At 37.6% G+C, this 72,089-nt stretch overlaps 2 protein-coding genes across 2 annotated transcripts; both read right to left on the reverse strand.

Annotated features, from left to right (window-relative positions):
* Positions 1-20,830: 20,830 nt before the first annotated feature.
* Positions 20,831-26,750, reverse strand: LOC149065271 (uncharacterized). The gene is made up of 2 exons (XM_089254130.1): positions 24,437-26,750; positions 20,831-20,946 (listed from the first exon to the last, which is right to left on the reverse strand). Exons 1-2 carry the CDS (start codon positions 26,748-26,750, stop codon positions 20,831-20,833), a joined length of 2,430 nt encoding a protein of 809 aa, XP_089110256.1.
* A 28,687-nt stretch (positions 26,751-55,437) lies between these two features.
* Positions 55,438-56,196, reverse strand: LOC149065272 (uncharacterized). The gene has a single exon (XM_089254131.1). The coding sequence runs from the start codon at positions 56,194-56,196 to the stop codon at positions 55,438-55,440; it is 759 nt and encodes a 252-aa protein (XP_089110257.1).
* Positions 56,197-72,089: the final 15,893 nt, after the last annotated feature.

Genomic DNA, 72,089 nt, shown 5'->3' on the forward strand with positions numbered 1-72,089 from the left:
CGATATATGAATCGAACCCACTTCCGTAACAGAGTTTCCGTCACTCAAAAATTTCACCCACTTCCGTCACTCGGTTGCTTAGCAACAGGCCCTTTTCGAGTTTGTTTGTGATTTTATATTATAGAATAGATATATATATAGACTAGCAAAATACCCGGCGCTTCCCGGGTTTTTTTCAGTTACTGGGAGGATTGGGAAAGAGACAAACCATTATAAAGGGATAAACCGTTATGATGGCAGCATGAAAGATGTGACAAACCATTGGAAAAGCACGTTCATGTCTGAAACCCATTATTAGGGAACCACGGTAAGCAAAATAAACGTCCTGAAAGTGACTGTTGGTGCACAGAAATCATTGTTGTCCGACGCTTTTTCGCCCGTTTCGGGCATTTGTCCAGCTCTGACGAACTTTTATAGTAGCCTACGGTTCAGTGTCGGTCCTGTTTGGTATATATATGCAAAATTTGGCAACGATCGATCTAAAATTGAAGATTTGTATAAACAGACAGACGTACTTTCACATTTATATATATAAGATGGTATCTTTTGTGATGTGCATCATTGCGTGAGGCCGGATCTTATATGAATCACCCTGTACTTGATATTTTATTTTCCCACCTCCTCATTGGGTAATTTTCTTTTTTGAGTCTTTAGAATTTGTTTCCGTATTCGCTAGTATTGAGTAAACAGCTAGAAGACAAAGATGGCTTCTCGGAAAGAATGATCAAAGTATCTCCCCCCCATCGAAGCTGACAAACTCAAACACCGAACCGGAGAAATTCCATTAATGCGTCCATTCGATTTAATGAAACTGTTTTGAATGGAGGAGAAGAGGTCGAATTTCCAAATGTTTTCTCTTCTCGTCTTGTAACTGGGAACGTAAATAACGAGTGGCACGTACTGCGAATATTCTCGAAAAGCTCCAGAGGGTGTTCCATGAGTTAGTCTTAACGCAATAACTTAGTCTCAATTAGAGTACGTGATGAAAGCAGAGCAGACTTGGAGCGCAAAAACCAATTCCTCAAACGAGACTTATTATCATTTTATAAAAAAATATACAGGCTGATTATAATTAAAGTTCCCGTACTCTGAGTATTTCTAAACGGGATGATAAGTTTTGCCTCAAAAACTACTCATCCAGTCAAACTTTCAGGATATCATAATGAGACCGTGGGAGAGACATTAACGAAATAAAAGCAAATAGTTCAAGTTTTGATCACCAGGTGAAAAAGTGGCGATATTTATTTCATTTTCGTTTTTTTTCCATAGCCCTTATAACTTATATACAAAGTTTCAATGTAAATACAAATACAAATACAACGCCACAACAGGCAAAATGCCCAACGAGGTGGCTGATAAAAAGATGCCATAAAAATATGGGTGTCATATATTTCAAAAATACAGCAACCCAATTAAAAATGCAATTAACACAAATTATAAACAATATATACACATGATACAATACCTATAAAGAATATTATGGTTGTCTTATTCTAAGAATGGATAGCTTCTCGATTTACCCCAACATGTTTATCGTATTTCTTTTTAAACGTGTCAATTGTAACACAATTGACACCTCCGGGGGTAAGCTATTCCATTTATTAACAACCCTATTAGAGAAAAATTCCCTGCGACACCATAACCTCGCATTGTCCCTCACCAATCGATACTGGTGTCCCCTTGTAAAAGCAGTCGATTGGCGGTGAACTAAAAGTTCATGGTCCATCCTATCCATCCCATTGAAAATTTTGAACACTTCGATCATATCTCCTCGACACCTGCGTTCATCCAATGTAAACATATTCAAAAAATGAAGTCTCTCTTCATAACTCAAGCCCCGTGTGCCAATAAGGACACGCGTAGCTCTTCTCTGCACCCCTTCAACCAAGTCTATGTCCCTCTGTAGGTATGGTCTCCAAACGTAGGTAGTACGTCCAACAGCACGGGCGCTATATAGGTGTGAGTAGTGTTAGTATACTGACGTGCGCTGTATTGGTCTGAACAGTGTAAGTATACTGAACCTACTCAGATCTCTGTTACGTCCGTCCAGGAGGACACATTCCATTTAAACTTGGTATATATATATATATATATATACTTTCTCACCTCAGTAAAAAAGTCGAAATTACACTGTAAAATGCTACCAGTAAGATCGTCGGTTGCATTTTCTTGAATGTAACCAATAATCTTATTGGTCTGTTACATTCGAGGGAACTTAACTGATCCGCCGATTGGTTGCATTTTTCAAGTTTTATAAACAAACTTTTATCAAACTTTCATAGTACAATCCCGGCCACATTTCACTCGTGAACCGTTGATTTCGGAGACATATTTTCAATTAGAAAAAAAGTATACAAATAAAATGTACACTGTAGAGAAATCACTCATATTACAAGGGGTTGTACAGTTATTAAAGTAAAAAAAGAAATAAACTTTTCATACGGACATCCTGTTCCCCAAAACCAATTAGAAAATTGTTGCCCTGTCTCTCATGAGGGCAACAAAAGAAATTTCCCGTTCCCACGTGCCATATTCACTGAGATATGAGATATTCGAATTGGAAAGTTGGAGAAAAATCGGGGAAGAACAGCATAAATAAAGTAAAAGCGTTTTCCACTATTGTTTTGCTGCTCTTTCTCAACTTTCCTCAGATTTTCGAATTCAAATATCCTAGTGAAATCTGTGCTTTATTACTCCGACCATATTCGCTCGAGAAAAATACGTTAAACTGGGCTTCGAAATACGGGGATACGCGACATTGCCAATAATAGCCAAAAAATGATCCCAACAGTGAGGAAAATCGCCAACTTGTACAAAAACCACAGAAAAATCGCTGATCGAAGAAAATGAAGCGCCACTTCAAATTGCAGTGAATTTAAAAAAAGCATGACAAATATGTGAAATAAATATTCTTATTCATAGTTTTAATTATCTGAATGTAATTTCTGAGTTCGGTGATAATTTTAGTCATTCATTTGAAGAACAAAAGTCAAGTTGGCTTCGTTGAAGTTACGTTAAAATCCGGGACATTTTTGTAGAAAAGTCGGTGCAGCCAGAAAAACAGAAGAAACTGAGATTTTCCCCGGTAAATACGGGATGTATGGCCTCCATACGCTTTATACACGTGGTTTTTTATTGTTGGCCTCAGCACAGACAGAGCAACAATTTTCTAATTGGGTTGCTTGATGATTCCCAAACGCCTTTCTCTCACTTGCTCGCTGACTTGCTTATTCACCTAATCCTATGCTCACTGATTTGCTTGTTCACCTAATCCTATGCTCACTGATTTGCTTGTTAACCTAATCCTATGCTCGCTGATTTGCTTGTTCACCTAATCCTATGCTCACTGATTTCCTTATTCACCTAATCTTATGCTCACTGATTTCCTTATTCACCTAATCTTATGCTCACTGATTTCCTTATTCACCTAATCTTATGCTTACTGATTTCCTTATTCACCTAATCTTATGCTCACTGATTTCCTTATTCACCCACTCCTATTGGCCACTAATTTGCTTATTCACTCACTCCTACGTTCAATGATTTGCTTATTCAACAACTCTTATGCTCACTCATTTGCTTATTCACCCACTTTTATGCTCACTCATTTGCTTATTCACCCACTTTTATGCCAACTGATTTGCTTATTCATTCACTCCTATGTCCATTTGCCCACTAACTTGCTCCATTCAATCACTTTTGTGTTTACTGGTTCACCAGCTCTCTGTTATTCGAAGAGTAAACGAAATTGATTACCAGATGTGGCAAAAAGCATTGCCTCATCGACAGGAAAAGAACACGATACACAACAACACCGTGTTTTTTTTTATTGTATTGTTGTTGATTCAAATCCAATGTATAACTTATGCTGTCAAAAAACAAATATAAATAAATAAATAAGTGCACTGCCAGTTTAATAAATTTTGTTTTTTGGACGATAAAACTTTCAATTTTTTTCTCCCTTGAAGGGCGAAGAAGGTAAGAAATTTGAAAAATATGCAAATTATTTCTTTTCTTCTTTTTTCTGTCGTCGAGTGTTCGGCTTCATCTGAATAATTGGTCAAAGGGAATTACATGCATTATTCATAAGGCCATATTTACACACATGTGCGGCTAAAATTCTCTCCGTGTGTAGCTTTCTTTGCCGTCCTGGTCGTTTCTTTTACGTATAACACACACACACTGTTACTAGAAATTTGAAAGGAAAAAAAAAATTCAAGCAAATTCCATTCTTGTTATTATGACGGAGTTGTTTCTTCCTATGGAATCGCCTGGAGCCTTCAACGTTGTTTACTTAACCATCGACGGGAAAATTAAATTTCTAATTATTTGCGTTTGAAATTTTCTAATGAGATGTATCGGGGATAGCGAATGTATAGAATTTTGAGTTTCAAATGAGAAAATGCATCCGATTTTTGTGTCACGTCTTTTCCTCTTGAGGTTTGATGAAATTGCATCAATTTCACTACAATGCATATTGGAAAATCTTGATTGCAAATTAGAACGCAATATTCTCAATATATTCAAGTTCTCTAATTAGAAAGTAGATAGCATCATAGATTACGTGCAGAGTTGCTTTCTGATACTGTATATCACTGATTTCTTGTTATTTCTCAAGACTGAAGGTGGGAAAAACAAAATTTATCAAATCTATGAAGGTGCTTAAAGATGATAGGGATGTTTGAGAACATCACTACCTGATATCTATTATCTTATCAAGGCATTGCAGTGTCAGGGAACGAACATGGTGCACGCTGGTTTCCGATCCTGCGAGTCGGCATCGTTACGGATTGATTAAAAACCCTATATTTCATGTTTCTTCGATATCATTAAAAGGCATAAAGAGTTACTTACCAGACCTTTCCGTACTATTCTGAGGAAAAATCTTGGCGAAAAAACTTTCAATACAGATATACATACAGTTGCTAAAAAATTAGCGGATTCGCTGATGAAAAGTTTTGTCCTGGTCTGAAGCACCTGTTAACGTGGCAATTCGCCAGTTCATGAAGAAAAATAGATCTCAATGACTTTGAACGCGGCATAATTGTGAGCGGTTGAAGGGGTGGTTCCAGTACCTCTGAAGCCGATAACCTTCTTGGCTTTTCTACTACGACAGTGTCTCGAGTCCCCGAAGAATGGCAGCTAAGCCAAAAAACTTAGAGTGGGAAGTAGAACAGCGGGCGGAAATCGCTTGTGAACGAAAGAGATGCCAAGCGACTGACACGCATTGTGTGCAGCAACAGAAGAGTTACAACGCAACAAACTTTAGCGCAATACAACTCAGGATCATGGCAAAGCATATCAGTACGCTCTACAAGACGGATCTTAAAACTAATTGGTTTTAATAGCTGTTGACCAACAAGTCTTTTTGTTTTCGCTGCAAAACCGAAGAAAACGGCTTTTGTGGACTAGATAACGCCGAAATTGGACACTTGATGAATGGAAGAAGATTGTCTGGTGTGACGAGTCAAGATTTCATCTCTATGGCATTGATGGCAGGATCCGTGTGTAGCGCAAGCAGCATGAATCCATTGATCCAGCATATCGCATGACAACTGTTCAAGCTGGTGGCGGCGGAATTACGGTTTAGGGAGCATTTTCCTAATATACTGTTGGTTCCTTATTCAAGCATCAAACACAACACTAGGTACGCAATCAGGCTGTTAGGTACACACACTTACACTTCCGGCACAACTCAAAGGGTAGTGAATTTTTCATAGATGGTGATAGACCCGAGTTGTGCCATCACCGCCTAGAGATAGAAGGCCTCCGCACTCTGCCTGTGACGTCAGTAAGTAGTCTATTTTCCCTCAGAATATTCAGGGAAAAAATTTCCCTGCTCGTGCCAGTATCAATGTTGTGAGGAAAAGAAATGATCGAGCTCAGAATTGCCGATTTCTATGCCCCACATCCAATCACTATGTGGCTTTTGTGAGACAATCAGGAAGATTCGACGCCAAAATAAGAAGAAACGAAATACGATGCTGTGTGGCAAACTTGCTAGGTAGTCTGAATGACGTTTATGGCAAACACTGCAGAGGCCTTCTATCTCTAGGAGGTGATGGTTGTGCTCGGTTTGAAAGAAAGAAAGAAGGAAGGTTCTCCTTATTTCTATTGGAAATATCCGTCAGTGCCAGCGCCTACCTCCACATCGTTGCTGACCACGATCACTCGTTTATGGCAATAATGATTTCTGTAATAATGGCTATACATACACATTTCCAGTATGACAATGCACCTTCCCACGGGCTGGAATTATTATCTGAGATTAATTTGTGGATCACGGTTCACAGTTTCAATTGCTCCAGTGCCCCCCCCCCCCTCAGTCACCCGACCTCAATCTAATTGAGCATTTGTGGGAGGAGGTTAAAAAGTCAGTTAAAAGCTCCGAAACACACCACCTGATAATCTGAGGGGAATTAAGAGTTGCCATATTTCGTTAGCATGGGCTAATATTCCTCTTCAACGGTTTCAACAACTTGTAAAGTTCATGCCGAGAAGAGCATCTGCTGTCATCAAAGCGAGAGGAGGTTCTAAACGATATTGATGGTGAGCGGCACGGCGTTCCCAATTGTATGGCCACTGAGCGTAGATAAAAGGAAATAAATTTTACGAGCTAGAAAAATAAATTGAAAAAATCAAGAAATTAGTTAAAACTTTTGATTATACCTACAAGGTGCCTTAATTAAAATCAGAATGTAACGAAATGATCAAATATCATGCAGGCCTATATTCCTGCTGGGAGGGGTTGCGCTGATTCCCGCGTTGCGCCCACTGTATGGTATGTCCCAGTTTCGCTAAAACAGTATGCGAATAGAAATTTTAGTTGGGTTAATTCATAAATACTGATACACATATTCGACATACAGGATGTCCTGTAAGACTTAATCCGGCTTTTTTCTTGTCAACCGTTTGTCGTAGGGGGTATGATTATAGTTTAAAAAATTCTCAAAATGTGCAACCAAGAAATCACTCTGTACCAGTTTCCACAGTGAAAATATAGTGTGTCATAAAATAAAAGTTGTTTCCCAGTTTTTCTTGAGGGGCCAGCAAAAAAACTACATGTTTCAAAGTGCAATATTCGCCAAGATATTTGAATGAAAACATCGGAGAACGGTTGAGGAAAGGGCAGCATAAATGAGTGAAGGGAGCGTTATCCATGAGTTTACGCTGTTCTTTACCATCTTTTAACCGAAATTTGAATTCAAATATCTCAGCAAATGTTGCATTTAGCAACATGCAATTTTTTTTGATTGCCTGAAAAAAACAGGGCAACGACATATTGAATCATATAAAAATTTAGATTTTTTTGTTTTATGACACACTGTATTTTCACTCTCGAAACTGGTGCTGAGTGATTTCTTCTTTTGTATATATATTTTTTCTAATTTTAATGATACCTCTACGACGAACGGTTGACGAGATAATGACAGGATTAGGACTTACAGGACACCCTGTATAATGGGAGTAATCGCCGAATAGCTTCAGACCATTAACTACAGGCTGGTTCATCAATAAATATGATCGTTTTTATTTAAAGGGATGGTGTTAATGTTTCTTGCTCTCGAGTTGAAAATTTTTCATATCCTCGATCTTAAATTTAGATATCTATCTGGAAAGACATTCCGTAACGTTTCTCTCAAGAGTCTCTATGATGCCCCGGGACATATTTTTATCACCCGCCTCGAGGGAAATGAAATATGTATTAGAGAGAAGAAGCCGTCGCCGTCCACGTTATTATTCGATATTCAGTTCTTGTGAGAAAATTTCGAAGATTCCGGCGGAAAATTACTTTTCTCGAATTTCCGAGCGAGTTTCGATTGCAATTAGTGAAAAACCTCGGGGTCACACATGCTATAAAATGCAATCTATCGGCTCTGAATTATTGATGGAAACTGTCTTCGTGTTAACCGTTTATTTCGTAAACCATTAAAATTAAAGGGAAACTAGATGTATATGCCTAAAACACTAACAGCTTGATATGATTTAATTTTAAATATGTGTGGGCGTGATGTATATATTGTGGAACAAGTTTAGAGCTTCATCTGATGAAAAATATTAGACCATCAGAACCACCACACAAAGCATATGAAAGTGATCATAAAACTTTTGGCCATTCAATTTCCGATTAAGAAGCCATTTGACTGCACGTACTGAATCAGCACCTAATAGAGATAAAAGGCTAGAGCTGTCTGCTTGTGATGTCAGTAAGTAGTCCATTTTCCCTCAGAATATTCGGGGGGGGGGGGAAATTCTCTGCTCGTGCCAGTATCATCGTTGTGAGGAAAAGAAATTATCTCGGTGTCAGAATTGGAGATTTCTATGCCACACATCCAATTACTATGCGGTATTTGTGAGCCAATCAGGAAGATTCTACGCCAAAATAAGAAGAAACGAAATAGGATGCTGTGTTTTAAAATGTGCCAAACTTGCTAGGTAGTCTGAATGACGTTTATGGCAAACAGTGCAGAGGCCTTCTATCTCTAGGAGGGGCTGACTGAATGAGTGACCCTAAGAATTGTGCGAAACAACTTTCATTATAATTTAGAAAAATGCAAGACAACTTTCCGAATTGCAGAATTGATTCGGATTTTCGTTAAGCTGATGCAATGTGGAAAATCTTCTCAAGTGTGACGCTTATGTGATGCTCATAGTTTGATGCACATCCAACAGAAATTACGCGGTTTAAATCTTTTACACTCCGTACAAATAAGATTCGCACCCAGACCAGCATGATCAGAAGTAAGTTAATCCTCTACGGGGTCTGTTCAACAAGCAAAGAAACTGATTTTTCAAGTTGTTTATTCAATGAAATGTATTGATCGATTGAGTTTATTAGCACTTTTGTTTTCCTACGAGAACTTCAATTGAAAAAAATAACTTTATATTTTGAAGCCAAAAACGTTTCATTACCATCTTTTAAGCAATATTCTTCTTGTTAATAATGACTCCTGCGGAAAATAGGACTCGATTAATCCGAAAGCTAACAAGGAATTTGCAGTTTCGAAGAAAATTCTCTGGAAAACACCGTATTCCACACCTTTTTATTTTCTTTTTGTAATTGCGTCCTGTCGACCGAAAACATAGTACCTTCCATTTTTCACTGAATAATAAAGTTAAGAGTCCTCTGTACCGACAGAGATAACGCCGAACTTATCTCCGAAACTGGCTCCAAGTAAGAAGAAGAGAAAACGAGATAAAACGAAAATCGATTCTAGATTTACATTGAAGATCTCAATTAATCGTCTTTATTAATTACCTCGAAAACAACAGACAATGACCGAGCCAGTGATTATCCCCTCACACACACACACACCTTCTTCGAACATCGTACTTTTACATAAATATCGTCAAAATAAACACCGAGCTTTAAACACGGATAAGCTAATTTTAATGTTATAAAAAAAAGAAGAGAATTCAAAATTTTCTAATCTGGCAAATTTAAATAGAATTTTCCATTTTCGCTTAAACAATAAAAAAATTCATTTGGGATATATTAATGAGATTAATTAAGATTAATTAAACTGCAGATACTGATTAGAAATGCTGATTAGAATTGTATTACCGCCCGAGAATATTTTTTTATTAAAATTTAAAAATATGAGAAAAATTATATTTTAGGGATTAAAATATCCAAATTTTTTTCACATTCTTTTTTTTTCCTTTTTCTTTATCAAATTCTAATGAGAAAAAAAACTACTTTGGGGAAAGTTCGAATTTCCGTGAAATATTCGTACGATATTTTTAATTTTCCTGAATAAGAACCGAATTGCCAAATGCTTTTCAAGAGAGAAAAAAAATGGAAATATTAAGAAAAATGGAATGTGTGGGTGTAGAATAGAAAAAATTTACAAAAAAAATTGTATAACAACAAAAGAGAAAGAAACATCACATAAATTAAAACATTATTACAGAAAACACAATCTCAGAAAGGTTGTAATTCATTAACGGAATGCAAATGAAAACCATTAGATATCATAAAAGAAGAAACCAGAAAAAATGAAATAAATAAATAAATAATGTGCATTATATCGTTAAACCAGTACAAGTACTTAAAGTATGGTTTATAAAAAATTATAATGTTGTGAAATAAGGAAATTAGCGACAGAAAAAACGTGCGTAAAATATATTTCGCTCGTGCCACAAATGTGTGGATTGCTTTTCTCGCTGTAGAATTTTTTGTTTTGACCTAAGGGAGTTAGATCCATTCCATATCCCTTGCCTGACTGGCCCGCGTCGCTTCTTTCCGAAATCGACTTACTCGTGCTAGGCACGGGCATCGTAATCTTTGCCCATTTTAAAATGAAAATTTTTTTTTTTAAGCAAAATTTGTCAGTGAAGTGTAATTCCATTAAAAATAGAAATCCATTCATAACCTGTGAATACAAAAAAATTCTATATCCGTGCACATTCTGTCAAATATCTACTGCGATGGAAGACAATTTTTTAAAAAAATATGCATAAGACAAATTAATTATATGTTAACAAGTATTTATACTTCTTGTTGTTTTTAATTCATATAATTCAATTCATGTATGTATATGAGAATATGAAAATCTGCATATTCGATACCCCTTTCCTTTTGAATTATAAATCATTACTATACTTATGTCATCAAAAATTGATGCATGCTATTGAATATTTCGTTCATGAATGGAAGAAATATTATCCAAGTTCAAAATGTTCTATCCCAAAATAAATATTTATGATCCTTAAATTACACGAAAAGTTTTCTTCCGCCAAGTATTAAATTACATTGGGAAAAGAAAAGTAAATAAATGGGGCTGCAATATTTCTATAGTTGTGTTTGGACACAAGTTATATCATTACAAGATATATTTATTATTTTATATTTACGAGAGGAAGCATAATAATAAACGGCAGTAGAACATGGCTGAGAGAAAATAAAATGTATAACCTGTTCTTTTCCTTTTAAAACTGGATTTCAAACCGGAAATTAATACGTTATTTTCAGTTATTTTCTTTCTAGCTTTTATGGCTTGCTATATGTATTATGGTGGTAATAATTCTCCTTTCTTATTGTACTTTAAGAGTCACGTGACATCCCTGCCCAGGATAGAAGTTAAAAAAAACAAATATTTATTTCGTGGTTTTAAAAGTATAAAAATGCTGAAATACACGAATTAAGTCTATAAGTAGGTTACAGTCTATTCGAAGGAGATATTCTCTCGAGAAAATCGATTATCAAAGAAATATTCGAATAGTTTCTGATGGTTTTAAATATTTGATGAAAAGTGGTAGGGAAACCGCGTCGCACTTTCGTGCAGTGAGTTGAAAAATTTTGGAAATTATTATAAAAAGGCAATTGGCGAAGTAGGTAGACGAGGATAACGTATTATCAGGAAACCAGCATTGGTTCAGGAAGGAAGAATTCATGTGCAACTAGCCTCTTTTGCTTCTATTATCACGTGACTAATACTTTAGGAAAAAGCAAAAATGTCGATGTTGTTTACCTTGATTTCCAGAGAGCATTCGATCCAGTTCAACATTGTAAACACTTCAAGCGTTCACATGGGATTGGTATACGGGTCGAATTCTTGAATCGGATAGAATCGTGGTCGTGAAACAAATCACAGCAGGTTAAGGTGAACGTGCAGTTTTCTGATTGGACAGGTGTGAAGAGTGGAGTTCCCTCAAGGAAGTGTACTAGGGCCCATAATTTATTAATAATACCACTTTTTGACAATAAACTCGATCAGCTAATTGGGGTAGTCGGGAAGTGAAGTGATAGGGAGATGTTCCAGACAAACGCGAACATCACTGCAGCATGGTCTAATGAATGGTGTATGACATTTAGTGTAGACAAGTGCATGGTCATTCTTTGGGGTTCGAACAAACCACTTTTCACTTACAAGTTTGATAGTATTGTTATCATGGTAGCAACTAGGGTTACCGATTTGGGAATTCCTATTGATGAACTGCTTAGGTTTTTCCGAACATTGATCAGCAGTGGTCGAAAAATTGAATAGTTTCTCGGTTTCATACTTAAAAATGTCTCTTTGCGTTCTCCTAGAGTCAATCTACCGCTTTTCCGAGGCCTAGTACGTCCTGAACTGAAGAATGCCGTAAGATTTTGGAGACCGTACCAATACAGCGACAGAGACTTGGTTGAGGGAGTGCAGAGAAGAGCTACGTTGGAACGCAAGAGCTGTGAAGAAAGACTTGAGCTATGAAGAGAGACTTGATTTGTTCAATGTGTTTACATTAGAGGAACTCAGGTATCGGGGAGGGGAAGGGGGATATGATCGAAATATTTAAAATTTTCAGTGGGATGAGAGATGTATACTTCCAGAAATGTATACATTTCCCGTTGCTAGTTGGTGCGAAGTACCGAGCACTGAGCTATCGTCTTCTTCGTCATGGTTACTATACTTAAATAGAGATATTGATCAGTCAATGGAAAACGGTTACTTAAAAACAATCATCGGGGATTTTTTTTTATATTATATAAACCCTCTCCAGGTTATGAATAAGGTTGACATCTGGCAATTCTATTACACAAATAATAAATTATGGTGAAAGCATACAAAATAATTATTAGTAATTTTATTTGATATTATATTATATAAGCGACTTTATATACTTTACTATAATCAATTCAGTGGATTAATGTTTTTACGTAAGATATTCCCACTTTTAAAGTACAGTGCCCATATAGCAATTTACTTTGTCACAATTTGCAGAAGTTACAAAATTACCACACACATCAATTTACACATATTCCCAAATACGTACATTTCGAATAAAACAAATAATCTGGTTTATCCACGACATTAAACAATCCAATTTCACTAAATGATTTTCTTTGCCACAATTTACAAAAATTAGCAGTCTTTTGCAACTTAAGTTTACAGCATATTTTTTGCAACATATTTCAATTCAGAGAAAGATGGAATGTGCATGAAAACTGCCACCCAATTCGATCTGAATTATTCGACGTGACTTTTGAACATTTGATAAATATATAATAGAGTGGAAGGTTACACGTTTTGGTGGTTATAGGAATTTACCGAGCATTACTACTTTCCCCTGATTGATTTGATGTTACTTTTTGAACATCTGAGATGTATGCAATCCAGTTCAGGACCAAGATTGAATCTTACCTTCGTTGTGTTTTCTTTCTCGTCCCTTCAAACCGGCGCATATAGACGACAGAGTAGCTGAATCCAGGGACATACTGTATAGCCGCCCTGAGCTGATGCGTCCCGCTAGGAAAACACAAACGCGTAGCGTGATTATGTAACACGTTTTTGCCAACGCGAAATGGTCCGATTCTGTTCACTTGGCGCAAATTCCATAATCCTAGGAAAACCCAGCATTAAGTGGAAGTACATTGCGTCGCTGAAGAGGAATAAAAGGAAGTTTTGACTCTTTTCATCTTTGCCAGTATTACACTATAAGAGTTTGATAAAACCCCTGTACGGTATGTGTTCGTATAGTAGTGTCGAAATAAAACCATACTCCATCTCCAGTAATACATTGATAACTCGAATAAATCCAAAATATATCCACCCGATTTGCTCAAGACTGCTGGTCATCTTTAGTTTCCGTGTGTTCGAACTCAAAAACGAACGTCATTTCTTCCCTCTCTATGCTCTTCGTCTCATTTCTCGATTAACATTGTTGTATAAAATTTTCTATGATAGAGTTGGATGTCAATAAACCCTGATGATTATTTTTTTGTGGGGAGGGGGGGGTTGTTTTTTTTCGTCTCTTGTTCTCACGGGATTTGTTTCGAAATGGTATCTTACGTGGTCTGAGAAAGTGCCGCGGATCCCTTATGTCATGTGGAACAGCACCGCGGGTACACACCATTGCATCACTCAAATGATCGGGATGCAGTGGATCTCCATGCACTTCCGATCACTTCGAAACGCGCTGCCAAATTTGATTTGGCTATGGGTTGAGTATGTGTGGTTTACGTCATATTAATAATATAGTATGTTAAAGTATTCTAAGACGGATACATTCGTAAAAAAAATTGTCATTCTGTTGAAATTACAAAATGTTGATAATTAATAGCACTGCTCAACATCATCCATGAGCAATTTTTTTCTTCTAAAACACAGTTTTTAGAAACCATTTCGAAACAACTCCCGTGAGAACAAGAGACGAAAAAGAAACCCCACAAATAAATAATCCTCAGGGTTTATTGACATCGAACTCTTCGATTCCAAGACGCCAGAAAGACATACGCCTATACATATATATAGAATAGAAAACAGTATATAGAAAAGGGGGAGCTGATTCGCAACGCTACACGGCAATCAACTCCAGAAAAATAACAACAAAAATCCCTATCCTTTAAAAAACTCCTTTTTTTCTTTCCCTGTCTCAGACTCAACTCCGTAGATAAAACCCATTTCTTGGGCTACATGCTGTAGGACAACCATGAAGGAATAGCAAAAATAAATACAGGAAAACCAGGAAAAAAGTACATAAGACAAAAAAACGGCGTATACACAAAACTCCCAGGAGTAAGCTTCCCCACCACACTACTGCTACTGTAGAAACAGTAGTAGTTGTAGGGCCTATCTCATGAATTGCCCCGGCACTCCTTTAGGGAATCTAAGAGGGGAAAAAAAGGGAAAAAAGTGTGACAAGACAAGGGTAAGAAAAATATACCTACAATGCATTGTTGTTTTTTCCCCTGTACACTTCTAGATTGCTTTATGGAGCAGAACGATTCAAAAACGGACTTTCTCTGGGTACAACGCTCTTTCTCTCTCCTGTTTTCTGTTTCCAGGTTAGTTTCGATTTTTTCCTTTTTTTTTGAGTTAGATTGAAAACTTAAAGAATAAAGAATGTGTATAAAAGAGTGGGGAAAATAAGGATAGAGGGTGTTATATTTTTTTGGTTTGATTTGAAATTTATGGACTTCGAACGGCTGTTTCGAGTGATATCCCGGAAAAAAGGTAAATTTTGGATGTATTGTTTTCCAGTTTCGATTTCCTTCTTTATTTCGAAGTTAATTAAAAACGTAGTGATTTTACCGTGATCTTGTTTGTCGGAAAATATTTTTGGTTACTGGTGGTTGTTGGATACTGATCTAGTTTTGTTGATTAAAACTAGAACAATGGAAAATTCGGAACTGCAGTCAATTCTCGATTTACGAACGGCTCGGATTGCGAACAACAAAAAGAATGCTTGTCCTGCAAATTATTGGCCGACATGCATGTCATCGCTAGGATAATTCACCGACCAGCAATTCACTGAATGTAAAATTCATCGCTCTAGAAAATTCACACCGACATTTGTTTACATGATGAATGAACGAGTAAATGAATGATCGCGTGAGCGAGTTGAGTGAGTCAATGAATGAGCGAAAACCGGCCTGTCACTAGAGCTCGCTCTGGCTCAGTCACTCACTAGGTCGCAAATTATATCACTTACTCACTATATAAGTTACTCTTTATATCACTCACTCACTAGGTTGCTAATTATAGCACTTACTCCCTAGGTTGCTAATTATAGCACTTACTCCCTAGGTTGCTAATTATAGCACTTACTCACTAGGTATCTAATTATAGCACTTACTCATTAGTTGCTAATTATATCACTCTCACTAGGTCACACCCTTATTTCCTCGGTCACTCACTTACTCATCAGGTCTCTCACGATGTCACTCGATCAATTTCTCAGTAGGCCGGTCACTCACTTGATCTCTTGGTCGTTTATTTATTCCTTTGGCCACTCACTTCCTCACCAAGCCCTTAACTTTGTTATTCCCTCACTAGCTCACTCATTCTATCATCAACTCTATGGGTTGCTCCCTCTGCTATACACTGAATCAATTGGTCGCTCAGTCTCACTCGCTTACACATTAGATCCCGCAGTCTACCAGTATGTCGCTCATCGTGACACTCACTAACTACGTTAGTTACTCTATATCGAGGCCACTCACTCGTTTACTCGCTCACTCACCAACACTAACCACTCCAACGTGGCGATGACACCGAATCACAGCGATCGATATATAGGGACCGGCGAAAGGCCAAATTCCAACTGGATTTGGATTGAATTCGTCAACTGGGCCGGCTAATTCGTAAAGTAGCCAACTTAGGGCTTTGGCAGCAACATATTAATGTATTACTTACGATTCTATTCTGTAAATATAAATAGAAAATAAATCATTCCGAGACCGGATGATTATTTCTGAATCACCCTGTGTAATTGGTGTGTAAGTTGGAATCAAAAAATCCCCGGTCTGCAAATTCCCACATGGAATAATTCAATTGCTACCATTGAAAGATTTACTTCTGATTCAGTTTTAACACCAGATCAGAACAATTCCAGACGAAATACAAGGATATTTCGTTCAATGTCGATACTGCTATAGATTCCAGAATTTCGTTCGATGTATAATCATCTTTATTGAAAAACATTCCTGTTCGCTCTCAGTGAAAAAAATGAATGAAAAAAAAAGCGTATTTCTTGACTACCGAAGTGGAAACGAAATACACCCGAAAGTGAACAGAACGAAAACAATATAATGACGTTTTTCGATTCTAAGAAACATAAAAAGTCTATTCGGAAAGATTTTCGGATGCAATAAGAAGCTGTTATAGCTATAACAGCTTCAACACATGGCACGGCTAGTTCTATGTGGAAATAATAATCTCTTATCTCTAAATCTCAAGTCAGTGAAAACGTCAAGAATAAAAAAAAATCACTGAATTGAATCGACACAAGGAGAATCGTCTATAGCCATTCCTGGGATCATGTTATAGATGTAACAAGAATCACGATATTGAAAATCCGAGACAACGAGTTACCCATGAATAAACTCACCTATACACATGTATGCTTTCCTTACCTTATTTGGAGTTTATACAGGGTCGAATGCAACCCCAGAGAGAAAGAACCTCGCAAGTAAAAAAGAAACTTTAACAAGCGTGGGATTTTGAAACCTCGAGGATGAAATAGTGAAAGAATAATGAAAGAGTTGGCAACGTGTCTTCAGAGTGGTGTTTATAGCGTGTCGCGCTGTCAACATCATTGTCAATATCGAAGCTGATAGTGTTATCATATCCTCGTAATAAAATAGTATATTTTATCATCGCATGTTGTTGACAGCTTTATTGAGACGTGTCTCGACAATACGTAGGTATATGAGGTTGAGTTATTAGAATCTTTGCAGAAATCTGATATGGTTTCCTCAAATCCGTTTTCATGTGCGTGTCTCAAGTCTTAATTACGAGTATAATAATGTGGATGATGTTTCGTTTATGAAATTTTTGAATTCCCATAAGTGTGTGGATATCGTTTACATCGTCGTTCGTAACCGATTTTAAAATTTGGATTTTTCCCTATGTGAGTTGTTTTATATTTCGGTCGTAAATGCCGAAATTGCAAAAGAAAAACAAATATTTTAATTATATTATAATTTAATATACAGTATAAAAACATAATTTATGTTATAGCGATTATCCCTATAAATATTCATCTCACATATCCCCGTTTGAACATTTGTTTGTGTGAAATACATTCAGATTCAACGCGATTGTTAGTAGCTCTTCATTTTCAACCCCAATCTTAATCTTTTAACAATTTAAGTAACAATCAATAATTTATTTCTGTATTATTGTCTCGTATTTTTCTCGACGAAATATGCTCAATTTAGGCATTTAACAAGATTGAAAATTCTTATCATCGGCCAATAGAAAACTTGCAAACGTTGAAACACGTGCAATCAGTATTAGAATGGAATATATCCGCCTGAAATTACACAGTAGCACCAACCTCGATCAACATTCTTCCCCATTAATAGACATGTCATCTATAAATAACAATGATAATAAATGAAAAATTTGCAAATAATCTTTATTGATTATTTTATTTATTTATTCAGATTTAAAAAAAGACTGATCATTATACGTGCTGATAGGTGCTGATTAGGTTAGCAAAAGCAAGAGGTTCCATTTAAACGACGGCATTAATTAATTCCCACGCGTGTAATCCCTAATCGTAATTTTCAGATTTTCGTCATCAGGGAAACTGTAATAACGATCACCGAATGGGTGGTTATCATCAACATTACGCATGACGGAATAGCACGAACCCAGGAATTAAAAAAATAATGTTTAACTGCATATATAGATATTTGTGTATTCATTGCTTTCATCATAATCTAGATTAAAATTCAGAGAGCTTGAGAGATACACGCGCGTGTTTTGAACCGGACGAGTGTTCGGAACAATTAGCAGTGAGTTTAGCTTTTCTCATATTCAGTCTCACGGTTACGGGGTTTACTTTAAAAGCTAATAAATGTCGGTAAATATTATTCAAAGAGAGAGATGGAGAAGGTGAATTCTCCATCTACATTATCCTCCTTACTAAGTTTACAAGAGGGAGATGGAGAGGGAGACTCTCTCTCCTTCTCTCAGGAGATTAGCCTGGTCGTTGGAGAAATCCTCAGGAAAACATGAAAGAGAGGGAGTAAGAGTGAACTTGCTCTTTCAACTCCGGCTCGAAAACTTCTACTTAATCTGGAAAATGGAAAATACATTTTTCGCCCTTAATCTCTTAATCCTCTTATTTGCTAGCGAAATGTTATGACAAGCTATTTAAAAGTCTCTACTAAGGGAAAGCTACAGTTTTAATGAGAGCGAGAAAACTTTAAAAAAAGAGAGAGAGAGAGAGACATTTTCGTCACGGATAGAATTTCTACGAGGAATAAATTTTCGCTTCCCATATTTGCATAAATATTTTCGATTTCGGAAAGAGGAATCTCCAAATTTCATTAAGCATGTTGGTAATAATAATAACGAGATACGGCATCGAGCGAAACCCGGTAACAGCCTAGGTAACAGAGGAATTTGTGATAATGGTAGTAAACTAAAACGTTCGTCACAAACGTTATTAGTGCGAGAGGAAAGCGTAGACTTAATCGAAGCGATTGAGAAACGGCAACCAATAAAACCGCGTATACTTAGGGAACGGATTCTTAACCTATGGGTTCGTGACCAAAATTTTATTCGCATGGGCTTCTGAGATGGGTCGTTCAGATCCATTGACAGCCAGGGGTTTTTCAACTATGAGTTACGATTCGAACTTGATTCGAATAGGCTTCCGTGATGGGTTGTTCAAATCGATTGACAGACAGGGTTTCGTGAGTTACGTGTCACGACCCAAACATGATTCACAGTCGTATGAATCCACTTACAGTCCTGTCATAAATGCACTTATTTCGTCACTGGTTTCATTAATTCCGAACAGGAAGTCCCATGGGTCGCAAAGTTGTCGATTGTGGGTCACGACTGAAAAAAGTTTCCAATCTCATACCCAATCTCATACAATACAAAAGAAGTACAATACAACGAAGATGAAAACTTGCAACCTTGCAGCTATTAGGGACCAATTCAGTTTGTCCAACGCGAAATATCATTCTGCATTCAATATGCTACAGTACACGCTGTGTATTTGTTTCTCATAATTATAAAAATTGGTTCAAATTTTGTCTATTTTCAATGAATGTCTCAAACTTACTCATTCGGTGGCTCACTCAAATACTGCCTTATCGCTCTTTTACTTGCTCAATAACTATTAAATACGCACAAACAATCACTATAATCTCATTATATCTCACTCACTCGTGTCGAACTGTTTTCGGTGATTTTTTCGTTTCGATGAATTGTTTGTCGGTCAAGTTTTTAAGCAGCGAATTTTGCCAGTGGTGAATTTTCCCCGTTGATGTGTGAATATTTTCTCAAATTATCATTTTCCCAAATTCTTTGTGGAAAAATCAAGTGTAGAAGTTTCCGTCGATGAAATAGCGGTGAATTTTCCATGACGAATAGTTAGCCAGTGAATATTCCTCAGTGATGAATTTTCCGTCGATGAGTTTTTCCCAATTAATATTTGTTCGAATTGTTTGTCAGTGAACTTTTCGTCACTGAACTTTCTATAGACAAATTGTTTTGTCGGTGAATTTCGCTAACATTGAATTTTAAGTAAATCCTTGAAAGGAATACTCATGGAGAATAACACGGTTCCACAAACGATTGACATTATTATCTGACACCGCAGAAAAGCAAGACTCCGTTTCCGTTTCTTAAATCGTTTGAATTTAAAACGATTCTAAATAAGAGGAATCGATTTCGTAAGAAAATATAAAAAAACTCAAAGCCAGAGAAAAAAAAGAGTTCTGCAACGACGAACACTAGGCAAACAGAGAACAACATTCTGGGGATTTTTTTCCGAAGGGTCTCAGTTTTATTTAAGGAGCTTAAACCGACCGAAAATCTCTCGTCATCTTAAATAAGAATAAGAAAAGCTTAAAAAGTATCGACAGACAAAGAAACACTTTCTATTTTTTTTCCTTCGTGTTATTTCTCAGTTTTATCCCAAGGAAAAAAATTGAAAAATTGCGTGAAAATAAAGATTGAAAGCATGAAAAAAGAGAGAATAAATTTCATTTCGGAGCTTATTTATGGGAGAAGCAACACCTTTTACGAGACTCCACTATTTCCTTACTCGTTGCAAACCTGAACTGATTTAATTTCCATGCCTTCTCCAAGCCTGTATTGAAATGGCTGTGATTTAAGACGTTGGAGGAATACAAAAAAAAAAGTTTGTTTTTCTTTCGGTCATTCACTTTGGTTCGTCTTACAGACTCTATCCTGAACCTCAAGCAATATACAGTCCATTTCAAAAGCTTAGATTTTCAAGAACATCATAACATTGGAGTTCCATTCCCACGCAAAAGGCTCAATTTCATTACTTAAAGCTCAATTTTAGTTATTCGTGTTAAGTTATATTTCTGAAAACTGAATCGCAGCTATTCGTGCTAAATTTCGTGTCATATAGCTCAATTGCACATACTCGTGTTGAGTTTCGTTTGTGAAAGCTCAATTTCAGCTATTCCATTTGAATTTGGTTTCTGCTGCTCAAGCTCAGTTTCATTATCGAAGTTGACCTTCATCACTGGAGACGCACATAGATAAAACATGTTTTATAGTAATGAAGTCCCCTTTTTTTTTTATTATTGGAGTGAAGCCCAGTTTCATTTTACACAGCTCAGACTCATTGTTTGAAGTTCAACTTCCTCAGTGAAGTCTTCTAGTAGGGGAAACCATTTTTGGAAGCTAGGCCTCCTTGTCGAAAGCTCAGCATTAATGTCAAAAGAATGTTTATTACCAGATGCTCGTTTGTCGATTGTGCTCTTTGATTACGTCCCGAAATTTTCCTCAAGTCGAAATTATTCGATTTCATAATTTGAAAAAGAGGTGAAGATAATCTACACATCGCTGCAAACACACATTTCAATTAGAAACTTCAACCAGATCAAAACCAAGGGCATGATTGAAGTTTTTTGAGTCTGAACATTCCATATTCCCGAACACAATCAATGAACATCGAATGTTTGAAGAAACAGAAATGTTCTCACCTATCTACCAATCGAGAAACAGAAATCTACATCATTGTGTGACGTCATTTCGTCAAATTGCTGAGTTCCAGACGCGTACTCTCGTCGTATAAAATAATGTTTACCTTGATTTGAAAAACATAACACCAACGAGAAAACAATATTTCTTCTACAAATCTATCAACAGGAAATATCTGAGGGAACGATATTTTTATTGATTTTCGTGTTTATCTACCATTCGTGAAACTTACAAATTGTTTCAGAAACAAGTCCAAAAAAAAACAACAATGTTATAGATATATTATTTTTATTCGAACCAAAATAAATTCCTAAAAACAGGTTTTTGATTCGACATTCGGACGGAAGTTTAATTTGAAAAATATTGAACGTTACGTCTTTGATCCCTTAACCGATTTTCGAATGGGAAAGAAAAAAAAAAGGAACATTCTAGAGAAGGAAAGAAAAAGGCACAAATCGAATTTCAATTCTTTTCCCGGAAAAATCCCGAAACAATCGAACGCACAATATTTCATTATTTATTGATCAGAAACCTCTTGCGAACCCTTTAATTTCCCAGAATGCCCGTGACTTTTTTCTCTCCACCAGAAGTTTCTTCGCTTCATATATTCCCGTGTATAACAACGGAAATATTTTCACATCCGATACTAAATTCAAGCATTTATTGGGGGGAAAGAATTTGAATAATTCTCTCCCGAAAATTCCTTGAGGAAATTCGGAAATAGAAGTAGAAGCAGATGTCGAAGTAGGGCAAAAAGCAATAATACTTCATACTTACGATGTTTGATTGAAATGTGAATTTCTGGAAATGAGTTTCGTAAATACTTTTTTTTATCAAGCACATCCAAAATCGTAAACTTTCCGGTTTTTAACTAATGTTTCTATCGGATTTATCATTTTTTTCATTGTTCAAGAGATGAATTGTTTCCGTCTCGTAAAACCGTGCAAACAATCGAATGAAATGGTGTATTGCATTTTTCACCCGACATGAAAATTACTTTTATTTAGCGTTGCTGAATCTTAAAATATACATGAAAAATACAGTAAAACCCTCTCTTAACGATCACCCTCAGATACGGTCACGGACACCATTTTCATCATTCGTTCCGTTGGGCTAAAACCAACTGTGCGCAGACCAGAAATTGCAATTTTGGTTTGAATTATGCTCACCAGATAGCAGCAAAAGTTATAGTAAATTCGATCAAATTACTGTATTTGGCTACGTTTGATTGAAATTTCGGCTTGAAGTTTGTTAATGTTGGGCAGCCGATGTCCATTTGGATAATGAAATTCCGTGCTGCTGGTTGTGCGCTATATTTTACATTATTACACTATGTTTAATATGGCCATCTCTAGTATCATCGTCAGCCGCTGTGGTGGTCGAGTGGTCATATTGACGGACTCTTATCGTGGCGATGAACCCGGATCGCCGTAGTGGTGGTCGGCTGAAGTTGGTTTTCTGTGGTTCACATTTTCGAGGCGCGAATGCGAACCGATCTCCCCGTTAAAAAGTCTCGCCGCAGAGAGCTATAGGTCTACAACGCTATTATTATTGTCAGCAAATACGAACCTCCCGATGCTAACGTAATATTTGAATGCCCCCAAGTATTACACATAAACAAACTTCATTATACGTACACACACATTCCAACATGTACCAATTCGTTAGAAGTTCCGCAGAAGAATATGGACGAAGTGCATGTGTGTGTCTGGTGTAGTAGTTTAATCGCCACACTCTACCACTAAGAGAAAAAATTGATGCCTGGAATCAGCACCTCCTAGAGATAGAAGGACTCTGCACTGTTTGCAATAAACCTCATTCGGACTATCTAGCAAGTTTGCCACATTTTGAAATACAGCATCCTAATTCGTTTCTTCTTGTTTTGGCGTAGAATCTTCCGGATTGGCTCACAAATACTGTAAAAAGAAACTGTGTGCAGTACTATGCAGTAGCAGGAAGGCAACACAAGAGAATCTAGAAAATCTCCAGGAGACAATTGATTATATTGAGCCCTTGTGTGACGAATCAGCTGTAAAATTAAATTTTGGTAAATGTAAATTTGTTTGGTTCACTCGTCGCCGTAAACTCCTCCCACTATTGATTGGTGAGCCAGTTTTAAGGTCTGAAAGTCAAGTTAAATATTTAGGATGTTTTCTCAACAAGAATCTTTCTTTTTCACCTCTTATCAATTTCGTTAAAAACAAATCAAATAGAGTAATGGGAATGCTAAAGAAAATTACTTTCCCACACGTCAAATTATCACTCAAAAACAAATTATATTATACAAAACCATACTTAGACCTACCATGCTTCACGCTTCTCCAGCATAGTCTCATTCATGTAAAATTTATTTATTTATTTATTTATTTATTTATTATATACAAACCTGTGCAAGGCCAGTAGGCTCTAACTCCACAGGTGCACTATTCAAACAATCAATAAAATTGGAAAGAGACGGCAGGGAACATCAGTACACATTCATACACACGAATATATACAAAGAGAAAAATGCATAAAAAATGACGCCAATAAAAAAAAAAAAAAAAAAAAAAATCCCCGAACACAAAACAACAATAAAATAAACATGTTTACACAATAAAATTCAATATATAAATCAGAATAAAATACATGTATATATATATATATATATTTAAAAAAACACAAAAAAAAATAAACAAACAAATAAAAAATCATCACATGTAATTCCAAATTGAAATAATCAATAGAACTGATGGGAAAAAAAAGTTATATAAATAAAACAAGCATATATGCACCAATAAAACCCGACATGAACTAAAATGCATAGCACATTAAAAATGTTGAAACATCAGAAGCGTTGAGAGAGTGACAGAATCTGTGATATGTAGATGAACATACGAGATCTGGTGGTAATTTGTTCCATACTCTTCCAACTCGGCATCGGAAGTTATAAAATTTAGCATTATTCCTGGCAGTTGGAATTTTTATTTGTAATGAATGTCTTCTCAGTGATGGTCTGGGATTGATTTCAAAAAATGGAGTTGACTGACCCGTATATACTAAGTTGTGTACAAGTTTGAAGCACAGCTTTAAGTCGGCTTCAAGGCGACGCCATTCTAAAGAGTGGACGCCGAGACATCTCAGCCTTTCCTCGTATAGGCGATGACGCAGACTGCAAAACTGTTTGGTAAATGACTTCTGGACCTTTTCGATGAATTTTATATCTTTCACTTTGTACGGAGACCATATTTGCGAACAATACTCCAGGATTGGGCGCATAAAAACGGTAAATGCGTGCATGAGTGTAGCGGTATCACATTTTCCATACGCCTTCCGTAGGACATAAGAAGCGCGTCTCGCTTTACACACTATATTCGAATAATGTAAGTCAAAATTTCTGGTATTGCAAATGGTGATCCCCAAGTCAGTGTAGGAAGTGAACCTCTGGAGCTCTTCGCCACCCATCGAGTAGCTTGGACTCATTCTGTATCCCCCTATGTGCATGACACCACTTTTGCTAACGGAAATTGGAAGACGATTGACCACAGTCCAGTTGTGGAGACGTTGGCAGGCAGAATTAAGCTCTGTGTGTTCAGACGTGGGAAAAAACAGTTTAACATCATCAGCAAATTGTACTAGTGGAATTGGATGAGTGTAAAAAGCAATGTCATACGTGAATAGTACAAACAACAGTGGACCCAACACAGAGCCCTGAACTACACCGCTAGATACGCATTTTTTCCCAGAGAGGCAATCTTCAACACGAACCTGAAAAGTTCTAGAGCCCAGATATGACTGCAGTATTCGGCACATCTTTTCTGGCACACCCAAGTTCAATAGCTTTGTGATTAGAAGAGAGCGGTCTATTTTATCGAATGCTTTGTGAAAATCAATAAACAATATATCAATTTCGGTTTTTTCTTCAACGGCATTTGTCCAATAGTCGTGGCAAATTAGTTGTTGGATTAATAGTGATCGACCAGGAACAAAACCAAATTGATTAGATGGTATAAACCCTGAATTGATAGCAAATGTAAGAAGTTTTTGGACCAGACATCTTTCGAATATTTTAGAAGAAATATCAGTCAATGATACCGGGCGATAGTTTTGAGGATCAGAACATTTGCCTTTATTTTTGAAAATAGGACGAACTATGGCATTCCTCCAGGAATTGGGTATCATACCAAAGTCATAAAAATACTGGAACACTGCACTCAAGAAATAAGATGCCTCGTCTCGTAAGGCCCTGTAGAAGCTACCGGGGATACCATCAGGCCCAGTAGAAGAGCGAGAAGGCAGTGCATCTATTAAAGAAGCGATACCTCTAGCATCAAACATATCGATGAATTGGGAATGGTCTTGCATAAGGCCGCCATCAAAATGAACTTCTGTCGCGAACGGTAACAAGTAAGCGTCCGAAAATATGTCCGCAAATATATCAGCCTTAGATTGACTGTCAGTAATTATAGCTCCATCTACAACAAGGGATGATATAGATGCAGCCGAACGTAGTTTCCGTCGAGCGTCTTTGTAGAAGGCAGTACGATTATTATTGCCACAAATCGAACGGAGGTGTGCACTCTCGCTTGATGCAACGTACGCATTGTATTCCTGAGCCATGGCACAATATATTCGTTTGTTTAGAACACTCGGATACCTCCTCAAATTGCGCCAAGCAATCAGTTTCCTCTTACCGATTAGTCGCAGTCTTTTATTTGCCACGTTGCTAAGTTTTAATGACATACGAGGAATATACCTCCAACAATTCAAAAAGAAAGTTTGAAATGCATCGAGGGGAGACATGCGCTTTTCCCGGATAGAACCAAAGAGATCATGTAGTAATAGAGAAAGAGCGTCATAATCCGCACTCCTAAAGTCATGTTTAACCAAGCCTGAATAATTATTGGCTATTAAATTAGGCAGACGAAAGATAAATGGTATATGCGGTGGGTTGTCACTATTGCAGAAGGGTGGCAATGATCGTATGTCGATTATAAATTCGGGAACAGTGCACAAAAGAAGATCCAAGAAATTCTCTCCCTTAGTGGGAAAGTCAACAAGTTGATTGAATCCCAAGTCTGCAATAGAGGCAAGAAAGAATCTGTCAGTTGCATGTGTAGATATGAGGTGGTATGAATCCCATTCCCATTTTATGTTTCTCATATTCAGGTCGCCGGCCAATACGATGGGATATCTCACTGTACAATATAGTCTGAGAGCATCGAAAAAACAATGTAAATGTCCGGCATCGGAAGATTTGTCCGGAGGAATATAAGCACAGATCACGCGCACACACTGAATACCGACTTTAATGTCCACAGCTATTATTTCGATTTCAGCATTATTTGTATCAGTTCTCGCCATAACAGCAGACGGGTTCAAATTATTTTTTGCGAATATGCAGACACCACCTCCAGGAGCGAACAATCTATCAGATCTAAACACGTCGTATCCCCGCGGGCATAGCAGGGAATCGGGTAGACTTGGGGACAGCCATGATTCGGATACGCATACAAGAGAGGGATCATAAGTTTCGAAAAATGAATGCAAAGTATACAGTTTATTGCAGAGACTGCGGGGATTCAAAAAGATTCCAAACACATCACATGGTCCTTTAGGTGGATCCGGATATCCCAGTGATCTTCCTAGTCACTCGGGCCGTTAGAGACCTCTCTAGTAGAAGAGTCGTCATTTGTAATGAATATGAAAAATCGGCAGACCGTGCAAAATAAGATCCTCAGGAGATTTGCTAAAGCGCCTTGGTTTATTAGAGGAACCAATATCAGAAATGATTTAGGCATTCCTCATATCTGTGTGTCAACAAAGATCAATACGACAGAACGAAAGAATCTGTATATCAGCATCTTAGAGACATTGTGGAATATGATATCCTAGAGTCGAGGAAATATAGAAGGCCTCAAAAAATTTTTCATTTAGATTGGAATTTGTTGTAATTCACCTAATTCCATTTTGTAAATACTTGTAAATTTTGTAAACATATATATATTTTTTTTAATAAAAAAAATCACAGAAACACGGACATATATATACAAATACAAACATACACATAGGTACAAACATAAAAACACATGAATACAAACACTTTGTGACCCCAAGGGACTTAAAAGTCCTTCCAGCAGGTCTAAAGGGGGTTATAATCACATGTTTCAGACAACAGCTTTTATAAAGATTAGACATATGTTATATTGTATTTTTATTTATATATTTACGATTGCGGTATACGTTAAGATGTTAGATTTCTCATTTTGAGAGTGATAACCACGGTTATATTATTAAATTACGTATTATAAATATCAGTTAGTACATTACATGTAACACCATACATATACATGTATCTATCTATACTTATATGCACAATAACAACCATATACATCCGTTCATCATTTTACAATTTCTTTCTCTTTTCGTACACAGTGCACAAAACTATTTTTATATCTGATTTTAGCGTATTTGTTAAAATCATTCCATAATCATTATTTTTAACAAAGTCAAATACTATATGATTTATGTTTTTTTCTATTGCTAATTTGATTTTCAGTATAAAATAAGTTTAAAACTTTAGGGGCTATGTAGGAAAAGTTCTTTTTCTACAGTGTTTCAGTAGGCTTCGGTACCTGATATACTCTATTGTATCTACTTGTGGTGCTATTTCGATTTTTTGTTAAATATTTTTCATTTACTTGTGAAACTTTTATCATTCTATATATGTACTTTTGTCTTAGAGATATAGTGTAGCACTGTATTTTCGTACTATCTGTTATTATTTGAGATCTTATTCTATCATACATGCTATCTAATTTCCAGATATTGTCATAGTAGTATGCTCCAGCCCAAACACAAATTGCATAATTAATAATTGAATAAATCCATGCATAAAATAAGTCTTTCAAAAATTTTTCATCAAGTTTTTCACTTTATATATGATTATTGCATATTTTCTGATTTTTTTGATTAAAATATCACAGTGCGAGTTCCATTTAAGGTCATGTTGTATTGTTATATCCAGATAATTGTACTCATGAACTTTTTCTATTTCTTGGCAATAGCAATCACTATTATCTTGGCAGCGACAATGATTATGTATTTTTAGGTGTATGATTTCATTGATATTCGTGTTTCTTGTTTTCATATAGTCATAATGTATTTTGTTTTTTGAATGTTAAGATTTAGTTTATGTTTTACTAGCCACATGTTAATATTTGTTAGGTCATCTTCTACTCTTTTTATTAAATCTAATGTATTTGTATCTTCTACGTAAAGCACTGTGTCATCAGCAAAGGTTATCAACTTTCCATTTAATTTCAGGTTGCATAAATCATTTATGTATATCAAAAATAGTATTGGGCCCGGTACAGATCCTTCAGGTACTCCTTTCTTCACCCCTCTCGAAAGGAACTAATTTCTTTCTGAATCACAACTGCTTGTTGTCTTTTGTTACAGAATGACTTAAACCATTTAAGCATATTTCCTCTGCCTCCTATTGAGAATAGTTTACTTGTTAATATTTCCAGATCAACGAAGTCAAATGCTCTTTTTAAATCTAGGAACACAGTTATGGAATACATATTATTATTGGAGCCGCCATTGTTTAGATAGTTACTTAGATCTAATATTGCCATTTCTGTGTTTTTATTTTTTTGGAATCCATATTGATTGGGAGAGAAAAAGTTTTGTCTATTTAGGAAATTTAGAAGTCGTTTTTTAACACATTTTTCAATTATTTTTGGAAAAACTGGAAGTATACTTATTGGTCTATAATTTACCAGATCATTTCTATCTCCTGCTTCATATATAGGATGGACGAGAGAGTATTTTAATTCATGATAAAAGATACCATTTAAAATAGAACGATCAATTAATTTTTTAATGTGTTTAGGTGGTATTTTGAAATTATTTTCATCATTTTAGGGGATAGTCCATCATAGCCGCTTGCTTTATTTTCCTTTAGGTCTCTTATTACTTGTTTCAGTTCTTCTTGATCTATTTCAGTCCAATACATAGAGTTGGTTGAACTGATTGATATATTATTTTGTTCCATACAGTACATGCAAAAACTATTTTGTTCATGGGTGTCTAAATTCCTAGTAATGAAGTCATTATTGAAGTTATTTGTCAAGTCTATAGGGTCCTCACATTCTGGCAGTGTCTTACGCCCAAAGTTTTTGTTTAATATATTTTCATTAATGTATTTCCATTGTAGTCGTTTGTTTTTCTCAGTTTTTTTAAAGTTATCTTTAATATACTCCTGCTTAATTTCTTTAATGTATTTTTTTAAATTTGTTTCATATTCTTTGTATTCTAATTTGTACGAGATTATAAGAGGATTTTTTTTGTATTTTCTATAGAGTTGTTCTTTATAATTTATTCTTTTTAAAATGTCTTCATTAATCCAGTTTTTTTTATTCTTTTTTGGTTTTTGCTTCACAGTGTCAGTCCATAAGTTTGAGTTCAGTGCTAAGATATTCCTCAAGTGTTTATATTTGTTTTCGCCACTTTCATCTTCTACAATGTTCTCGAGATTCGGCGTTGAGATAAAAGCTTCGAATTTTTTATAATTAATAATTTTTATGTGTTTAATTTCCTCACCAATACTGTTAGATTGTTTGCGCAAGAAGTCTACGAATCCCAATACTGGATAGTGATCAGTAACCTTGATTTTGAAGACTGTAAATTCCTGTGCAGTGTTTTGTTTGGATCTATGAAAACCGTGATCAATACAGGTCTGTGTAGTGTTTGTTTCTCTTGCGATTTTTTCATGTAACGAAAATAATCCATTTGTTGCCAATATATCAAGATACCGAGATGTTGCACTATTCCTGGTATATAAGCCAATATTAATGTCTCCAACTATTAATAGATTAGAGAGATATATAGATGGCTTTTTCCTCAGCCAAAGATATCAAGGAAACAGTAATTTTCCGGATATTATGCTCAGGTGAGCTGGGAAAGAAAATTCATCACGTCTCCGCCGGGACTCGAACCCAGGCCCTCTTGCATATCGGACAGGCATGCTACCATCTACACCACTGGAGACACATGAATCTGCCTTCCTAATTTCACGCACTTTGTCGTGAGGCGCTGAAGTAGAGGCATTAGTAGCCTCTCTTAACTTCAGGAAATGGCCCCCGGGTGGGACGGTTTAGAGAGATATAGATGGCTTTTTTCTCAGCCAGAGATATCAAGGAAACAGTAATTTTCCGGATATTATGCTGAGGTGAGCTCGGAAAGAAAAGTCATCACGTCTCCTTAACTTCCCTCTCTCTTAACTTCAGGAAATCTTCCTGAAGTTATAAAAATATCTCCTTTACAAAAACTTACTATTACATGGTTGGTATGATGGTTAATACATTGTATGTCTCCCATGCGATAAAATACAGTCCGTACAACGCCTAGGCATGCTGAGTATCAAATTATCGATCTGATCTTGAGGAAGATCACTCCACTCAGCAAGCAATGCTCTCCGAAGTTCCGGTACACATGTAGGAGGTGGTTGACGGGCTGCAACTCGTCGGCCAAGCATGTCCCACACATGCTCTATCGGATTCAAGTCAGGTGAGAATGCTGGCCATTCCATACGGGTTATATCCTCAGATTCAAGGCATTCGTTTACGATGTTTGCTCGGTGAGGACGGGCGTTGTCATCCATAAACACAAATTCTGCGCCCATGGAACCCCTAAACAAACGTACATGTTGTTCCAGAATGATGTCCCGATAAATTTGGGCTTTCATGGTTCCGGTTTGAACATGCAGATCTGTTCTGGAACCCAGTATAATTCCACCCCAAACGAGTAATGCTGCACCACCGTAACGGTGTCGTTCAATGATGTTGTCTTGGTGGTAACGGGTACCTGGCGTTCTCCATATGAAAGTCCGACGTGAATCAGACTGTAAGCTAAACCTGGACTCGTCGGAAAACATCACACAAGCCCACTGTGACGATGTCCACATTGCATGTTCTCTACTCCAGGCTAATCGCTGCCGACAGTGAGTTGCCGTGAGCGGAACACATCTGACAGGCCTGCGAGCATATAGACCAATATCTCCCAAACGTCTGTACACGGTTTGCCTTGAAACTGTGGTACCCGTGGCTGCAGATAGCTGACGAAACAGATCGGATGCTGTGCTCCGTCTGCTTCTTTTGGCAGTTACTGCCAAATACCGGTCTTCATTCGGCGTTGTAACTCGGGGGCGACCTGTACTGTAACGTCTACTGACATTTCCGTTATCTTGGAATCGTTGCCAAAGCCTAGAGATGACACTTTGGGCAATTCCAAGTTCCTCGGATACTTCCATCTGAGTACGCCCACATTCCAGGCGGCCGATAATTCTAACTCTTGAACTATTGACACCCTCTGAACATTGTTGATTTTTTTTTTCCATTGTAAGAACTTTCTATTGAATCAGCATTTACTGAGCAGAATTCTATCATTGTGATGTCAGCTATTATGTTTATCACATATTTTTGAAAGAACTTTTGAACAGTATAAATTTTCGTATGTGAGGTTTTTTGCCCGTGCAGTGTTTTTTCTCCTCTTTTACATCTGTGAACTGAACTGTTTGAGCTGTGTTTTTGGTGATTGTGGTGAATTGTTCTGGTTGTAGTATCTGGTGTCTGTTTGTTGAAATGTGTTGGTTGTGGTGACAAGAACTCTTTAGCATATATTTGTATAGCCTGAATATTGATATTTGACCATTCTTCTCCATTTCTTTTTCTTCTCCATTTTCTTTTTTCGTTTTCTTTCCAGTATGCTTTCCTCCTTCATAGGCCTTCCTGGCCAATTCGTATGCCGGCAGTCGTCCTCAATTGGATGGGAATCGGCTCTACATTGTATTCTGGTGGTTCTGGCTGAATACTGGCACGAGCAGGGAATTTCTTTTCCCTGAATATTCTGAGGGAAAATGGACTGCTTATTGACGTCACAAGCAGCGTGTGGAGGCCTTCTACCTCTAGCAGGTGCTGCTGGAGTACAGTGAATAAAATAAAATTGGAGTTTGTGCTCTTGCAAATGAATTCAGTGCCTTGATTAAATGCTGTAAACGCAAATGGCGTGAAGTCATTGGATTTAGTCTCGCAGTTAAAATAAATTTGGAAGTAGAATACTCCGCAGAACCCACGAAAATTCGATTGATCAGTGTTTCCAAAAGATGTAAATTAAATGTGTAATTTTTTATAATATGTAATTCTTTTGTCATTTTAATTACGCATCTATACGATAAATATGTATTTTGATCACTTTAAACGCCTGTCATATTGTCAGAGTTTCATTCATATTCAAATTAAGAACCATTTCAATTATTGTTAATACTGTATAATGCAATTTAAACAGGAACAAATCTCTGATACGATCACCCCTCTTTTACGGACAATTTGTTTTGTCCCACGAGGGTCCGCAAAAGAGGGGTTTCACTGTATATATTTATGGACCTTTTTCTCTATTTGTTTTTTTCAGCCACCTCGCTGGGCAGTTTGCATGAAGTTACCTTTATTTTTGTTATTTGTATTTGCAAATGTTTTCAGGAAACATATAAAAGTATTTCTTTTTGATTTACACAAGTCTATCTAAAATGTCAGATAAGATAAATAGATACATTTGTTTAAGTATTGATTATGTTGTTGTGTCCTAAAGAACTATCTAAAACTTGTAGTATTGATTCTAAACTCGAAGTAAAATGTAAAAAATTAAAGAAATCGTCATCAGGACCTCGTGGTCAGAAATCACACGAGTGAGTGGTTGAAGGGGTGATGTTTATGTTTGGTCGTCCGGAGAGTTTACCTTTGTATTTGCTGAGGCCGAGTGGTCTTTGGATGCGAATTGGGGCGCCATCTTTTAAAACATGTCGGAAATTCTGTCTCGAATGAGGTTAATAAATCCTGTCCAAGCTGACGAAATAGGTGGCGTGTTCCTTCCATGATTAACGAGGACATCCTGGTAAGTTCTGATGAAGTATCCCCTCGAGAAAACTCAGTACTGAATTATGTGTTGCTTTTTTAAAAACAAACACTTTTGAAAACAGAATTTTCAACGCTTTGCAACTGATGGCGCCCCAATTATCATACAAAGACCACTCGGCCTCAGCAAATACAAAGGTGAGCTCTCCGGACGACCAAACATAAGCATCACCCCTTCAACGACTCACTTGTATGATTTCGGACCACGAGGTCCTGATGACAGCTCTCCATTGTAGAGCAGAAACGCGTCGACCAATTAAAATTTTATTCGTCTTTTGAAAGCGTGTCAATTTTTTGTATAAAATAATATTCAACTGTTGAAACTGTAGCCCTTTAACGGAAAAGTACCTATTAATTTTCAGCTGGTTTCATTGTAAAACAAATCGTAACCAGCGATGAAATTCGAATGTAATAGATCTTCCGATCTAAGATCGTTTATTTAAAAAACAAGAATTTCTCAGGATTAAAAACCTGAGAGTGAGTTATTCGATGTAATGCCTGAACTTTCCTCCCTAACAATGATCATAAATTAACCCCCCCCCCCAGTATCAGTTTAAAATAAGGATGTTATTAAGGCTTTTGTAACAGCTTCTAAATTTTACTGCGATTGTGCAACGATGGCGCAGTCGCGAGAGGGTAAAAGTACCAGAGAGAGAGAGAGAGAGAGAGAGAGACAAAAGGTTCTGTTTTAAATTGTTTATCGCTTCCTCCTAAAAGATCATGTGTAACCGTCTCCTCCTTCCCCTGGTAAATTGCCATTCCCACCCTTTTACGTCAAGACCCTTAATGGCACCCGGTTATTTCCAACCCGTCGTTCCTTAATTCCAAAATCACATTAAAGTCACTTTACATGACGAGTTGTTACTACGCTCCAGGAAACGATAAAAGGATCTGGCCTTTTTGGAGCTGCTGGTGTTGCTGGGAGTGGGGAAAAGGGGATAAGGAACCCTGGAGAAGAACGCAAACAACTTCCTGCCTTGAATCTTTTAAGAAGAGGAATAAGAAAAGAAGTATTTTGTGTGAGAGTTGCACAACCGAGACCGAAAAGAGAAGCTTGACAACTTGGACAGCAATTTCCCAGTATCAAAAACACTCCCGATAAAATAATAGCCAAGGAGACACAGGAGAGGGAGGAAGAGAAGCCTTTATACATCATTTGACAAGGATATTAACCAAAAGTATCCGCAAAATATCCAAGAGCAAAAAGTGCTCGTAATAAAGATCACGACGTTATTTAATAAGGGCACTTAAAAATTAAGATATATCTCTCATCATGGCCCATTAACGTGAACTCCTAAAATAAATTGGCCCCTGCAAAAACAGAAACTTGTTGATGTTGATATTTCGTTCGACGAGCTGAACATGTTGATTCGGTATCAGAAAATGCATATTTGCAGAGACAATTTGGATTATTCTCTTTTTCTTTCGAAATAATATCAATTTTTATTCACGGTGTAGAAATTTCAGTGGAAAAAATGATTATGCATCCATACGGTGTCAGTTCATAATGTTCTCGAAGCATTATGATCGCGCGCGCGCGCTCGCATGTGAGAGTGCATTATTTTCCTTCTAATTTGGTTTTGAGCTATCGTTTCTCCCTGCGTGGAAATTACACAGGGTGTCCTGTAAGTGCTGTTGCGGGCTTTTTCTCATCAACCACCCGCCGTAGAGATATGATTCTATTTTTTTAAAAGAAATGCTCAACAGGCGTTCAAAAATTACCCTGTACCAGTTCTAAGAGTGAGAGTGCAGAGTATCAGAAAATAATAAAGTATACATTTTCACAAATACAAATACAACGCCACAACAGACAAAATGCCCAACGAGGTGGCTGATAAAAAGATGCCCATAAAAATATGGTTGTCATATATTTCAAAAATACAGCAACCCAATTAAAAATGAAATTAACACAAATTACAAACAATATATACACATGATAAAATATTATACAATGCCCATAAAGAATACTTATGGTTCTCTTATTCTAAGAATGGAAGCTTCTCGATTTACCCCAACATGTTTATCGTATTTCTTTTTAAACTTGTCGATTGTGTTACAATTTACTACCTCCGGGGATAAGCTATTAAATTTATTAACAACCCTATTAGAGAAAAATTCCCTGCGACACCATAACCTTGCATTGTCCCTCACCAATCGATACTGGTGTCCCCTTGTAAAAGCAGTCGATTGGCGGTGTACTAAAAGTTCATGGTCCATCCTATCCATCCCATTGAAAATTTTGAACACTTCGATCATATCTCCTCGACACCTGCGTTCATCCAATGTCAACATATTCAAAAAATGAAGTCTCTCTTCATAACTCAAGCCCTGTGTGCCAATAAGGACACGCGTAGCTCTTCTCTGCACCCCTTCAACCAAGTCTATGTCCCTTTGTAGGTATGGTCTCCGAAACCTTACAGCATACTCCAGTCCAGGACGAACTAAGCCTCGAAAAAGCGGAAGAATGACTTTAGGAGAACGCGAAGAGAACTGTTTGAAAATGAGACCAAGCATTCTATTCGCTTTTTTGGCCACCGCTGAACAATGTTCAGAAAACCTAAGTCGCTCGTCAATGAGAATTCCCACATCGGTGACCCTAGTTGCATCCGGGATAGTGACACCATTCAACTCGTAAGAGAAGCGTGGGTTGTTCGAACCAAAATGAGCGATCATGCACTTATCTACGCTAAACGTCATGCTCCATTGATTTGCCCATGCTGCAATCCTGTTTAAGTTGGTCCGGAGCGACTCCCTATCGCTTTGATTCCCGATTACCCCCATTAACTTCACATCATCTGCGAATTTGCTAGTAATCCCATCGATACCCTGATCGAGTTTGTCGATAAAAAGTGAAAAAAGTATGGGGCCAAGGACACTTCCCTGAGGAACTCCATTTGTGACGTCTGTCCAACCAGAGAATTCCCCGTTCACCATAACTCGTTGCGACCTATCCACGATTCTATCCAATTCAGCAAGTTTCCCCCTATTCCAATCTCGTGTAAACGCTTCAAGAATTTGCCATGTTGGACCCGATCGAATGCCTTCTGGAAATCAAGGTAAACAACATCGACATTTTTGCTCTTACCCAAAGCCTTAGTCACGTAATCATAGAAGTAAAGGAGGTTAGTTACACATGACTTCCCCTTCCTGAACCCATGCTGATTATCCGAGAATACATCATTCTCGTCTATCCACTTCACAAACTGCCTTTTCATGATAATTTCCAAAATTTTCGAGAGGGAGCTCGTCAAACTCACTGGACGATAATTAGACACCACTTCTCTACTACCCTTCTTAAATATCGGAACAACGTTAGCCAGTTTCCAATCTCTCGGGACGATACCCTCAGCAACACTACTCCTGTATATCTGTGAGACTGGCCCCAACAATTCCTTAGCACCTTCCCTGAGAACCCTGGGATAGATATCATCTGGTCCTGGTGCTTTGCTTGCACATACATTTCTTAGAAGATTTAGGATCTCCACGTCTTCTACTTGAATATCGTTGAGGGTTTTATTACCCCATGCAACACCCGTATATCGAATATCATTATCTCCATTAAAAACCGACGCGAAAAGTCATTGAAAGCACTACACATGCCTACATTGCTCTCTACCCTAGATCCTCCTATCGAGAGGGGGACAACTGTCTCCTTACATCTATTATTGACGTGTCGAAAAAATGATTTTGTGTCAGAGCCAATGTTATCTGCCAACCTAGATTCAACTTCCTTTTTACTGTCCCTTATCGCTTTCTTCAACAGTCTTCTTTTATCAGGAAACAATGATAGGTCACCTCGTCCACTTTTATACTCTCTGAATGCTCTTTTCTTTTCAAGGTAAAGGTTCCGCACACTATCCGTGAACCATAGAGGGTGCGATGTACAAACACGCTTTTTTCGAACAAAGGGCATGACGTCGTGCAAAACAGAGGACAGCTTCGTACTAAATTCTTCCCGTTGACTTACCACCCCAACTGATTCCAACCGGTCTTCGAAAACTTCCGCTAACCTTCTTCTCAAAACATCAAAGTTAGTTCTCCGAAAACAAGGAACCAGTCTTTTGTTATCAACCTTACCCGAGGAAAAGTTACAGTGAAATCTGACGATACAATGATCACTGGAAGAAAACTCTTCCCCCACCGAAACATGTTCAACTAGATCCTCAGAACTAGTAAGAACTAAATCCAAAATAGCAGTACCCCTAGTTGCTTCTGATACATGCCGATACAAAAAAATTTTCGAGCACCAACTTAAGAAAGTCTCTTTCATATTGATTTCTAGCTGAAAGGTTCTCCCAATCGATATCCGGGTAGTTGAACTCCACTAGTATGACAACCCTCTTACGCTTCCACATGTAGGAAATTTCATCATAAAATTTTAACAAACCCCAACAATAAATTTATGACGTCTTTTGTTCTCAAGTTCAACCCATATAGATTCAATATCACTTCTCTGCAGGTTACACTCTCTAGCCTTCAAACATGATTTCACGTATATCAACACTCCACCCCCTTTCCTATCAGATCTATTTCTCAAAAAAGTATCGTATCCCTCGATGTGTAAGAAAGATTCATCCCCATCGTTTGCCCAAGATTCTGTAATGGCTATAAGATCCAAACCCTCCACAACTATCATAGTTTCTAAAAAATCTTTCTTATTACCCAAGCTCCTAGCATTTATTAACACACATTTTAATTTGCACGGTGGTTTGTTGTCAATCGAGAAGCCATCCAAGTCAGAGGTGGGTAATTTCAAGTCAGTACTGTTGTGATTATCATTAACTAACCCGCATTCCCGACTACGTGGTCTGGGAGTAAAATACCTGACCTAAGACTATCGTAAACCTCCCAGACCCCTCTCTTATTTAGATGGATCCCATCCGAACGAAGCCACCTATCGGTAAATGCAGGAAGCTCCAAGAACTTGACCCCAAGTGAGGAGCAAATGTCCTTCAGGCCTATATTGAATTGGTGGATCCTACTCCTATATCCCCTACTACCCCTTGGCAACACTGGAATCACTGCCACATCCTTGTTATAGAGGGATTTACATCAACAAAGGATAATGTTGTATCTAGGGTTACCAGATACTTTTTTAAAATGGGAGAGTAGCTTTCATTTGCGCCTCAAAGTATAAAAACTGCAGAAAATCAGCAGCAGCAGACCAACGTACCCCACCTGCAATTTTACCACGTAGAAAGTATCCAATACAGTACTTGACAAATCCCAGACACCACATTGCCATGGAGACTAAAAAAAAATTTTCTACATATGATGAGTAAATCATAATCTTAGGAAAACTTAAAAATTTCCTGAATTTATGCACCATTCCTACGAACATGAAAAAAATGTCCTCAAGTCCTAGAAAAGTCTAAAAAAAATATTTTGGCTGTTCTTATAGGGAGAAAAAATGTTCGGCTATTAGAAAATTTAACCAGTGACTAGTTTCTTTCTCGGTTTGTCAAGTGGTTCATGCATATTGATCTATAAAGTCAATGTTTTTTTTATCACTTACATTGGAATTCAGCAACTCTGATCTGTCAACCAGAAGACGCACATGTTCGCCTCGATTTTGAGCACTCTCTGGCAGAGGGGGGTGGGGGAGAAGAGAAAAATAGAACCCATATAAATTTCCCTTTTCATCATCAATCCCTTTTCATGATAATTTCCAAAATTTTCGAGAGGGAGCTCGTCAAACTCACTGGACGATAATTAGACACCACTTCTCTACTACCCTTCTTAAATATCGGAACAACGTTAGCCAGTTTCCAATCTCTCGGGACGATACCCTCAGCAACACTACTCCTGTATATCTGTGAGACTGGCCCCAACAATTCCTTAGCACCTTCCCTGAGAACCCTGGGATAGATATCATCTGGTCCTGGTGCTTTGCTTGCACATACATTTCTTAGAAGATTTAGGATCTCCACGTCTTCTACTTGAATATCGTTGAGGGTTTTATTACCCCATGCAACACCCGTATATCGAATATCATTATCTCCATTAAAAACCGACGCGAAAAGTCATTGAAAGCACTACACATGCCTACATTGCTCTCTACCACTGGAATCACTGCCACATCTGAACCCCACTTCCTAGCGGATAATAGTAAATCCCGGTACTCTGACAGAGACTCACTAATATTCGCTCCTACCTAATTTGTTCCCACCCACAGAATCACCCGCAAGGGCAACTTTCGGCGATGAAAAACGTCTCGAACGTTGCCAATCTTGCCCCCAGGAAGACAACAGCGCCCGAAACCCCGAAAATCTCTACACACTCGGTTCCCAAGTTCCCTAACCATAGAATCGCCGATGATTAAACCCCTATCACTATCCCCCCCCCACATCATCCACGACCACCCATTCGCCCTCCAAACTGTCGTTGAAACGCGTGTTCCTCCTTGTCCTCTAAATTCCAATTACAATGTTGTTTCCCTGTATCTACTGATACCAACAGAAATAATGACATTTTTCTGAGTGCAATATTTGCTGAGATATTAGAGATAAAAAATTTGAGAAAGTTATGATAGAACAGCAAAAACTAACGGGCAAATCTGCTTTCCCGCATTTATGCTGTCCTTTCCCAACTTTTTTCCGATATTTTAATTCGGGTATCTCAGTGAATATTGCAGTTAGAAACATGGGATCTCTTTTGTTGGCTTCAGGAGAGACATGGCAATGACATTCTAATTGGAAGTTAGAAGACAAGGGAACCGTATAAAAATTTAGATTTTTTTTATTTCGTGACACACTGTATTTTCACTCTCAAAACTGGTACAAGGTTATTTTTGAACATATTTTGAGTGTTTCCCAAATTGAAACCATACTTCTACGGCAAACGGTTGATAGGTAAAGACCGCACCAGCACTTATAGGACACCCTGTATGTTAGAATGAATTTCTTCTATTAGTATGGTTTTTTTTCTCACCGCAGATTGGCAAATTTTTTCTCTCATTTCTGGCAGTCTGTGAAACTGCTCATGTATTTCTGCAGTATAAAGAGATTGAAAAATATGCAATACATTACTCCCAATACATTGGGAAATAAATATGGACACTTTAATTCCAATTATTTGCATTTATAATTAGAATAATTTGCACTAATGAAATAGAAAAAGAGAAATTTTATCCCACACATTTTGATACATATAAATACGATACAACGGCATAACACAAAAACAAGGCAACGCACATAAACAACACGCAACTGAATACAAGGGCTTGATTTCCCAAGGGACCCATGCCCTTCTCCAGGGCAGATGCTTAAAAATAACATATGTATTCTCTGGTGGCATCACATGATTTTATGGAGGGTGTCCTGTAAGTTCTAATTCCGCCTTTATTCTAATCAACCGTTCGTCGAAGAGCTATGGTTTTAGTTTAAAAAATGCTCAAAATGTGTGCAGAAATTACTGTTTGAGATTCAAAAGAGAAAATACGGAGTGTCACGAAGTAAAAAACGATCAAAACAATAGCTGACTCTGCCCACTGGCCGTTGATCTGACATTTTGAAGGAATGTCAAACATGTTTGACAACTCACTCCGCTGTAAGGGTAAAACTGCCTTATATCCACACCAAACCAGCTCATAATGTCATAATCGCACTCTCTCTCTCTCTTCACACGCTTACACACATATATACACTACGAAAGCAACACGTTTGAGTTTCTCATTTCCCTCGCCGTAATTCTACGACGAATTTTTCTTGTACTGATATACGTACAAGATTGCGCAACATGAGCACATTTCTCTCACAATAGAAGTCACGTTTTCATGCATGTTCCTCTGAGCCAATGAAACCCTTGCTAGATATGAGGTGATTACTTTCGACCAATAGCAGGAGTTTCCACCGACTTGGTGTAAAAAACACACGAGGCTTTGTTTGGCAGAGAGAGTGATCAGGGTTTTATGGAAAGTAAGTCGCGTGTTAAAATGGGAACGGACTCACTCTCTAATCTTCGGATAAATTAAGATAGAGGACCCTGACGAAAACAACCAGGGTTACGAATGATCGTCGGGCTGTTTAACCGGAATTGGGTGAGTGACCATCCATCTAAGTGTAATTGTATTTAGAGTGTGAGAGTGTCAGAAACAATTAGCCCCTTGTTCTAAGTGTGTTATGTTTAGAGTTAACGATGAATAAAAATTAACTTGTAATTCTGAAAGTGAAAATATGTCGATTATTTTCGCTATGTCAATTTGGCAAAGATCATTATTATTATATTCCGCTCTTCCGCTTTTTCGAGGCTTAGTTCGTCCTGGACTGGAGTATGCTGTAAGGTTTTGGAGACCATACCTACAGAGGGACATAGACTTGGTTGAAGGGGTGCAGAGAAGAGCTACGCGTGTCCTTATTGGCACACAGGGCATGAGTTATGAAGAAAGACTTCATTTTTTGAATATGTATACATTGGATGAACGCAGGTGTCGAGGAGATATGATCGAAGTGTTCAAAATTTTCAATGGGATGGATAGGATGGACCATGAACTTTTAGTACACCGCCAATCGACTGCTTTTACAAGGGGACACCAGTATCGATTGGTGAGGGACAATGCAAGGTTATGGTGTCGCAGGGAATTTTTCTCCAATAGGGTTGTTAATAAATGGAATAGCTTACCCCCGGAGGTAGTAAATTGTAACACAATTGACACGTTTAAAAAGAAATACGATAAACATGTTGGGGTAAATCGAGAAGCTATCCATTCTTAGAATAAGACAACCATAAGTATTCTTTATGGGCATTGTATAATATTTTATCATGTGTATATATTGTTTGTAATTTGTGTTAATTGCATTTTTAATTGGGTTGCTGTATTTTTGAAACATATGACAACCATATTTTTATGGGCATCTTTTTATCAGCCACCTCGTTGGGCATTTTGCCTGTTGTGGCGTTGTATTTGTATTTGTATTTGTATTTGTATATATAACGATAAACCCATAACATATAAGTTATTGTTTATTATTAATATATGTCTTGATGAACGTGTGACAATAACACTTGTTTTATTCCATTAGCTATGTTCAGCCCATATCAAAAGTTTGGGGAAATCACAATAATGTGACCCGACGGTGTAACACCCAATCGAGGGACAATATTAGCCACACTAAGCGGATAATGTATAAAAAACACCAGTACAGTGTTTCATTAAATCAATGAATGTAATGATGATGGTTATTCAATTTCTCTGTTTCCCTCATCTTTGCTCATAAAAGCTATAAGAATTTTTTTTTCTTCCTTGAAATTTCCTTTTCATTAAATACTTACTCCATTGCCGTCTTGCATAAGTTTCACTCTCTTTCATTAATTTGAATATCCCTCTACCGTCATTAACAGCAGCTGGTGCTGCCCCTACGCCGGACACATTCATTCATTTCAGGCTTCTCCCAATATCACTTGAATCCATTTTCTGGAAAGTTTTGCCCCCGAACTCTCTTTATTAGTCTTATAATGTTAGAAAAAGAGAGAAGTAAAGTTAAATTTTATAATCTTTTATTTTATTTTACTTTTTCTTAAAAAAATGTATTTATTTCATTATAGAGACAGCTTATGTTTTGGAAATATTTCCTCAAGTCATATGTAAATGGAGTTTTCATTGACAAAAGTTTGGGGAAAGGGGAAAAGAGAAGAATTTTTTGGTAAATATTTTCTTTGAAAACGAACAAGAAACTTCTTTGGCGAGAAAAATTTCCTTTAAAAAACAATAATAATAAGTTGAAACCATAAAATTTTATAACTTTTAAAGGCTGAGGTAACAGATTGCGAAAATTGATTTAGTTATTTCCCCACAAAAATGGTGGTGGTTGCAGTTTTTTCTTTCTTTCTTCTTAGATTTAAGTGGTCATAAAACTTGAGCAAAGATTCACCGTCGTTTTCCAAGAAACGAAAAACGGTCGGTTTATTGTAATTAAGACGCGGTTCTAGTTGCTATTTTCCATGGTTGGTTTTTTTTTAGATACAAAATACATAAAAGTAGGATTTAAAATATTTTATTTCATCTTTTTTTTTTGTGAATTAATTAAGGTATAATAACATGTTTCGCCAGCTTGTGATTTTTCCGAATTTCGTTGTTAGCGTTAATACATGCATGAGTATTACACTGAAGAGCCAAAAAAACTGGCAAACCTGCCCAATATCGTGTAGGGCCCCCGCGAGCCCGCAGAAGTGCCGCAACACGACGTGGCATGGACTCGACTAATGTCTGAAGTAGTGCTGGAGGTAATTGACACCATGAATCCTGCAGGGCTGTCCTTAAATCCGTAAGAGTAAGAGGGGGTGGAGATCTCTTCTGAACAGCACGTTGCAAGGCATCCCAGATATGTTTAATAATGTTCATGTCTGGGGATTTAGGTGGCCAGCGGAATTGTCTAAAGTCAGAAGAGTGTTCCTGGAGCCACTATGTAGCAATTTTGGACGTGTGGGGGTGTCGCATTGGCCTGCTGAAATTGCCCAAGTCCGTCGGAATGCACAATGGACATGAATGGGTGCAGGTGATCAGATAGGATGCTTACGTACCTGTCACCTGTCAGAGACGTATCTAGACGTATCAGGGGTCCCATATCACGCCAACCGCACACGCCCCATACCATCACAGAGCCTCTACCGGCTTGAGCAGTCCCCTGTTGACATGTAGGGTTCATGGATTCATGAGGTTTTTCTCCATACCCGTACACGTCCATCAGCTCGAAGCAATTGGAACCGAGACTCGTCAGACCAGGCAACGTGTTTCCAGTCCTCAACAGTCCAATTTCGTTGTTGTCGAGCCCAGACACAAGCGTAAAGATTTGTGTCGTGCAGTCATCAAGGGTACACGAGTGGGCCTTCGGCTCCGAAAGCCCATATCGATGATGTTTCGTTGAATGGTTCGCCCGCTGACACTTGTTGATGGCCCAGCATTGAAATCTGCAGCAATTTGCGGAAGGGTTGCACGTCTGTCACGTTTAATGATTCTCGTCAGTCGTCGTTGGTCCCGTTCTTGCATTATCTTTTTCCAGCCACAGCGATGTCGTAGATTTAATTTTTCACCGGATTCCCGATATTCACGGTACACTCGTGAAATGGTCGTGCGTGAAAATCCAAATTTCATCGCTACCTCGGAGATGCTATGTCCCATCTCTCGTGCGCCGACTATAACACCACGTTCAAACTCACTTAAATCTCGATAACCTGCCATTGTAGCAGCAGTAACCGATCTGACAACTATGCCAGACACTAGTTGTGTTATATAGGCGTTGCCGACCACAGCGCCGTACTCTGATTGGTTCCATATCTCATTATTTGCATACGCATGCCTGTACCGGTTTTTTTTGGCTCTTCAGTTTAACAAATATAAAATTATTCTTTTTGGTTTTCCATTTATAAGGTGGTGAAAATTCTACAGATATATATTTTTTTAATATTTGTGTATTTCAATGTAAATTTTATGTATGTTACGGGCAAAATCCGGCCAGTTCGCGAATTGGCCAGAATGAAAAGTTTTGCAGATTTCGAGATTTTCAGAAACTGGTAGGTGTGTCTGTTTTTAGTGGGGGTGGGGCTTTGGCACACTGATTCGCGAAGTGGCTGGAGATCCCTGGCCAAAGTTTGATGAGCTGATGCAAAACGGTCCGGTAGGCATCACACCTACTACTTAACCGTACATGCACCTCGTACACATTCCTCTACGGAATTTCTAACGAATCGGCACATGCCGGAATGAGTGTTCTCAGTGTATGTGTGGCCCTAACGTATCTATGTTGTACTAGTTGCGCTTGTTTCGTGTTCATGCTGCCATCTGTGTTCCACATTTTGATGTAAAGATGGTAAATGTTTGAATTTTCTTGCTGTGTAAGTATCATGTTGAAGGTCTGCCTGCTCTCTGCGGAGAGATTTTTTCAAATGGAAGACCGTCAGACCAGACACGAAGCAAGCTCTGTCCCTCCCGGGATATGCCCGTGTGGGTTGGATCGTGCTGGGGAGAATCAGGGGTGCCGGGCCGGGGCGCCCACCAGAGATTATCCGGAAGGCGCCCCTTCCCAGCACCCCCGACCCTCTGACTAAGACGCTAGCTGCAAGCGCGAGGCCTGGTCTTCAGGGTTTTCTCCTTCTATCTGCGGCAGCAGCCCCCCCCTTCCGTCCAGGCAGCCAAGCACCAGGAGAGGTGCACGAACCCGAGCGGCGACCCCTACCCAAACCCCCAAGACCCGACCCCAGAATTCCCCTGGATGTTCTTATTTATTTTGACGACACTATATCACACTATATACATTTGCGCCGTTGAACGTACATGCTGTTTCGTGGCCGCCCACGCGACATATGCCCCTGCGGGGCGCGGCTTCCTATCTACATATTTCATCACATGTTTCACGACAGTTTTTATGTTTGATCACTGCTGTCTGGTGTAGTTGTCTCGGTGGACCCTCATTTGGTCGTTATGGCCAGCCCAGGTGCTGGGCCACTTCCTTGTCGCTACTGGGTTTTTTGGCTCTGGTGAGCCTGCTGTCTGTGGCCTGCCCAGGTGCTGGGCCACTTCCTTGTCTCCACTTTCTTTTTGGCTCGGGTGGGCCCTTTGTTTGTTTTGTGGTCAGATCAGGAGCTGGACCACTGCTTCCTTTGATGAGTTGCTCGGGTGAGCCCTCGCTTAGTCTTTGTGGCCAGATGGAAAACCGGCTCGCATTTCAGCATTGAAGTTGGAAAAGCACGGAAAACCATCTTCTGCCGACCACCACTGTGCGTCAACGCGGTTCGAAACAGGCGAGCCCCAGCAGATGATAAATTGTCTTCAAACTGGCATATGCTTCTTTCTAAATGACTACGGAACCACACATGTACCTCGGTCCATATTGCTCTGCGGAACTTCTACCGAATTGTACCATTTGGAATGTGCGTGTACGGACATTGTGAACCTAACGTGAAGCTTGTTTCTGTGTAATGTTTGTTATAGTGCTGCCAACACTACCACGTATTTTTCGAACTATGACTGAAGTGTAATGTTTGAGGATTTTACCGTTGTAGGCCTGTTGCTCTCTGCGGCGGGATTTCTAAATGACTGAATGTGGCTCTTTCTCCTCATGTGTCCATTCAAAGACACTGTCATTTATTACAGTGTCATCTTGAACCACAACATAAGCAGATGAGCAAACGCATGCCATAAGTACCGAAACTTTAGTGATGAGCTTTAATGCAGTGTTACCCCACCTTTCCATGTTTCAAGTCCTTCCATGGTGATGCGTAAGATGCGTGGACCGGGCCGTCTCAACGTAGGGACCCGCCTGGGCACTGCCCGGGTGCCCTCAGATGCACAATGGTGCCTCCATGGTAATGAAGTCTGGTGCTACGAGTTTTGAAATTAAACATGTACAGTCAAACCCCGTTGTATCGCCCGCCTATTTAGCGCCACCCACGCTCAGAGACAAATATTTTCAGTGAACAAATCTTTCACATATAGAGATTACACACATTAATTTATTATTCTCGATATAACGTCTAACTCGTTATATCGGCAGAAATCTACGAGGCAAATGGTGGCATTACATCGGGATTCGACTGTATTGATATGCTGGTGTATTCGTAGGTGGCATGCTCACCACTAGAAATGCATAATCCTAAAAATGCGTAGAAAGCTTGCGTTCTTAGAAATGTGTGTTCTTAGAAATGCATAGAAATCTTACGTATTCCTAGAAATTCGTAAGAAGCTTGCGTTTCCTTGAAATACGTAGAAAACTTGTACGCATATACCTAGAAATGCGTATTTGCATAATAATAATATAATATAAACCTTCCTTATCCGTAGAAATATTTAGAAAGCTTGCGTATTCCCAGAAATGCGTAAGAAGTTTGCGTATTCCCAGAAATGCATGATACGTTACCGCAGGGGGGGTGGGGGGGTGGGGGGGTGTGGGCGGGGTGCATGTGTGGTGTAGCAGTAGTAGGTAGGGCCTCCAAAAAATGGTTCGGGGATCCATAATGTTCTTAAGTCAGCCACCTCGTTGGGCAGTTTGCCTGTTGTGGCGTTGTATTTGTGTTGTATTCTCAATATATTTTATCGTAACGAACATTTTGCAACTTTTCGATTCTCTGCTAGCCTTTTTTCCGCAGCTGCTGTTTATTTCTTGCATACCTATGAATCCCCCCGACAGTAATCGTACCCCCATGTTGGGAACCTCAGCCCTAATGAATGAAGTATAACCTGAACAAAAAAAAACCCAAAAAAGATTCTCCGTAAAATGTTATAGGAATTCTCTACCCTCGATGAAACAAATGATGACCAAACATCCTTACAGTTCATAGCAATCGATCAAATCTTCAAATTTACCCTAATGAATTCTCTCTCTTATACCCGACGTTAAAAATATCGTATAGATCTTCGAAAAATCTCGAAAAATAAATCGTACGATCCTTTAAAACAAATGATCCGAGTTCTTGTTCGTATATATATTTATACATAAAAATAAATGAATGAAAATGCACAGAAAAAGCGATTTCTTCTCCAAAAAAAAAAAAAGAAAAATCAGATTTTTTCCGGAAACGATAATTTACTCCAGAGAAAATTTGTCTTATGGGATCTTCCAGAAAAGAAAAGAAAACAATGGAATTCATTGTTTCTTTTTTATATGCAAAATAGTGTTTTATTTTCCTATAAATGAATATTTTTCTTTCCCTTAGAGAAGTGTTCGGATAATATATATATATATATATACGATACGGAGCAATGATTTACAAACCATACACATGGTGGTACATTTTTCAAAGTGGGGAAAAAGCAATTTTAACTGATTTGATCCATGAAATTGAATCGGAACAATAAATCCCTAGATTGTGTTTTTGTTTTCTGCCGAATTTTATCGACTGAAAACTTTTTACAAAAAATTCAACAGATTTTTACATTGAAAGAAAAATTGTCAGCTCTTTAAGCGATTCCTAAAACTCTCCCGATCCGCAATATGATTGCCAGATTAGAAATAGAAAAACGAACTTTCACGGCGGAATGTAAAATCAAACCTCTAACCCAGTGTTTCCCAAAGTGGGCAATATCACCCTAGGGTGTCCAGGGTGATGGACCATTCCATACCTAATATATAATGACCCATATCGCATTTACAGTAACAACTATTCGAGCAGTTCCAGCATCGGACTTGCTGATTAACGAACCACTTGCGTTCATTTATTTGTAGTGATGAAAGCAATTTATCATGTCCTCACACACACTGTTGACTTTCGAACACAAAAATTTCTTATAAAGTTTATGAGCAATTTTTCCCTTATATTTGGCGTGCAGCTCACTGAGACGCGAAACTTTTTGGACGCCAATTCACAGTGGTACCTTGAAACCGACGAGGGTGCGCAGATCCTAGTAATTCCGAAGGGCAAAAAATTTCCATGATTGATAGTGACTTTGAAGGGCCCAACCGATTTCGGCCATTTGTTGCGTTGAAGCAAATCTTTCAATGGATTTGTTTCCGCGTAAACTAGTACTGTTTTGCGTACCACAACCAGGTTTTGGCTTTTGCGACACACACGTTGGATCAATACACATCAGACACTTCATTTTGACCTGCTTAAAGCAATAGCAATGTTTTCTTACAGGCCTTTGTTTTTGCTTTCAAATGAAGTACACGGAGGATTTCATCGCGCGCGTACCAAATATGCGGTGACTTCTTGATTGAAAACCAATCCATAGACTATCACGTCTCTTATACGCCATATAGACACAATCTTCGAAATTTACATATAATCTAAAAGACTTCTCAATTTTTGGGACAGCCATCTTTAAAAAATTTTGAGTTTAAAAACTTCAAAATTTATTTTCCCATGACAATGACCGTAGTTTAAAAGTATGTTTTCGCATTCTGATCAAAAGCAAAAACAAAAAAAAAACAAAGAAAATAAGATTTGAAACGGTATCTACTGCACAGTTCAAAAAATCTATAGTGTCTAAACTTTTGAAAAGGACTGTACATTGCTTGAGGTTCAGGATAGAGTCTGTAAGACGAACCAAAGTGAATGAACCGAAAGAAAAACAAACTTTTTGTCTATTCCCCCCAACCTCTTAAATCACAGCCATTTCAATACAGGCTTGGAGAAGGCATGGAAATTAAATCAGTTCAGGTTTGCAACGAGTAAGGAAATAGTGGAGTCTCGTAAAAGGTGTTGCTTCTCCCATAAATAAGCTCCGAAATGAAATTTATTCTTTCTTTTTTCATGCTTTCAATCTTTATTTTCACGCAATTTTTCAATTTTTTTCCTTGGGATAAAACTGAGGAATAACACGAAGGAAAAAAATACAAAGTGTTTCTTTGTCTGTCGATACTTTTTAAGCTTTTCTTATTCTTATTTAAGATGACGAGAGATTTTCGGTCGGTTTAAGCTCCTTAAATAAAACTGAGACCCTTCGGAAAAAAATCCCCAGAATGTTGTTCTCTGTTTGCCTAGTGTTCGTCGTTGCAGAACTCTTTTTTTTCTCTGGCTTTGAGTTTTTTTATATTTTCTTACGAAATCGATTCCTCTTATTTAGAATCGTTTTAAATTCAAACGATTTAAGAAACGGAAACGGAGTCTTGCTTTTCTGCGGTGTCAGATAATAATGTCAATCGTTTGTGGAACCGTGTTATTCTCCATGAGTATTCCTTTCAAGGATTTACTTAAAATTCAATGTTAGCGAAATTCACCGACAAAGCAATTCGTCGATAGAAAGTTCAGTGACGAAAAGTTCACTGACAAACAATTCGAACAAATAATAATTGGGTAAAACTCATCGACGGAAAATTCATCGCTGAGGAATATTCACTGGCTAACAATTCGTCATGGAAAATTCACCGATATTTCATCGACGGAAAATAAACCGCTGAGAAACTTTACCGACAAACTATTCATCGACAGAAACTTCTCCACTTGATTTTTCCACAAAGAATTTGGGAAAATGATAATTTGAGAAAATATTCACACATCAACGGGGAAAATTCACCACTGGCAAAATTCGCTGCTTAAAAACTTGATCGACAAACAATTCATAGACGAAAAAATCACCGAAAACAGTTCGACACGAGTGAGTGAGATATAATGTGATTATAGTGATTGTTTGTACGTATTTTATAGTTATTGAGCAAGTAAAAGAGCGATAAGGCAGTAATTGAGTGAGCCACCGAATGAGTAAGTTCAAGACATTCATTGAAAATAGACAAAATTTGAACCAATTTTTACAATTATGAGAAACAAATACACAGCGTGTACTGTAACATATTGAATGCAGAATGATATTTCGCGTTGGACAAACTGAATTCGTCCCTAATAGCTGCAAGGTTGCAAGTTTTCATCTTTGTTGTATTGTTCTTCTTTTGTATTGTATGAGATTGGATATGAGAATGGAAACTTTTTTCAGCCCTGACCCACAATCGACAACTTTGTGACCCATGGGACTGCCTGTTCGGAATTAATGAAACCAGTGACGAAATAAGCGCATTTATGACAGGACTGTAAGTGGATTCATACGACTGTGAATCATGTTTGGGTCGTGACCAGTAACTCACGAAACCCTGTCTGTCAATCGATTTGAACAACCCATCACGGAAGCCCATGTGAATAAAGTTTGGATCGTAGCCCCCCATAGTTCAAGAGCCCCCTCGGCGGTCAATGGATTTAAACAACTCATTTCGGAAACCCCTCTGAATCAGGTTTGGATCGTAACCCCGTGGCTGCAAGTAGATTCCTACGATATTTCTCGGAAGCCCCTACGACTCAGGTTTGATGGAGTCCATAACTCTACAGGCCCCCCGATATTCAGTAGATTTGGACGACCCATCTCAGAAGCCCATGCGAATCAAGTTTTGGTCGCGAACCCATAGGTTAAGAATCCGTTCCCTAAGCATACGCGGTTTTATTGGTTGCCGTTTCTCAATCCCTTCGATTAAGCCTACCCTTTCCTCTCGCACTAATAATGTTTGTGACGAACGTTTTAGTTTACTACCATTATCACAAATTCCTCTGTTACCTAGGCTGTTACCGGGTTTCGCTCGATGCCGTATCTCGTTATTATTATTACCAACATGCTTAATGAAATTTGGAGATTCCTCTTTCCGAAATCGAAAATATTTATGCAAATATGGGAAGCGAAAATTTATCCCTCGTAGAAATTCTATCCGTGACGAAAATTTCTCTCTCTCTCTCTGTCTTTTTTAAAGTTTTCTCGCTCTCATTAAAATTGTAGCTTTCCCTTAGTAGAAACTTTTAAATAGCTTGTCATAACATTTCGCTAGCAAATAAGAGGATTAAGAGATTAAGGGCGAAAAATGTATTTTCCATTTTCCAGATTAAGTAGAAGTTTTCAAGCCGGAGTTGAAAGAGCAAGTTCACTCTTACTCCCTCTCTTTCATGTTTTCCTGCGGATTTCTCCAACGACCAGGCTAATCTCCTGAGAGAAAGAGAGAGAGTCTCCCTCTCCATCTCCCTCTTGTAAACTTAGTAAGGATGATAATGTAGATGGAGAATTCACCTTCTCCATCTCTCTCTTTGAATAATATTTACCGACATTTATTAGCTTTTAAAGTAAACCCCGTAACCGTGAGACTGAATATGAGAAAAGCTAAACTCACTGCTAATTGTTCCGAACACTCGTCCGGTTCAAAACACGCGCGTGTATCTCTCAAGCTCTCTGAATTTTAATCTAGATGATGATGAAAGCAATGAATACACAAATATCTATATATCCATTTAAACATTATTTTTTTAATTCCTGGGTTCGTGCTATTCCGTCATGCGTAATGTTGATGATAACCACCCATTCGGTGATCGTTATTACAGTTTCCCTGATGACAAAAATCTGAAAATCACGATTAGGGATTAGACGCGTGGGAATTAATTAATGCCGTCGTTTAAATGGAACCTCTTGCTTTCGCTAATCAGTACCTATAACGTATAATGATTTGTCTTTTTTTAAATCTGGATAAATAAATAAAATAATCAATAAAGATTATTTGCAAATTTTTCATTTATTGCCATTGTTATTTACAGATGACATGTCAATTAATGGGGAAGAATGTTGATCGAGGTTGGTGCTACTGTGTAATTTCAGGCGGATATATTCCATTGTAATACTGATTGCACGTGTTTCGACGTTTGCAACTTTTCTATTGGCCGATGATAAGAATTTTCAATCTTGTTAAATGCCTAAATTGAGCATATTTCGTCGAGAAAAATACGAGACAATAATACAGAAATAAATTGTTGATTGTTACTTAAATTGTTAAAAGATTAAGATTGGGGTTGAAAATGAAGAGCTACTAACAATCGCGTTGAATCTGAATGTATTTCACACAAACAAATGTTCAAACGGGGGTATGTGAGATGAATATTTATAGGCATAATTACTATATCATGAATTATGTTTTTATAATATATATTAAATTATAATATCATTAAAATAATTTTTTTTTGTGCAACTTCGACATTTACGACCGAAATATAAAACAACTCACATAGGGAAAAATCCAAATGTTAAAATCGGTTACGAACGACGATGTAAACGATACCCACACCCTAATGGGAATTCAAAAATTTCGTAAACGAAACATCATCCACATTATTATACTCGTAATTAAGACTTGAGACACGCACATGAAAACGGATTTGAGGAAACCATATCAGATTTCTGCAAAGATTCTAATAATTCAACCTCATATATCTACGTATTGTCGAGACACGTCTCAATAAAGCTGTCAACAACATGCGATGATAAAATATACTATTTTATTACGAGGACATGATAACACTATCAGCTTCGATATTGGCAATGATGTTGACAGCGCGACACGCTATAAACACCACTCTGAAGACACGTTGCCAACTCTTTCATTATTCCTCCACTATTTCATCCTCGAGGTTTCAAAATTCGACGACACTTGTTAGTTTCTTTTTTACTTGCGAGGTTCTTTCTCTCTAGAGTTGGATAGTCCCCTGTATAAATTCCAAATAAGGTAAGGAAAACATACATGTGTATAGGTGAGTTTATTCATGGGTAGCTCGTTGTCTCGGATTTTCAATATCGTGATTCTTGTTACATCTATAACATGATCCCAGGATTGGACTATAGACAATTCTCCTTGTGTCGATTCAATTCAGTGATTTTTTTTTATTCTTGACGTTTTCACTGACTTGAGATTTAGAGATAAAAGATTATTATTTCCACATAGAACTAGCCGTGCCATGTGTTGAAGCTGTTATAGCTATAGCAGCTTCTTATTGCATCCGAAAATCTTTCCGTATAGAGTTTTTGTGTTTCTCAGAATCCAAACGTCATTATATTGTTTTCGTTCCGTTCACTTTCGGGTGTATTTCGTTTCCACTTCGATAGTCAAGAAATTCGCATTTTTCTATTCATTTTTTCTACTGAGAGCGAAGAGGAATGTTTTTCAATAAAGATGATTATCGAACGAAATTCTGGAATCTACCGCAGTACCGACATCAAACGAAATATCCTTGTATTTCGTCCGAAACCGTTCTGATCTGGTGTTAAAACTGAATCAGAAGTAAATCTTTCAATGGTACCAATTGAATTATTCCATGTGGGAATTTGCAGACCGGGGATTTTTGGACCCGAACTTATACACTAATTATACAGGGTGATTCAGAAATAATCATCCGGTCTCAGAATGATTTATTTTCTATTTATATTTACAGAATAGAATCGTAAGTAATACATGAATATGTTGCTGCCAAAGCCCTAAGTTGGCTACTTTACGAATTGGCCGGCCCAGTTGACGCGTAATTTTGCCTTTCGCCGGTCCCTATATATCGATCGCTGTGATTCGGTGTCATCGCCCCGTTGGAGTGGTTAGTAATGGTGAGTGAGCAAACAAGTGAGTGAAAATAGAGTAACTGTCGTAGTAAATGAGTGTGATCCGATGCTTGTAGTGACGACATAAAACGTAATAAAAACTTAACGATTTAATATACGAAAGAAACATAACGAGAAGGATGACACGTGTATACAAATCGGTGGTACGATTCCAACTGGCATTTTTTCTTTTTTTTACAATCACCAGGAGCGTGAGGAGGGTGCGCCATCTATACAGATAAGAACGCACTACAGCACTCCCCCTCCAGTCGAAGACGAAACATTTAAGAGAAGAAAATTTGAATAATAATCATACAAATAATAAAAAAAATTGCAATATATATACCATACATAATTATGAATCATATAGCTAATTTCGAAGGGTCAATACGAAATCGCACTCTTCGGCCAGACCTGGAAATATACTGATTTTTGAACGTGTCACATAAATTATTATTTAACATAAAACATGGCTTAAGGCGATCTATGGATACATTTTTATGATTGTCATTAATGTTCAACATAAAATACTTATCAGTCCTTGAAATAACTTCAAATGGTCCGGTGTATGGTTGTTGTAGAGGTTTGCGTACACAGTCTTGTCGGACGAATACTGATGGAGAAGTTAGCAAGTCTGTCGAGACGAAGGGCTTAGACGAATTGTGATGAGAGGTTGGTACTGGTCTCACACGGGAGAAATGGTCTCTCAGTCTCTGCAAGAAGTCATATCGAGGTAGGACGTCTCGCTCATCCGAGTGCCGGAAGAGTTCACCAGGAAGGCGTAGGGCTGTGCCGTATACCAACTCAGCGGTTGATACTTGGAGGTCTTCTTTGATGCTGGAACGTAACCCCAACAGGACTGTAGGTAGAACCTCTGTCCAGTGCTCGTTACCTTTGAGGACACACATCAGAGAGGCTTTGAGATCGCGGTGGAATCTCTCAACCTGGCCGTTACACTTTGGATTGTAGGCAGTGGTGCGGGATTTTTCGATGCCGCACAGCCGTGCAAGAGAGCGAAATAGATCACTCTCAAACTGACGACCTTGATCTGTGGTCAACTTTTCAGGAACGCCAAACGTTTGGATTTCGGATCCATTTGCAGCATACAGTGAGAGTTTGTGAGGTTTTGTCAAGTTAGTCAGGCGTTTCGGAAAACAACTGATTGATGCGCCAGTGTCAATTAGAAATCGGAAACCCGTATTAACGTCGATGACAAATAGGCGACTATGGAGAAGGCTTTCGTCAGCTGTCGCCGAAACAGACGAGCCCACTAGTTTTCCTGAAACTGACATGGAGGAATACATTTATGAGCTTTTTCTCCAAACTGCTCATGGTACCAGCAAAGCCTTCCATTTTTCAAAGCATCGCCGAATTTATTTCGGCTACGAGATTGAGATCGTTTGCGATAACCGCGAGATGGTCTAGGAGATCGCGAAAGCCTTTCAAATGATTGCCGTAGTGAAGCAATTTCGTTTTTCAAATCATCAAACTCTGAAGTGTGAGACACAGCTGAAGTATTAGATGACACATGAGAAACCTCACAGATTTTGTCGGCTATTTTCGCTAACCCAATTAACGGTTCACTAGAAGCTTGTAATATTTGTTGGGAGTGCAAAGGTAATCTCTGCATCCAGAGATTTCTCAAAATGTCACTTTCCATTTTACCCTCAGCTAACGTTTGCATTTCGTGCAAAAGCTGGGACGGGCGTTTGTCGCCTAGTTGAAGCTCCTGGAGTAACATTCGCAATTTGGAAGATTCTGATTGTTGAAACTGCTCCAGCACGCGAGTTTTGAGAGTCTCGTACATGTGCTGTTGGGGAGGATTGCGAACGATATTAGAAACATAGTTCAAAACTTTGCAATCAAGAGCTCCTACAACGGAATGAAATTTAGTTTCATCGGCGGTTATGCCTGCCGTTTTGAATTGTGACTCAATTTGAAGAAACCAAATCTCTGGATTTGCTTCCCAGAACGGAGAGGCTCGAAAGGCAACACGTGAAACTTCAGCTGATGCAATAGGTTGAGCCATGACGAATGCAAGTATGGAGACCGGCAAATCGAGAGTAGAAAGTTTATTCCTCACCTTGAATTTCCAGGAACGTCTCTATATTGGGTAGAAACGAGCAGACTTGGCTTGAAAAAAATATATATAGTATATCCAAAAGACTAGGAGATTAGAAAAGTTTCATCTTTGAAGAGCGTATGAACGGAAAGCACAAGGCGCGAAAACGAAATTTAAACGATGGAGAAATCAACTTCAATGTCCAAAATCAGATGCGTCCTATAGGTCACCAGTGATCCGATGCTTGTAGTGACGACATAAAACGTAATAAAAACTTAACGATTTAATATACGAAAGAAACATAACGAGAAGGATGACACGTGTATACAAATCGGTGGTACGATTCCAACTGGCATTTTTTCTTTTTTTTACAATCACCAGGAGCGTGAGGAGGGTGCGCCATCTATACAGATAAGAACGCACTACAAGTGTCAAGATGAGCGACATACTGGTAGACTGCGGGATATAATGTGTAAGCGAGTGAGAGTGAGCGACCAATTGATTCAGTGTATAGCAGAGTGAGCAACCTAGAGAGTTGATGATAGAATGAGTGAGCTAGTGAGGGAATAACAAAGTTAAGGAAGTGAGTGGCCTAAGAAATAAATGAACGACCTAGAGATCAAGTGAGTGACCGGCCTACTGAGAAATTGATCGAGTGACATCGTGAGTGACCTGATGAGTAAGTGAGTGACCGAGGAAATAAGGGCGTGACCTAGTGAGAGTGATATAATTAGCAACTAATGAGTAAGTGCTATAATTAGAAACATAGTGAGTAAGTGCTATAATTAGAAACATAGTGAGTAAGTGCTATAATTAGAAACATAGTGAGTAAGTGCTATAATTAGAAACATAGTGAGTAAGTGCTATAATTAGAAACATAGTGAGTAAGTGCTATAATTAGAAACATAGTGAGTAAGTGCTATAATTAGAAACATAGTGAGTAAGTGCTATAATTAGAAACATAGTGAGTAAGTGCTATAATTAGAAACCGCTCATTCATTGACTCATTGATCGGTTTTCGCTCATTCATTGACTCACTCGACTCGCTCACGCGATCATTCATTTACTCGTTCATTCACTCATGTCAAACAAATGTCGGTGTGAATTTTCTCCAGGGATGAATTTTACATTCAGTGAATTGCTGGTCGGTGAATTTTCCTAGCGGTGACATGCATGTCGGTCAATTTGCAGGACAAGTATTCTTTTTGTTGTTCGCAATCCGAGACGTTCGTAAACCGAGAATTGACTGCAGTTCCGAATTTTCCATTGTTCTAGTGTTAATCAACAAAACTAGATCAGTATCCAACAACCACCAGTTACCAAAAATATTGTCTGACAAATAAGATCACGGTAAAATCACTACATTTTTAATGAACTTCGAAATAAAGAAGGAAATCGAAACTGGAAAGCAATCCATCCAAAATTTACCTTTTTTCCGGGATATCACTTGAAACAGCCGTTCAAAGTCCATAAATTTCAAATCAAACCAAAAAATAGAACACCCTCTATCCTTATTTTCCCCACTCTTTTATACACATTCTTTATTCTTTAAGTTTTCAATCTAACTCTAGGAGCAAAAAAAAGGGAAAAATCGAAACTAACCTGGAAAAAGAAAACAGGAGAGAGAAAGAGCGTTGTACCCAGAGACAGTCCGTTTTTGAATCGTTCTGCTCCATAAAGCAATCTAGTAGTGTACAGGATAAAAAAACAACAATGCATTGTAGGTATATTTTTCTTACCCTTGTCTTGTCACACTTTTTCCCTTTTTTTGCTTCTTAGATTCCCTAAAGGAGTGCCGGGGCTATTCATGCGATAGGCCCTACAACTACTACTGTAGAAACAGTAGTAGTAGTGTGGTGGGGAAGCTTACTCCTGGGAGTTTTTTGTATACGCCTTTTTTTTTGTCTTATGTACTTTTTTCCTGGTTTTCCTGCATTTTTTTTGCTATTCATGGTTGTCCTACAGCATGTAGCCCAAGAAATGGCTTTTATCTACGGAGTTGAGTCTGAGAGAGGGAAAGAAAAAAAGGAGTTTTTTAAAGGATAGGGATTTTTGTTGTTATTTTTCTGGAGTTGATTGCCGTTTAGCGTTGCATGACATGCAACCGGCGTTGCGAATCAACTCCCCCTTTTCTATGTACTGTGTTCTATTCTATATATATGTATAGGCGTATGTCTTTTTGGCGTCTTGGAATCGAAGAGCTGGATGTCAATAAACCCTGGGGCTTATTTATTTGTGGGGGGTTGTTTTTTTTCGTCTCTTGTTCTCACGGGATTTGTTTCGAAATGGTTTCTAAAAACTGTGTTTTAGAAGAAAAAAAATTGCTCATGGATGATGTTGAACATTGCTATTAATCTTCAACATTTTGTAATTTCAACAGAACGACAATTATTTTTACGAATGTATCCATCTTAGAATACTTTAACATACTATATTATTAATATGGCGTAAACCACACATACTCAGCCCATAGCCCGTGACATTAAATCAAATTTGGCAGCGCGTTCCGAAGTGATCGGGTGTGCATCGAGATCCACGGCATCCCGATCACTTGAGTGATGCAAAGGTGTGTACCAGCGGTGCTGTTCCACATGACTTAAGAGATCCGCGGCACTTTCTCAGACCACGTAAGATGCCAACGGCAGTTTTTCAGAATACTTGAGAGTATTGTACCGTATACGTAAATATTTTATCTACAGGCCTACAAGTTTCGGGTCCGCTAACAGAAAAGATTGTGCATTCTCTTGCGGTATTTGTTTTATTTATTTATTTGTTTATACAATATTGTTTGCCCCAGGGCCTATACAAGAAGATGCGATTGAAAATGACAAAGATATTGTTTGATTAGACAAAAACTAGTGATAGTGGGAGATTCGACAATTGTGCTTGGGAGTTTGTTCCATTGACCAATGTTATGAGGAAAGAAGCTGTATTTGAAGGAGTCAGTGGAAGCAAAAATAGGTTTTATTTTAAGGGAATGGTCGAGTCTTCAAGAGATGTAGGATGGTTTGGCTAAGACACACCACATGCTCAACATCTTCATTAGCAATTTTTTTCTTCTAAAACACAGTTTTTAGAAACCATTTCGATACAACTCCCGTGAGAACAAGACACGAAAAAAAACCCACAAATAAATAATCCTCAGGGTTTATTGACATCCAACTCTACCATGGAAAATTTTATACAACAATGTTAATCGAGAACTGAGACGAAGAGCATAGAGAGGGAAGAGATGAAGTTCGTTTTTGAGTTCGGACACACGGAAACTAAAGTTGACCAGCAGTCTTGAGCAAATCGGGTGGATTTATTTTGGATTGATTCGAGTTGTCAATATAATACTGGAGATGGAGTATGGTTTTATTTCGACACTACTATACGAACACATACCGTACAGGGATTTTATCAAACTCTTATAGTGTAATACTGGCAAAGATGAAAAGAGTCAAAACTCCCTTTTATTCCTCTTCAGCGACGCAATGTACTTCCACTTAATGCTGGGTTTTCCTAGGATTATGGAATTTGCGCCACGTGAACCGAATTGGACCATTTCGCGTTGGCAAAAACGTGTTACATAATCACGCTACGCGTTTGTGTTTTCCTAGCGGGAAGCATCAGCTCAGGGCGGCTATACAGTATGTCCCTGGATTCAGCTACTCTGTCGTCTACATGCGCCGGTTCGAAGGGACGAGAAAGAAAACACAACGAAGGAAAGATTCAATGTTGGCCTGAACTGGACTGCATACATCTCAGATGTTCAAAAAGTAACATCAAATCAATCAGGGGAAAGTAGTAATGCTCGGTAAATTCCTATAACCACTTTGTAACCTTCCACTCTATTATATCTTTGATATATTTATCAAATGTTCAAAAGTCACGTCGAATAATTCAGATCGAATTTTGTGAGAGTTTTCATGCACATTCCAACTTTCTCTGAATTGAAATATGTTGCAAAAAATATGCTGTAAACTTAGGTTGCGAATGACTGCTAATTTTTGTAAATTGTGGCAAAGAAAATCATTTAGTGAAATTGGATTATTTAATGTCGTGGATAAACCAGATTATTTGTTTCATTCGAAATGTACGTATTTGGGAATATATGTAAATTGAAGTGTGTGGTAATTTTATAACTTCTGCAAATTGTGACAAAGTAAATTGCTATATGGGTACTGTACTTTAAAAGTGGGAATATTTTATGTACAAACATTAATCCACTGAATTGATTATAGTAAAGTATTTAAAGTCGCATAGATAATGTAATATCAAACAATATTACTAATAATTATTTTTGTATGCTTTCACCATAATTCATTATTTGTGCAATAGAATTGCCAGATGTCAACCTTATTCATAACCTGGAGAGGGTTTATATAATAAAAAAAAAATCCCCGATGATTGTTTTTAAGCAACCATTTTTCCATTGACTGATCAATATCCCTATTTAAGTATAGAAACCCTGACGAAGAAGACGATAGCTCAGTGCTCGGTACTTCGCACCAACTAGCAACGGCAAATGTATACATTTCTGGAAGTATACATCTCTCATCCCACTGAAAATTTTAAATATTTCGATCATATCCCCCTTCCCCTTCCTCTCCCCGATACCTGAGTTCCTCTAATGTAAACACATTCAAGAAATCAAGTCTTTCTTCACAGCTCCAGTATTTCTTCACAGCTCTTGCGTTCCAACGTAGCTCTTCTCTCCACTCCCTCAACCAAGTCTATGTCCCTGTATTGGTACGGTCTCCAAAATCTTACGGCATTCTTCAGTTCAGGACGTACTAGGCCTCGGAAAAGCGGTAGATTGACTCTAGGAGAACGCAAAGAGACATTTTTAAGTATGAAACCGAGAAACTATTCAATTTTTCGACCACGGCTGATCAATGTTCGGAAAAACCTAAGCAGTTCATCGATAGGAATTCCCAAATCGATAAACCTAGTTGCTACCGTGATAACAATACTATCAAACTTGTAAGTGAAAAGTGGTTTGTTCGAACCCCAAAGAATGACCATGCACTTGTCTACACTAAATGTCATACACCATTCATTAGACCATGCTGCAGTTATGTTCGCGTATGTCTGGAACATCTCCCTATCACTTGGCTTCCCGACTACCCCCATTACCTGATCGAGTTTATTGTCAAAAAGTGGTATTATCAATAAATTATGGGCCCTAGTACACTTCCTTGAGGGAACTCCACTCTTCACACCTGTCCAATCAGAAAACTGCACGTTCACCTTAACCTGCTGTGACTTGTTTCACGACCACGATTCTATCCGATTCAAGACTTCGACCCGTATCCCAATCCCATGTGAACGCTTGAAGTGTTTACAATGTTGAACTGGATCGAATGTTTTCTGGAAATCAAGGTAAACAACATCGACATTTTTGCTTTTTCCTAAAGTATTAGTCACTTGATAATAGAAGCAAAAGAGGCTAGTTGCACATGAATTCTTCCTTCCTGAACCAATGCTGGTTTCCTGATAACACGTTATCCTCGTCTACCTACTTCGCCAATTGCCTTTTTATAATAATTTCCAAAATTTTTCAACTCACTGCACGAAAGTCCGACTCGGTTTCCCTACCACTTTTCATCAAATATTCAAAACCATCAGAAACTATTCGAATATTTCTTTGATAATAGATTTTCTCGATAGAATATCTCCAACGAATAGACTGTAATCTACTTATAGACTTAATTCGTGTATTTCAGCAATTTTATACTTTTAAAAACACGAAATAAATATTTGTTTTTTTAACTTCCATCCTGGGCAGGAATGTCACGTGACTTAAAGTACAATAAGAAAGGAGAATTATTACCACCATAATACATATAGCAAGCCATAAAAGCTAGAAAGAAAATAACTGAAAATAACGTATTAATTTCCGGTTTGAAATCCAGTTTTAAAAGGAAAAGAACGGGTTATACATTTTATTTTCTCTCAGCCATGTTCTACTGCCGTTTATTATTATGCTTCCTCTCGTAAATATGAAATAATAAATAACTTGTAATGATATGAATTGTGTCCAAACACAACTATAGAAATATTGTACCCATTTATTTTTATTTTTATTTTCCCAATGTAATTTAATACTTGGCGGAAGAAAACTTTTCGTGTAATTTAAGGATCATAAATATTTATTTTGGGATAGAACATTTTGAACTTCTATCCCAAGATAATAATATTTCTTTCATTCATGGACGAAATATTCAATAACATGCATCAATTTTTGATGACATAAGTATAGTAATGATTTATAATTCAAAAGGAAAGGGGTATCGAATATGCAGATTTTCATATTCTCATATACATACATCAATTGAATTATATGAATTAAAAACAACAAGAAGTATAAATATTTGTTAACATATAATTAATTTGTCTTATGCATATTTTTTTTAAAAATTGTCTTCCATCGCAGTAAATATTTGACAGAATGTGCACGGATATAGCATTTTTTTGTATTCACAGGTTATGAATGGATTTCTGTTTTCAATGGAATTACACTTCACTGATAAATTTTGCTTAAAAATAAATTTTAATTTCAAAATGGGCAAAGATTACGATGGCCGTGCCTAGCACGAGTAAGTCGATTTCGGAAAGAAGCGACGCGGGCCAGTCAGGCAAGTGATATGGAATGGACCTAACTCCCTTAGGTCAAAACAAAAAAATTCTACAGTGAGAAAAGCAACTCACACATTTGTGTTACGAGGGAAAAATAGTTTACGCACGTTTTTCCTGTCGCTAATTTCCTTATTTCACGACATTATAATTTTTTATCAACCATACTTGTACTGGTTTAACGATATAATGCACATTATTTATTTATTTATTTCATTTTTTCTGGTTTCTTCTTTTATGATATCTAATGGTTTTCATTTGCATTCTGTTAATGAATTACAACCTTTCTGAGATTGTGTTTTCTGTAATAATGTTTTAATTTATGTGATGTTTCTTTCTCTTTTGTTGTTATACAATTTTTTTTGTAAATTTTTTCTATTCTACACACACACATTCCATTTTTCTTAATATTTCCATTTTTTGTCTCTCTTGAAAAGCATTTGGCAATTCGGTTCTTATTCAGGAAAAAAAAAATTAGCGTACAAATATTTCACGGAAATTCGAACTTTCCCTAAAGTAGCTTTTTTTTTCTTATTAGAATTTGATACAGAAAAATGAAAAAAAAGGATGGGAAAAGCTTTTGGATATGTTTTAATCCCTGAAGTATCATTTTTCTCATATTTTTAAATTTAAATAAAAAAATATTCTCGAGCGGTAATACAATTATAACCAGCATTTCTAATCAGTATGTGCAGTTTAATTAATCTTAATTAATCTCATTAATATATCCCAAAAGAATTTTTTTATTGTTTAAGCGAAAATGGAATATTCTATTAAAATTTGCCAGATTAGAAAAATTTTGAATTTTCTTTTCTTTTATAACATTAAAATTAGCTTATCCGTGTTTAAAGCTCGGTGTTTATTTTGACGATATTTATATAAAAGTACGATGTTCGAAGAAGGTGTGTGTGTGTGGGGATAATCACTGGCTCGGTCATTGTCTGTTGTTTTCGAGGTAATTAATAAAGACGATTAATTGAGATCTTCAATGTAAAGGTAGAATCGATTTTCGTTTTATCTCGTTTTCTCTTCTTCTTACTTGGAGCCAGTTTCGGAGATAAGTTCGGCGTTATCTCTGTCGGTACAGGGGACTCCTAACTTTATTATTCAGTGAAAAATGGAAGGTACTATGTTTTCGGTCGACAGGACGCAATTACAAAAAGAAAAAAATGGTGTGGGATACGGTGTTTTCCAGAGAATTTTCTTCGAAATTGCAAATTCCTTGTTAGCTTTCGGATTAATCGAGTCCTATTTTCCGCAGGACTCATTATTAACAGTAGAATTTTGCTGAAAACAGGGTAATGAAACTTTTTATGCTTCAAAATATAGTCATTTTTTCCCTTGAAGTTGTCGAAGGAAACGAAAAAAAAAAAAAACTCGATCGATCAATACCTTTGATTAAATAACTTCTTGAACTATGAGTTTCTTTGCTCGTTGAAAAGACTCACTAGCCGGTAGGTTTTTGCACTAACTTCTAGGGATGTTGGTCTGGGTCCGAATTTATTTGTGCGGAGTGTTAAAGATTTGAACCGCATAGATTCTGTTGGACACGCATCAAACTACAATATGGGCAGAAAGTCCGTAGAAACATATAGAATAAAAACCGAAAACATAACCGAAATACGGTTTGCAGGGTTAGCATCGCCAGGTCACGGAAATTTTTTTAAGACGGAAAAACGAACAAAAAACAGCCAATAGGTGCGCTGGTACGAGCGACTTCGGTGGAAATATGCAAATGAGACGGTTATAAGAACTTGCAACTAATCCACTAGCAGTTCATCGTTGTAAACCGTGTATGTGAACAAGGATGCTGAGTGCGAAAGATAAAGCTTTGTTGGTTGAAGTTTGTTTTACGTGAACTTGAGGTGATGGTCATGTGGAACACATACAGCTGTAATAAACGATTTGGAGGTATTCTGTTCGGAGGAATTTTCTTTGACTTGTGTACGTCAGCACCACCTATCGGCTGTTTTTTTAGTTTTTTTCCCCTCTTAAAGAAATTCCCGTGATCTAGAGGTGTCAACCTTGCAAACCGTTTTTTTTCGGTTATTATGGATATTTAAAGTTTCTACGGATTTTTTCCCACCGTGTATAAGCATCACATAAGCGTCACACTTGAGAAGGTTTTCCACATTGCATCAGCTTAATGGCACTGGATAATGTTGTCATGGCATCAAATTATGTGCTCAGTACATACCTCTGCAACCGCTGACTTTAGAAGTATATATATATATATATATACACCTCTATTTACAATTTTTTTTTCTCAAATGACTGGTCTCCCCTCACTGTTTCCCAGCATGCCGGCTAATGCGGTGAATATGGTATGTGTACGTGAGATCTTGAGAAAATAATCGTTAAAATCAAAACCTATTTAAATCCGTTAAACCTGATGCTCCATATATGTGTGGACCTCTGGGATGAAGAGCCTACACATTTCTAGTAGCGCCCCCTTTTTGCTCTTCATGCATTTCTCCAGGTTAACACGCATGCACGTTCTTTTCCGGAGGGTAAAAGAATTAATCTCCTATCAATTCTTTCAAACAGATACATACAGTGGGTTGGGGGGGGGGGCAGTGCCATAACTTTAAATTTTTTAAAGGGGACCAAACATGATTTTTCCGACCCTTCACTGTAAAATCCGATGATTTCGTTGCGGTGTTTTTCTTCCCTTGTAAAATTCACCGCCCCCCTAAAAGTTTGCAGGCCGGGGCAGTTGCCCCCCCCCCCCCTAGTTCAGGCACTTTCTTTCAAACCGATCACAACTCAGGTATATTACCATCTATGGGCGATTTACTACCCTGGTGAGTTGGACCGAAAGTGCAAAACTGTGTGTGTACCTAACAGTCTGAGCGCGTATGTACAGTTGTGTTTGATTTTTCTCAGTACTGCTATCTAAATATTTCAGAAGTGAAGTGAGTGATGTGTTGTGACTGAATTACATTTGTACTGTTTGTAGGGCTGTTGCTGTGGGAAGCGAGACTGTTTGAAGGGGAGATTAGCTCTCGCATTCGCGGCTTGAAGTTGGGAACCACAGAAAACCAACTTCAGCCCATCACCACTGTGACGACGAAGGCGGGGGGGGGGTTTCGATCCCGAGACCTCGCGACGCGAGTCCGTCATTACTACCCGACCACCACAGCGGCTAGTTCAGGCACTGGAAAGGAGCGTTGGTAAAATTCGAGTCAATTGCTTTTACATCATCGAATAAAATACGAAAAATGAACCCAATCATCGTCAAAATGACGAGTTTATAGACTTGTGCCCGAATGGCGCAGTGGTAAAATGGTCGTCTTTCACTATGAAGGTCACCGTCAAGGTCCACAGGCTCGAATATAGGCAAAGAACATCGAAAATAAGTTCTTTACGTACTCAGAATGAGGCGACCATCTATAGATGGCGCCTTCGTTTTCTCACTTAAGTCCACTGGTTGGAAATTGCCGTATGGAGATATATGATCTGAGTTGGTGTGTGGTAAACAAACGTATTGGACTTTATCCGAAAATCCGTTGCAAATACAGTGATTAACATGATTGAAATAATTGGTTTGATTGTGGAAATTTGCACGTGTCAGTCACAAAAGAAATGAAAGTGTTTAAAACACGCTTGAACACAATATAATGACATGATTCTAGATCATCGTTTCCCAAATTGGGCAATACCGCCCCTTCGTGGGTGTTAGAAGATACAGACTTAACATTGGATCCTAGGGTTTACTTGAGTTGAGAGGCGATGAGAGGGAAAAAAATGCTGATGAAGGGGGCGGTGGAATGCAAAGTTTGGGAAACTGTTCTGGGTCATGTAACCTAAAATTGGCCAAAATATAACGGGTCCCACGTCAATTTTGGTCGAAAAGTAAAAAATATAACGGTATAGATAGAGTATATACTTTTCAGAGAAAAAGTCTATTTACCTCATTCGAGGGGAAAAAACCCCATTGAAGATAAACTCCTAGCAATTATCGAAACGTTATCTTTATATACGTTATTTTATTTTGTTTCTTTTTGTGAAAAAAATATATAAAAGGAATATCACAGTCACCGAAGAAAAATTCCCGAGTTAAAATTAATTTCCAGATCCCGGACTTTTTTCATTTCTTTCTTGTCTTTCGTTTTCATTAAGTCGGTCGGTCCTTCATGATTGCATTGTATTTGATAAGTGCTTTCTCTCCCTCTCTGTGTCTTTTTCCCCTTAAAAATCCCTATTTTACCATTCTTCTACATAAGCAATGTTCTATCTTTACTTTGCCATCGAAAGAGAACATTTTTACTTCTTGGTGTAAACGTTTGGAATTCTTTGGAGTTTCCGTTTAGAGAAAGGCACAGATTCCAAAAAGATTTTCACAGGATATTGCAAAGTTTTCCAGTGCAGTGGATAAAGTATTCGTTTTTTGTTGTTTTTGTTTTTTTTTATAAACAAAAAGACTCACAAAGAGCCTTTTTTAAAATATATAATTATTTTACAGTTTATAAATTCATGTCGTTATTATTTTGAGGTTTTTCTTTTCTCCATCGCGGTCGGTCAAGCGTCCACTTAAGAGGTCAGTGATGCAAATTTCAATGAATCTTTGAAAATTTTCGAAATAAAATTCATTCGTCTGTATTTCCCAACATACCGGATTCGGCTTTTTCTCGCGCAGTTAAGATATCCTGAAAATTTTGCTGGATGAGTAGTTTTTGAGGCAAAAATTACCATACTCAGAGTACGGGAACTTTAATTATAATCAGCCTGTATATTTTTTTATAAAAGATTAATAAGTCTCGTTTGAGGAATTGGTTTTTGCGCTCCAAGAGTCCGCTATGCTTTCATCACGAGACTCTAATTAAGAGACTAAGTTATTGCGTTAAGACTAACTCATGGAACACCCTCTGGAACTTTTCGAGACATTTTCAGTACGTGCCACTCTTTATTTACGTTCCCAGATACGAGACGAAAAGAGAAAACATTTGGAAATTCGACCTCTTCTCCTCCATTCAAAACAGTTTCATTAAATCGAATGGACGCATTAATGGAATTTCTCCGGTTCGGTGTTTGAGTTTGTCAGCTTCGATGGGGGGAAATACTTTGATCATTCTTTCCGAGAAGCCATCTTTGTCTTCTAGCTGTTTACTTAATACTAGCGAATACGAAAATAACTTCTAAATCCTCAAAAAAGGAAATTACCCAATGAGGGGCGGGAAAATAAAATATCAAGTACGGGGTGATTCATATAAGATCCGACCCCACGAAATGAGGCGCATCACAAAAAAAACCATTGATATATAATTATGTGCTACATATTGTTATGCTCGACATCGGATCACTTAGCCAGGAAAAAAAAGATGTAACGGAAAAAAGAGGGGAAAGGGGGAAAAATGGAATAGGACAGTGAGTATGAAATTATTCAAGTATTACGGGTTCCTTGGCCATCACACTACAAAGTCAGAGGCAGGGGAATTTTTTTCCCCAAAATACATCTTCACATCAGTCAGCTGTTGAAACCTTCCTAATCCTAAATATAACATAGTGGCCTGTGGGTTCCGACTGAAATTGGCAAACAGTGCATACCCCTGAGTCATTTCTTAGCCATCCTGGACTAGTAGTGCGATTTTCGCAATGGTTTTATATGCTTTATTTTTAAACTACTTAGAGCCCAATATTACCCATATTGGGTTATTAATCTACGGAGAAAAGAAACCTTAAGCAGGCTGGAGAAGAAATGAAAAGCAGAAAGTCACTCAACAGGGCAGTGACAGAATGTCACTTCATTAGCCTGTTAGGACGTCATTAAGTTATAATTAATGCTATTCTTTTAACATTAATCATTCATCATATCTATATATATAAAATTGATTTTCTGTGTGTCTGTGTGTGTGCATGTTCTCTATACAAATCTACAATTTTAGATCGATAGTCGTCAAATTTTGCATATATACCAAATGGGACCCGACTTGAACGATAGGCTACTTTAAAATTTCGTCAGAGCAGGGCAAATGCCCCAAATGGGCAAAAAACTGTCGGGCAACAATGGTTTTTGGGCCTCAACAATCACTTTCCGAACGTTTTCTTTGGTTACCGTGGTTCCCTAGCAATGCGTTTAAGACGTATGTATGCCTTTGCAACGGTTTGTCACTTCTTCAATTCTGTTTTAGTATATGCATATGTATAATAGTTTATGCCTTTATAATGGTTTGATACATTTTCAATCCTGCCAGTAACGAGGCTTTTTGAATAGACGTCATAATCATCATCAGCATCGCTTTGAGGGTCAAGAAAAAGGTGATCCTCATAGAAATTAGTGTTAAAATTGTCGATTTTACTGTAAAAATGCTGAAATTTTGTGGAGTTTTCTGTCACATCAATAATTTTAAAAATTGTATTGAATTCTCGATTTTTGAAATATTCAGTTCGCTTAGAGATATACGTTTTGTCTGAGAGATATTGTCTCTTTTGATATTTATTTGCATAAATTCATGTGGGTTAGGATATTTTAAAATTACTTATGATCCCGTGAAAAGTGCATCGAAAAAATTCCACAGCTTTAACTAAGGATTTTTGGAAGCTGGAACAGACAGATGGATAACTTGAAGTTCGGGGGGGGGGGATCGAAATACCTAGCGCCCCTTAAAAAAAGAAAAATATATATTCATTTCTACGTTTCTGTGTAAATCTATATTTGTTTATTTCATGAATCGCGCAGGTCGCCATATTGGTTAACTTGGACACGGTTTGTATGTCCCTCAAGAAAAAGAGAGGGAGATATCACGTGATCCAAAAAAACCTCATTGAAGAAAACCCGGGCAGCGCCGGGTATTATAGCTAGTATATATATATAATGCATATATTACCTACTCTCATTTTTATATTTAGCGTCAAGTATATATCATATTAATAAATGCGATTATATGTTATTAAATGCAGTTAATTATGATTGTTTGATTAAATATATATATATATTATCTACAAAATTTCATATTTTGCAGTTGGTCTAATTATTTACACTATATATATATAGTTGCTTGTATAAGTTTTTCACAATCCCGGTACCTCCGGTCTTTTCATAACCAGAAAGTTTTTGGGTCTGGAAAAAGCTGATATCTGATCTTTTGGGTAAGTGGATATTTCCCTAAGATGTTGGTATTCTGACTCTTCAAGAGTTTGGAAGAGATTATTAGCCAGCTTTTGAGCAAAGGCGCATATGGTCGGCATTCCCCTATATCGTTTCTTATACTTTTATTTCTGAAGAACCAATTGGCTCCCAGTATAGCTCTTATTGTTTTGTTTTGATATCGTTCTAATTTAACCATGTGTTGATTGCTCGAGTAGAGCCACACTGGTGCAGCATATAAAAGTATGGATCTGATAGCCATTTTGTAAACATTTAATTTGTACTTGATATTCAATGTTGATCTGCTTGCAAGTATGCGTTTTAAAGTGTGTTTTGCTACGTCTGCTCTTTGTATTACATGATTGCGTTGTTGCACAAATGTCAATCGTTTGTCAATTATTATTCCCAATTATTTAGTACTTATAACAGGTTCAATGAATTTCCCCCCAACCACTATTCCGGCATCTGGGGGTAGATCTAGTTTTCCTGTGATCCACATAAATACTGTCTTGTCTGCGTTAAGTTTAACTCTGCTGTTTTCGCACCATGTTTCGACTTGATCAATTAATTCTTGTAAATTACTTAATGCCTTCTGTGGTTTTCTATCTGTACAAATTATCATTGAATCGTCTGCGTACAGCGCAGTAATACCCTTAATAGCCACTGGAAAATAATTCATGTGATAATTGTGGAGGCAAGGTCCTAAAACACTGCCTTGCACTATAGATGACCTAATTCGTCTAGTTGTAGATATTGTGTCATTGATTTTTACATAAAAAGTTATTGCTGCTAGATAATGACGAACAATTTTAATAATGCTAAAGGGTAGTGCCATTCTAATCATTTTATAGAGCAACCCCTCATGCCACACTTTGTCAAATGACTTACTTAAATCCAACAGTGCAACTGCAGCTTTATCATGATAAATTCTAGCTTCCTGAAGTGTTTCTATAACTCTTAATAATTGTGTGGTTGTAGAATGACCGTCTCTAAATCCATGTTGTTCGGTTCCAATCGTTGGATGAGATTTTTCGTAAGTGTTGGTACGTGTTACCACAACTCTCTCGAATAACTTTCCAAAATTACTAAGCAATGAGCTTATATTTTTGTCTGACTTTAGTGTGAATGTGTTAAAATTTACTCCCTCTTTTTCAAGCAATTTAGTCACAGCTCTATGATCATTTTCTGTTGTTATGTGTAATTGAAATTTTATGCCAATATTTTTGGCATCAAAATTTGATTCACAAACATCCTTAATTTTAACTGAGAGTTCTTTCCAGTTCTTGTATTTTGTCAAATTTAATGGGGTTGTTCTGACTATTTTCTTCTTTTTTTCAACCAACTGCCACTCATTTGTGTTAGTGGGATCTGAATCATTTGTATTTTCTTTTTCAACATTTTTACTTATAGACTTTCCATTAGCTCTGTTGGGCAAACAGTTATCAGGTTGCTTAGATGGGCCAGCCAACTGATCATCTGTTATGATTTTTGTTTTTTCTTGTTGAGTGTTTTGGGAAGCCTGGGATTCATCCGCAGTCCGTGTTTCCTTTTCAACAATTACCTTTTCGTTGACAATAATGTCAGGAGTTAATTTAGTTTTCTTTTTACTTCGCGTCCCTATCGGATATTTTTCGTCATCCCTACACTTACTTAAATACAATCCACATTTCTGGAAATCATGATTGTATAGTTTTTTCATACTACAAAAAATTTCGGTACTAATTATTTTATCAGACGCAGCATCTTTTGAATTTTCGTAGTCTCCAACTAATTTTATAATGGTACGTAAGATACCATTAGTTTCACATTCACTATCAATTTCACATAGCCATTCACTGAACTTATTATGATTTATGAACTCTTGAATAATTGGATCCAGTTCACAAAAGATAAACTCTATAGTGTCCTGAAGAGGTAGCTTTTCATCATCTACAGTTTCTTTGATCTTATCAATTATGTTACTAACATTTAACTTATCATTATTTAGCAATACACTATGCGCAAAGCATACCATCATCTTATTTTTACCAACCATGGTTCGCGACATTTGCACTACTATTCACAGATGAAACTCGGCCAAATACAAAATGACAACAGAAGCAGCACTTACCATTTTGTCGCCGCTAATACAGTTATCCATTCATCCAGCCGA

This window comes from Pholcus phalangioides, unplaced genomic scaffold (assembly GCF_987345545.1).
Source record: "Pholcus phalangioides strain wild (caught in Gottingen) unplaced genomic scaffold, Ppha-v1.0 ptg000040l_1, whole genome shotgun sequence".
NCBI lineage: Eukaryota > Metazoa > Arthropoda > Arachnida > Araneae > Pholcidae > Pholcus > Pholcus phalangioides.

What these genes read in the sequence shown, in the direction of transcription:
- LOC149065272 (XM_089254131.1), bottom strand. Translation starts at nt 56,196, where the DNA reads ATGGCTCAACCTATTGCATCAGCTGAAGTTTCACGTGTTGCCTTTCGA.
- LOC149065271 (XM_089254130.1), bottom strand. Translation starts at nt 26,750, where the DNA reads ATGGCGAGAACTGATACAAATAATGCTGAAATCGAAATAATAGCTGTG. An exon ending in ACACAACTTAGTATATACGG is followed by an intron (nt 20,947 to 24,436) that starts GTCAGTCAACTC and finishes GTGCGTCTCCAG; the next exon opens with TGATGAAGGTCAACTTCGAT.